The sequence below is a fragment of the Euleptes europaea genome, chromosome 6 (genome assembly GCF_029931775.1).
Source record: "Euleptes europaea isolate rEulEur1 chromosome 6, rEulEur1.hap1, whole genome shotgun sequence".
NCBI lineage: Eukaryota > Metazoa > Chordata > Lepidosauria > Squamata > Sphaerodactylidae > Euleptes > Euleptes europaea.
The window spans coordinates 65,675,657-65,747,745 of record NC_079317.1 but is presented as its reverse complement, the minus strand read 5'-3'; positions in this window follow the sequence as shown (position 1 = coordinate 65,747,745).

Here is a 72,089-nt window from a genome sequence, read left to right as displayed (position 1 = left end):
GGCCCCACCCCCATATCTCAGTTGAGCTGAAAGGCGGCCCCACCCCCAGCCCGGTGCCAGAATGCCCCTGGAACGCCTCCCAGGATACCGGCACGGCCTTTGATGGCACTCGGACACTGGCAGAAGGCTCCGTCGGCATCCTGGGCCGGCGCTGTCACGACAGCACCCTGCAACTGGTGTCCGGGCCTTCCTGCTGGCGTCCGGGCCGCTAACACCAGAGTTAGCGGCCCGGATGCCTGCACGGCACCTTCCTGGCCTCCTAAGGGCTTTCGCCCTGGAGGGTCAGGAATGCACTATAAAACATGTAAATACAGATCTATTTTTAAAGATTCAAATCACTGAAATAAAAAAAAGTTACTTATGAAAACAAAGCTAAAATGAAATATTTTCAAGACATGTAATTTAAGCATGTACACACATGAAGCTGTGTGTGTGTTAAGTGCCGTCAAGTCGCTTCCGACTCATGGCGACCCTATGAATGAAAGTCCTCCAAAATGTCCTATCTGTGACTCATCATAGGGTTTTCAAGGTAAAGGTTGGTCAGAAGTGGTTTACCAGTGCCTTCTTCTGCGCAGTACTAACCAGAGTTAGCCGTAGTGGCACTGCCGTTGTCTACGAAAGATCTTCCGCCAGTGTCACCTTCCACTACTGCTGCTGCCCAGTAGCTAACCTTCAGGGATTCCTCTACCCCCATCCCCATTGGAACTGCCTGTTTTCTTCTGCGGATGTGGCCATTGATCCCTTAAGGGTTGGATGCATCTTCGTCTGGTGTCTCAGCTGTGACCATTCCGTCTTGAGTGACTCTGCTAGGAATTTAGTCTCTTGATAGAGTCTAGACCCTTACAGTATTGCTCTCAGCTTTCCTGACACTCACAAACCCCCTCACCACGTTAAGGTGTGCATCCAGAAGGGGGACACATGAAGCTGCCTTATACTAAATCAGACTATTGATCCATCAAGGTCAGTATGTCTGCTTAGACTGGCAGCAGCTCTCCAGGGTTTCAGGCTGAGATCTTTCACATCACCTACTTCCTGGTCCTTTTTTAACTGGAAATGCCAGGGATTGACCCTGGGACCTTCTGCATGCAAAGCAGATGTTCTACCACTGAGTCACAGAAGTTTTAAAGTAATTACCTTTGGCTGCATCACACCTGTGGTAATGTCAATCCTTTAAAAATATTGCGGGGGGAGGGCATTTTCTTCTTCTATAAATTCCTTAAAACTAGCAGACTTGGATGGAGTGCTGTGCTCAAACATTAAATGCCAGTACAATTCTGGATGATTTTGTATATCTTTAAGCCATTCATTTTGATAACTTTGGCTTCATTTGCACAATCTATTTCTTTTGCTACAGTTAATAGTCTCATTAAGGCAATGGGATTCATATGCATAACGGCTGAGCATGTGGCTGAAAAATCAGGTCGCTTCGCTAAACAACAATGTACTGAAACTAAATTCTGATGTGCTGTATTCTGTATCCATGACTAATATACACTGAAAGTCGATTTAATTCACCACTTACAAAGCCTTGTTCAGTCAAGGCTCCCAAAGATCTCTTTCAGAAGGAATTAACTAAAGCTAAGAGCACACTGAAATAGTAAGGGGGAGGGGGAGGTTGGCCTCATTTTGCGTTGTAGAAATCAAAGTGTGGGGAGCTAAATCAAGTAACTTTAAAGCAAGCAGAAAATCTGAAAGCTCAGACTATTCTCTCATCAATTTATTGTCCAACTTCACAATAACCCCAAATTACCAGAGAATTGTGTTTCATCAGCACTTATCACCTTTTCATGAATCTAGAAATACTCTAATCATCTCATCATTGACCATTGTGTTATTCCTTCTAAATTAATGGCTGTAGTGTCTAGGGAGTCCTGTCCTGGATAGCTCAGGCTAGCTTGATCTCATAAGACCTCAGAAGCAAAGCAGAGTTGACCCTAGTGGCTATTTAGATGGGAAACCTCCAAGGAATACCAGGGTCATGACATGGAGGCAGGCAATGGCAAACCACCTCCAAACACCTCTTGCCTTGAAAACACTACAGGGTTGCCATAAGTCAGCTTTGACATGATGGCAAAACAAAAAAGTATCCAGGGAACAAACAGTGAGATTGCTAATTAGTTTCAATGACTAAGTTTTAGATTTAACCAAAGCCAAACTTCATCTTTGACTAGGGTTGTGCTTTTTTTTTTTAAGGATTAATTTCAGATTCCAATTTTGGGGAGGGCACTGTTCCATTAGCCACAATTTTCAGGAGTCTTTACCAGTTTGGGAGTCCACTTCATGGTGCTTTGGATTTGGGGGGTGGGTGGGAAGTCTGTAATGTTAGACCCTTTTTCATTCCCCCAGCAGAAACAGCAGGAGCAGAGGAGGGAGAAATAGGAAGCTGACTCCTGAAGTATCCTGAATGCCAGCAGACCTGAGGGCCAGTAGCAAGTAGCGTAATCAGATAGCAGTCCAAGGGTAAATATCAAAAGTGAAGTCCAAATGCCAAGTCAGTGTATGACAAGGCTACAAGAGTCTCAGAAATTATCAGCGGCCCAAGACCCCACAAGGTCGTAATAACACGTTGTTCCCATGTCAGTCTGGATGCCAGTGTCTGCTTAAATAAGTCTAAGAGGAACCAGCTGTTGCTGGTTCCTCTGACTGAGCAGTGAGCACTCTCTGCTGGAGGGAGCTCATTATTCTCATTGCTGTCAGCCAGCAGTGTTCTTAGTAGTTCTTGTAATCTAGCACTCCTTCTACACTTGAGTAGGAGTGTTCTGCACCTTTGGCACCGCTATTCCAGTGGCTGTGGGGGGCTGCTTCTGGACACAAGTGGTTGGTTGTAGGCACGGGGAACATTCATCTGTCTGTGCCTGCTCAGCTTGCTGCTGTTCCTTTCTTCCATTGCCTGCTGCCTCAAAGTCCTCTTCATCTGAGAAAGCCTCAGCAGGCTGCCCCATGACATGAAGCTCCATTAGTCTGTGCTCTAGTCTCTTTAAATTTTAAAGGGCCATTATATTCCATGGGAAGAGCCATTGTGTTCTACTCCCAAAGAGAAAAAGTCCTTTAAAATTAAAGAGACCAGAGACCAGATGAGTTGATAGTTGATAGTAGGGTACACTGGGCTCCACACGATAGGTCTACTAGCCTTTATTTCCTATGGGGGAAGACCTCTGGAGGCCAGGTCTACCCCTGTGTCATTTTAAAGCATAAAGGAAAGAAAGGACTGGACTGGACCAAGACTTACCCGGTGGGCATCAGCCCTGCTGACCACATTGTAAGTCTTCCTCCTGATTACATTCACCACTGCCGGCATTGGAGGCAGGAGAGCCCACTCAGCCCTGTACAGGGAGAGCAGAGGGGTTTAAAGACCCCCCGCTCCTCTTCCCGGGAGTCCCAGGAAGGCGGGCGGTGGGTTGTCAAGCCCCTCTGCGCTGTCTGCGCAGGCAGAGCAGAGAGGTTTAAAGACCCCCCCTCTTCCCGGGACTCCCGGGAAGGCGGGCGGGGGGTTGTCAAGCCCCTCTGCGCTCTCTGCACGGGGGGCCCTTTAAACAGATCTGCGCCTCCCTATTTAAAGGGGGGGTGGAACAGACACCCTGTTTAAAGGGCCCCCCGCGCGCCTTCAGGTGGCTCCCAGCTGGGAGGCGCAGATCTGTTTAAAGGGGGGGTGGAACAGATCTGTGCCTCGTGGCCGGGAGGCACAGACCTGTTTAAAGGGCCCCCCGCACGCCTTCAGGTGGCTCCCTGAAGGCACACGGGGGGGGCCTTTAAACAGATCTGCGCCTCCCAGCTGGGAGGTGCAGATCTGTTTAAAGGGGGGGTGGAACAGATTTGTGCCTCCCGGCCGGGAGGCAAACATCTGATTAAAGGGGAGGTGGAACAGATATGTGCCTCCCGGCCGGGAGGCGCAGATCTGTTTAAAGGGGGTGGAACAAATCTCTGCCTCACGGCCGGGAGGCACAGACCTGTTTAAAAGGCCCCCCCGTGCGCCTTCAGGTGGCTCCCTGAAGGCACTCTGGGGGGCCTTTAAACAGATCTGCGCCTCCCAGCTGGGAGGCACAGATCTGTTTAAAGGGGGGGTGGAACAGATCTGTGCCTCCCGGCCGGGAGGCACACATCTGTTTAAAGGGGGGTGGAAAAAATCTTTGCCTCCCGGCCGGGAGCCACAAATCTGTTTAAAGGGGGGGTGGAACAGATTTAAAGGGCCACCTGAAGGCATGCGGGGGGCCCTTTAAACAGGTCTGCGCCTCCCAGCTGGGAGGCACAGATCTGTTTAAAGGGATGGGTGGAACAGGAAGGGTGTTTAAAGTGGGTGGGTGGAACATATTGGTGCCTCCCGGCTGGGAGGCACAGATCTGTTTAAAGAGCCCCCCGCGCGCCTTCCCGGGAGTCCCGAGAAGGCGCGCGGGGGGCCCTTTAAACAAGCCCCTCTGCTCTCTCTGCACAGGCAGCACAGAGGGGTTTAAGCACAGAGGGACTCCCGGGAAGGGGGCGGGGGGTTGTCAAGCCCCTCTGCGCTCTCTGAGCGGGGGGCCCTTTAAACAGATCTGTGCCTCCCAGCTGGGAGGCGCAGATCTGTTTAAGGGGGGGGGGGGTGGAACAGATCTATGCCTCCCCGCCGGGTGGCGCAGACCTGTTTAAAGCCCCCCCCTCGTGCCTTCATGGAAACCCCATGAAGGCATGGGGGGGGGGGCAAATCTGCTGAATTTATTCGCTGAACCCCCAAAGTCGGCAAATTCGGCTCCCCTGTTTGCTGCCTTTTTTGAGTTCGGTTCGTCCCGAACCGAAAAACAGCCGAATCGGAGGAAATTTGGCTGTTTTTTGTTTTGGGACGAACCGAATCAACAGCCCTAGTCAGGTCCTCACTTCATTAGACGCCAGTCACAGTATTATCAGTGTTTTCAAAGGTACCCTACTTCCCACCAACCTTTTAAGTCTTTCAAACCTCAACAGTAACAATAGGGCAAAAGGTAGTACTCACAATCAAAAGGAAAACAAACCAATTGCCAAGTGTATGCCTTATCCTACATAGGATTGCCAATCTTCAGATGGTTCCTGGAGATCTCCCACTATCACAACTGATCTCCAGGCGACAGGGATCAGTTCCCTTGGAGAAAATGACTGCTTTGGCAATTAGACTCTATGGAATTGAAGTCCCTCCACTCTCCAAATCCCACCCTCCTCAGGCTCCACCCCCAAAATCTATTTTCCAACCTGGAGCTGACAACCCTACATATACCCATTGTGATCAATTGCCATGATAGAACCATGCCAACATTAGTCTGTAATTAATAAATTGTTTTGAGATTGAAAATACTGGTGTACTGTATATAATGGGTAGGGCTAACCAGATACTTAAAACAAATTTTTTGGTTGGGTGCAGGGTAGGATTTTCCTATATAAATGGCTTTTCTTGTACTTTGCAGCAGGTTCCACACTCTTTTCACCCCACCCTTTCCCTCTTGAGATACTGACCAATCAAGGATCATGTCACTATAAGGCCAACATTACTGAAAATAGATGAAGGTGAGCTGAGTTAGGATAATGGCAGTGCTCTTAGAGTGCTCCTATAAGTGATCTTAAAAGTCAAAAGTGTGTTGCCTCTCTTCTAAGCAGGCAAGGAAGAAAGGAACTTGTAGCAATCCACTTGATTCTAGCATGGTGGGCAAGCAGCAGTGGGAACTACACAGTAAACACGTTCTGCCTTTATAATCTTATTTCTCCCCCTCGAAAAATCAGCAAAAGGGGCTGCTGTTGCAGCTATGAACATTTTCTTCCTTTCATCTCAACCCCATCAGCCAATGTAAGCTGTATCTAAACTGACCTTAATTATTACATTAAATGCAGGTTACCAAGCAATCATTTCAGTAACCAACAGTACTACTTCATATACAATATGTAGCTCTTTGTGTCTGCAATTCTGCCCAAAGTGAAGTCTAAATCTGGCCTTTTTATCTCAGCTTTGGGTAAAGTTTCCTCAAGCAGGGAAGCTTTTCTTGGGAGTTGTCATTGTTTCCAGAGACAACTAACCTTCATTATCAGATAAAAAGCAACAGATGGGCTCTTTGTAGGCTTAATGTGCTTTAAGTAGGGCCCAGGTGGCATATGGAAATCTGTCAGAGTGCACAATTTCAGGACAGGCACACAAATGCTGACAGGAAGCTTCTTGTCTTCTCTTTATTTGTGTGTAACCCCATATGGACTGTACAAAACCATGCTCAAAGGATGAGTTTATCAGTCACAGAGATCAAGGGGAATGTTACTGTAATAAACAGTGAATTAATACAGCGATGACACATTGCAAACATATTAAATGCTTTGCTAACACAGGGTCAATGGGGGTTAGAAAAAGAGCAGTTTATCAAACTTGATGATCATTGCATATTTTTCCACTGTGGAAAAATTTCTTTCAGGGTATTTTCACCTAACACATGATATTGTATCTCTCATCATCGTCTGTAGTTTTATCTGATTATATCATGAGCATTCACTGCACACCTGGTAAACACAGTTTGACTCTCCTTGGACTTTCAGCAAATTTCAGACTCTTGTGATCAATGTTTTTGGAATGCTACCAGCAGAAGCCCAGTCAAGGATATAATGACACATACAAACACACCAACCACATAAGACTGAGTCTGATTATTGGAGCTATCAGACTGAAAGTCTGAAAGAATGGCCTGCTCTTTCTTACATTCCAGTCAAAACATCAGATCTCCTGATAGTAAGAACTATGGCTCATGTATCACTCAAAATTTCAAGATTGCTTTTTTTTTTTGCCACAGATTGTGAGATTGATGGGCTCGCTAATCTGCAAAATGTAATATCCTGTGTTTTATCTCCTTCTTCTTTCATGGTCTCCAGAATTTTCTACAAGACTCTGGCAAAGTCACATTGAAGTTGTGGCATGCCTTTAACTGAAAAATGACATCCAATTAAGGAAGGTTAATTCATGCCATCGTATTTCCTATTACTATATATGGGTGTGAAAGCTGGACAGTGAAGAAAGCTAATAGGAAGAAAATAGATTCCTTTGAAATGTGGTGTTGGAGGAGAGTGTTACAGATACCATGGACTGCCAAAAAAACAAATCATTGGGTTATAGATCAAATCAAGCCTGAACTGACCCTAGAAGCTAAAATGACTAAACTGAGGCTATTGTATTTTGGTCACATAATGAGACAACAAGAGTCACTGGAAAAGACAGTCATGCTAGGAAAAGTTGAGGGCAGCAGGAAAAGAGGAAGACCCGACAAGAGATGGACTGACTCAATAAAGGAAGCCACAGCCCTCAATTTGCAAGATCTGAGCAAGGCTGTCGGAGATAGGACATTTTGGAGGACTTTCATTCATGGGATCGCCATGAGTCGGAGGCAACTTGATGGCACTTAACACACACACAACACACAAGGTTCAGTATTAATTCAGGTCATAGCAAAAGGATCTGCACTGGATATAGACACACTTCATCAAATTAAAAAGGATATTAATAAAATTTATCTGATATTACATAATGACCGTGACATCTCTTTAAGAACCTTGACATACATATATCCTTTATAGCACCTTGTGGAAGTATGAAAGAAGGTGCAGTAGAGTTAACCTAGTCCTATCGGATTGGTTTCTCAGGATGTAGTAGATGTAGTTTTTCTATTACTGCTGATCTGTGGTAGGAATTGCATGAAACAGTTGCCTCTCACAGAAATCATAAAAGGTCAGATGTAATGTTCATTTTGAAATATGGTAGGGAAGTACCATTTATTTAGTAACTAATGAAATAAATGAAAGGAATAGTCCAATTTACCACTGTTGTTATGATAATGAAAACAAATAGGAAAATGCCTAACATGCATTAATATTTGTGTGTATGTGTGTGTGTCTATTTGTCTGTTCAGAGGAGTTCAAGATGACTTTAGGCTAAGTGGAATGGGGAGAGTGAAGAGGTAGTGAAACTGATGAGAAAGACATTACAGTCAATCAGATCTTGTAAAAAAAGAGATTTTTCCTGATACATCTTTTTCCACAGTGTCTCCAACCATTATCAATGGCTTCAGAACATTTTTTTCAATACAATAAAATAAATTGTGCATACCCATAAAATTTGGAAATGCCAGAAAGTGAGTACATTGTATTATTTTCAAATGCAGTTGCATGCATAGAACCAAGATACCTATATAACAATAATAATAAAAACCCTGAGATTGTGAAGTGCCTTCTATTGGCATTCATCTAATTTCCTTCATATTTAGCCCACACCAGAATGTAAAGTCGTGTTATAAACAGTTATTTATATTAAAGTTTACAGCTTGCCTTTCCTTAACAAACAAAACACAGTCCACAGTAAACTTTGAAAGCAATATAATACAGTGCAAACATATTTTAAATATTTTTGAATTGTGGTAACTGCTGCAAGAGATCAGAACATAACTTCAAATTCATGCCCCTAATTTATGCCAAATGCCAAATCAATTTAAAAAAAACAAAAAACCTTTGGCTCTAAAACTCAAAAAGAGATTTATACTGATGGAATTCTTGAGCAAGAATGCTTTAGATAGAGTTACCAACTTAAGAGCGTGACCCACAGTACTCCCAAAATACCAAGATACTACAGAAATCAGTTTCCCTGGAGGAAATGACATTTTGAAGAAACAGAAGTCACTGGGTGACATCACATCTCCATTGAGCTCCTTGCACTTCCCAAACTCTGTCTTCCTCAGAAATCACTCTGAAATTTGGGACACCCAGTACCTTCCAGCAATTAGCATTACTAAAGGAAGCATTGAAGCTTCACAAATGTGTGTGCGTGGGGGGGATGTAATCCACATCTGGTGTGAAAGTAGGATTGTCAGGTCTCCCTTAGCCACCAGCAGGGGATAGAGGGTAGGGTTTCCAGATCCTGGCTGGGAAACTACTGAAGATTTGGGGATGGAGCTTGGGGAGGGCAGGGACCTCAGTGGGGTACCATGCACCCTCCAAAGCATTCATTTTCTCCAGGGGAACTGATCTCTGTAGTAAGGAGATGAGCTGTAATTACGGGGGATCCCCAGGTCCCACCTGGAGGCTGGCAGTCCTATGTGAAAGGGAAACTATGACTGACAAGGATGGAAAACTGCATTATTCTGTGCCATGTGGAATTTTTGTAGTAAGTGTGAATTGAGCCCAAGATGTGTAGACTTCACCACATTGTATAGGGAAAGTAGTTATGCAATGGCAGTTATCACTGTAAAAGAGCTTGCAGAAGCCCTTGGTGCTAATGCCACTTTCAAGGAGCCTCCATGTAAGAGATGTAAGAAGAGACAGTTTGAATATGAGTCAGTAGTCCCAAAGAAATCTTCAAGCAGGAGTTCTTCTACACTGTTGTGGACAGTATTTATTTTTCAGTTGAAGAGTGAATTAACCTGATTACCCCATCAAACAAAGAATGTCATTTGGTGGGTACATGAGAAAGGGCCTTTTCAGTGGCAGTCCTCAATTATGGAACAATGTCCCCAAGGATGCCTGCCCACTTACATTCAATCTTTAGGAGGCAGTTGAAGACAGTTTTTATTTAGGACCTCATTTGATTAAGTTACTAGCAGTTCTAAACTGTGATTTTAAATGTTGGTTTTTATGTATTTTATGTATTGTGTTTTATCTATTTAACCTATATTGTAACCTGACTTGAGCTCCATCAGGAAAAAGGGAGGCCAATAAATGTTTTAAGTAAATAAATTCAGCAGCTTGAGTGTCCCAGGAAAATAGGGGGATTCTTGTTGATCCTTGAAAAGCTACCACAGGAGACACCACCCACTGTATAGGATCTACACAGAGCCCTTGGTGATGGCAACAGCTCCAACATCAATGGCATTTAGGGTTGTCAACCTCCAGGTACTAGCTGGAGATCTCCTGCTATTACAACTGATCTCCAGCCGATAGAGATCAGTTCACCTGGAAAAAATGGCCACTTTGGCAATTGGACTCTATGGCATTGAAGTCCCTCCCCTCCCCAAACCCCACCCTCCTCAGGCTCTGCCCCCAAATCCTCCCTCCGGTGGAGAAGAGGGACTTGGCAACCCTAATGGCATTCCAGATGGCCACCCAGCTCACCTACCCCTAAGGCCAGCCCTGAGCATTATGACATAAAAAGCTTCACCTAGTAACTCAACGAGATAGCAATAAGTGGGTATTCCCCTCCAAAAAAAAACCATTACTGAAATATTCTGTACTACAGAGTCATCATTTGAGTATAGAATCAAATTGTTCAAAACTGTATGATCAGAACAATGCTTGGTTTTAGATCTATTTTTATTACATTGAAGCTATAACTTCTTTCTTTATAAAAGGCTTGATTCAATATGGGCATTACTTATTGCGTTCCCTGAAAGAAAATTGGTGATATCTTTAGAGAGGATACATACAGAAAAATAGCCCAGACTAAAACCAGACTAAATGCTTGTTCCCTACCACACTCTCAAAGGCTGTAACCTTACTTTTATTTCTAAGAAGTTTAAAACAAAACAAAACCTTGTATGTTGTATTTCATTGTTAATTAGTACAAGTCAATCTACAATTTGATCTTGAAAACAGAAAGTTGGACTGAAACGAAAAGCTCTTGGCTGTCTTAAACCTGAACCAGAACCATACTGCTAAATTCAAAAACCTGTAACCAATTCAAAATTAGTGGCTCAATACTCACAAAACTTTTTGGAGGGTTTCTCTTTCTCTCTTCCACAAAGAGAGGCAGCAAAGAGATTGCAGTAATTTCACATGGCATTCCATCGATACTAAATACAAATGGGGGAGGGGGAAGTAGTATCTTGGTGGAATGGTCCCTGATGTATTCATGCTCACTTGAAGGTGTGTCACAGGAGTTGTTTTTAAAAAATATCTAGATGCTACGTATACATGATATGTGACCTGCTCTTGATGATCCTGTGGCATACATAATCCCAGAAAATCAATACATTGTGAATAAACAGCCAGAGAAGCTATCTGAATATCTAGCACATTGACAGCACAATCCTAAAGGGGGGCAGTGTAGAGTGAATGGACTGACCCTTACACCAGTGTATCTTGCAGGCCCCAGCATACGCCGGCACAGGCCCCCAGCACCAGTGTGCCGATCTCAGGCACCAGCACAGCTCTGAGGTAACTGTGTGCTGATGCTTCTCAGGCGTACAACACTATGTCAGCATAATTGTGGGAGGTTCACACGGTGTTAGTAAGCTCCCTGGGCCCTTTCTGCCCAGGAACGTCTCCTTTGAGAGGCACAACATTATGCCTGGAGAAATTTATAACAGGTGGACTTTGTGCTTATAGTACCAAAATTTTACTGAAACATGTTTTGAATTGTAAAAGCACACCTCCAAGGTATGTAGTTTAAATATATCTTTCTGGAACTGGGTGGCATTACATACTAAGTGTGCATATCAATATCAACCTAAAAAGAAAGATATTACATACACTTCCAGAAATATATATTCAAACTACATTCCTTGGAGGTGTGCTTTTACAATTCTAAACATGTTTCAGTAAAATTATGGTACCATAAGCACAAAGTCCACCTGTTATAAATCTTATAATACGTACCCAGGGTGATATAAAATCATTTTATTTGTTATTGAAGGTTTATGTGTGCATAATATGTTTTATTCAACTACTGGTGAAGGCCTGGCGGCCGTAACGCATTTGGCATGGGTTTTAGATTATCAACCCTGTATTTGTTGCAATAAGGGCTGGTTTTTAATATATGCATGAGTGCTTTATAATAAATATACTTCATTATTTAATTGTATTTTATTTCACCCAACCTTTTGGGTACCCAGCTTTGTTTTAGGTTGGGTCGTTTGCCCCTCTGCTTTGTCCAGTCTTTTTGGGACTGGGGCCACAGCACAGAGGTATGGGGTAGCTCAGATTGAGCGTCAGCTAACATTTCCAGTCAATTGGGGGAGCACTGGGAACAGACTCTATTGGTTCACAGAGCTTGCTTGGACCTTGGAGTCCCTGTTCCATTCATGTTGGGGTGCAGTAGGTGGAATTGATCACTACAAACTGGTCACAGATGCCTTTTGCATTGGAAGCCTGTCTCTTGGCAATTGCAAACAATGTTGGTCAATTTCGGGGGGTCTTACACTATGGAGGCTTGGAAGGGCTGAGTGGATCCCAGCAAGCTCACCCCCATTTGGGTATACTAATGAAGTGAAAGAGCAAGAGAAGTCTGCAGAGTGTGGCCTTCATAGGGGGCCAGTTCCAAAATGGATCAGTGCCATGGCTATTACGTGCATCAGGCTTCCGTGTTAGGGAAAATGCCAACCGTAATGATAAACATCATTGCTGGGAGTAGTATGCCCTTAGAGGTAGCAGCACCCACCCTTTGTGAGGTGGGTGTATCGGAGTGCACTGTGGAGGGATCAGCCATCAGTACGGATGTGCAGGTCCTTCGATGTCTCGAGTTGGTTGGACGCTCAGAAAAAAATTCTGCTTCTGCAGATGACCTTAGCCAGCAGAAACACATACATGTTCTCATGAAGCAGAATATTTGCTGCTCACACGATATGGGAATTCCTATCTCTGAAGTCACTGCTGCAACTTCTTCTTTTCAGGTGATCAAAACAATTATAAAAGGCAGAACACAAAACCTAGGGTTGGCCAACCTCCAGGTACTAGCTGGAGAGCTCCTGCTATTACAACTGATCTCCAGCTGATAGAGATCAGTTCACCTGGAGAATATGGCCGCTTTGGCAATTGGACTCTACGGCATTGAAGCCCCTCTCCTTCCCAAACCCCACCCTTCTCAGGCTTCACCCCCAAAATCTCCTGCCAGTGGTGAAGAGGGACCTCACAACCCTAACAAAACCTCAGAGAGGGCTTTAGAAGGCTGCTCTCTCTGCCTCCAAGGGTTTCAGTGGCCATCTCCTCTGTTCATCTGGCTTGCCTAGCTCAGGGTACCATATGCCTGAGCAGGGGCTTGCAGCTGCTGGGAACCTCCTGATTGCCTCCAGCTGACCTGTCCATCTGAGCCCTGCCATCTTCCCACAACATCGCCACTGACTGACACAGAATGGTGGCTGCGGAGGCTGCTGCAGCTACTGCCACTAGTGCCTGAAATTCCCCTCTATTTCCCTGCTGACCGCTGCATACATTTACCCCATTGGGGGTGGACTAGTGGTGTCATAGTTGTTCAGCAGCCAACCTCCGCAGCATTGGCAGCACTCAGGATCGTTCTGAGAATGCTACAGATTGTGAAGATGCAAAACTCCCTAAAATATTGTTCATTTAAAATCACAAACAGAAGAAACTGGCACAGCGTGGTAAATATATCCAGGTTTTGAACACTTGTTAAATTGAACCATCTCTAGTCAGAACCCTGCATGCACAAAAAAGCAATGAGAGAATCAGCCTCAAAAGTTGCTTTCTGCTTACTATTGGAAACACAAAATTAGCAACTCTAACAGGGGAAAACGCCAGCTGTAAACCTTAAGACTTAGGGCAGAGGAGTGTGCTCTGATGGGCTGTTCCTTACATTATCTAAAAGACAGAAGCCGACTCAAAAACAGCAGCTTACTTGTTAAATACAATTGTCACAGCAAGAACACATCACCAGTGCTTTGTGATCTATGAACTTTACTAGCTGAATCTTGGTTACTGGGCTGAATAAAAGGTGCTAGCATTTATGTGTCAGTGAAGACTTGAGCTGATGCTCTCTGACCTTTGCTGACTGTGAGCAAGAAAAACAAGCATGGTAGACTCGAAGGGATACCTTATATGTTGTAATTTATATCTAAATGGAAGACTTATTTTCCTCTGGAAAATAACATTGCAGAGGTTTAGTATTTATATAAATAAATATGTGAGCTACATTCATCTCCGTTTTCTGAATACGTTTAAAAAAACTGGGGGAAATAATGAGATTGATTTTAATAAGGTCCTGTTCCAAATCAATCCCAGGGCCCAGGGCATCAAGCCATGTAAGTAAGGTGTGCAGGTTAAGGACAAGGGGAAATCACTCTTGCTAATTCTTTTCAGCTATCCATGAATATACTGAACTAGGTGTCACTGCCTGGTTCCCAGGACTCCTGATCTGAACTTCAAAGAACTTAACCGTTCACTTCTTCATAAGAGCACATGGTTCAAGAAGTTGCATTACATTTAGTCATCATTCATGCTCTCTGTATTTCTTTTAAACCTTATAGATGGCTGTACAAAGGGTTTGGCAAATTCACAGAGGTTAGGTCTAACAATTAGAGGTGTGCATGGATTTTTTGAAAATTTTGGGGTTTAATAAACCCAAACCCAAAAAATGCCAGGGAAAAATCCAGCGTTGGGGGGAGGAGGCGTTTACAAGCCTTTCTGCTTGCTGGCTCCAACACCACAGAGCTGGCAGACAGCAGGGCAAGGAATGTTCCCTCCTTCCTCTCCAAGCTGCATGCTGGATCAGGCCTCCACGTTTAAGACTACACAGATTAAGACTACAAGTTTAAGACTCCATGTTTAAGCCTACACAGAATTTGGGCTGTGCTTTCTACACAAGAGGGGGTTTTAAGTATTGTCTAGTCAGAGAAGTGCCTGCACACTTCTGCTTGTCTGCAGAGAGAGTCCTCATCCATACATTCACCAAAAGCCAGTGCCCACAAAGCTCAGTAGAGTAGTAACACATACACCCGCACTAGGGTTGCCAGGTCCCCCCTGACCACTGTCGGAGGTGGGGGGGGGTGTTGGGTTGACATATCCAGGTTGGGAAATTCCTGGGATGGAGCCTGGGAAAGACAGGAGTACAATGCCAGAGTCCACCATCCAAAAAATCCATTTATTCCAGGGGAACTGATCTCTGTAGTCTGAAGATGAGTTGTAATTCCGGTGGATCCCTATATCCTACCTGGAGGCTGGCATCCCTACCTGCCCACACACACATAGCTTCCTGTGTAAGCTGAGGCTTTCATGTTAATGTCTGATTGTACAGAGCATTCATTTGATTTATCATCTTTAAAATGGGTATAAGAAACTATCGTATTTTGGTCACGTCATGAGACGACAGGAGTCACTGGAAAAGACAGCCATTCTAGGAAAAGTTGAGGGCAGCAGGAAAAGAGGAAGACCCAACAAGAGATGGATTGACTCAATAAAGGAAGCCACAGCCTTCAATTTGCAGGATCTGAGCAAGGCTGTCAAAGATAGGACATTTGGGAGGACTTTCATTCATAGTGTCGCCATGAGTCGGAAGCAACTTGACGGCACTTAACACACACACACATAAGAAACTACATGCAATCATTTGCATCGAGGCTCACATTCACAGATTTGTTCTACTGTGTGTGAATTAAGCTGCTCTCCCAGCACACTATTCTGGAACGCACAGCAACTTCCATAGAATGTCTCTGTGTATAAGGTGCCATCAAGTCACAGCTGACATGTGGCAACCCCAACAAGGGGCTTTCAAGGCAAGAGAGAAGCAGAGGTGGTTCCTTCCTCTACAGAGTCCTCCTTTCCAAGTACCGACCCTGCTTTGCTTTCAAGATCTGACGAGACCAGGCTATACCAGGCTACACTAGGGCTGTCGATTCGGTTCATCCCGAACCGAAAAACAACCGAATTTCCCCTGATTCAGCATTTTTTTAGTTCGGATGGAACCAAACTCAAAAAAGGCGGGAAAACGGGGAGTCGAATTCAGTGCGTTCGGGGTGTTCGGTGAATAAATTCAGCAAATTCAGGGTTCGGCGCAGCAGCATAACCGTCAGTTAGTAAGCAGCATTCTCCTGTGGCCAATCGGTGCCCAAGCTGGGTCTCCTTCCCCACCCTTAATGTGCATCTCTGACAATGGGGGTTTGCAATTAGCAGAGCCTACGCCCAAAGCTCCCAGCCCCGACAAACAGCTGAGCTGCGGGGAGCAAGGGCGGGGCAGGTGCAAAGAAGATGGAACAGAAGACATCCACAGTATGACCCATTTTGGGGCTTTTCTCTATTATTTTTCTCCTGTGTGTGTGGGGGGGGAGCAGAGTCTGTGTGTGTGGGGGGGAGGGAGCAGTTTCTGTGGGTGGGTGGGGAAGCCAAAGGGGGCTTTCACCTGTTCTGCGGGGGGGGGGGTCCCCCCTGATGGAACAGAAGACATCCACAGTAAGACCCATTTTGGGGCTTTTCTCTATAATTTTTATCCTGTGTATGTGTGTGTGTGTGGGGGGGGAAAGCAGAGTCTGTGTGTGTGTGGGGAGGGAGCAGTTTCTGTGGGTGGGGGGGAAGCCAAAGGGGGCTTTCGCCTGTTCTGCGGGGGTGCCCCCTGAGTCTCTCTCTCCCTGGTTTGAGTGGGGGCTTCAATTGTGTGTCCTCAGGTTTTCCCTCATTCATAAGATCGGTTAGGTCTATTTTGATGCTTGCTCAAAACTGGTTTTCAAATTGTGACTTAAAGAATGCATTTTCCTGGTCCTGAGTCCGATGCAAAAGGGGAAATTCCACCCCTCCTTCTCCTTATGCATAGCTAGCTGCCTCTGTCTCTTTCCATGGTTTGCAGACTCCCAGGTGTCAGGTGTTGCTTTGCATGGTTGCAAACGTGTTGCTTTGCATGGTTTGCATGGTTGCAATGTTGCTTTGCATGGTTTGCATGGCTGCAAATGTGTTGCTTTGCATGGTTTGCAAACTTCTTCGCACCTGCCCCACCCTTGCTCCCCGCAGCTCAGCTGTTTGTCGAAGCTGGGAGCTTAGGGAGTGAGCGGCAAGCTCTGCTAATTGCAAACCCCCATTGTCAGAGATGCACATTAAGGAGGGGGGACCCCTTTCGGGGCCCATATCTCAGCCCCTCCGACCCAATCTTTACAAAACTTGGGGGTTCTTGCAAGAAGGGTCCCCTCAAGCTACGCTGAACGTTTGGGACCTCTACCCCCAAAAATGCCCCCCCAGAGCCGCGGAAAGGCACCATTGTGTTTTTAATGTCTTTATTCGGCCGAATTTTTCCCCGAACTCCGGATCTCATGCCGAATTGCATGGACCCGAAGCAGGGGAATTCGGACTTCGGCATTTCCCGAATAAAAATGGGCCTAATTTTGCTGAATCCAAATTTTACCGAATTTTTTTTTCCAACAGCCCTAGGCTATACTATGCCAGGTCATCCCTATCCACCGGCAGGAGTTTTGGGGGGCTGGGCTAGGATGGTGATCCTGTGCACGTGGCTGCATATGATGCAATTATATCACTTCTGGGTTTACCATGGAAGCGCCACAACACAATGCTTTAGCACTCAAACCTCCAAAACACTATGCATGCTAAAGCGTTCCATCACAATGCATCACTTCCAGGGTAAACCCGGAAGTGATGCAATTGTGTCACACACAGCTGCACGTGCAGGATCACTGCTTGTTGGAGTCAGGTGGATTGGCGGGCAATTGCCCACCTGAACCAGCCACCTGGCGACCCTACATTAATATGAGGCTAGATGGCTATCTGTCAGCAATGCTGATTCTATGACCTTAGGCAGATCATGAGAGGGAGGGCACCTTGGCCATCTTCTGGGCATGAAGTATGGGTCACTGAGGGTGTGTGGGGGAGGTAGTTCGGAATGTCCTGCATTGTGCAGAGGGTTGGACTAGATGACCCTGGTGGTCCCTTCCAGCTCTATGAATCTATGATTCTACAATACTTCTCAGAGGGGAGTTGTAGAATATATAGAGTTACTACACTCCCTAACATGAGCAGGATTTCTTCAGGAGAAAAAAATGCTGGCTTCTGATCAGGCCTGCAACACAGCAGGACCAGGGGATCTTGTTATCCCTCCACATGCCTTTTCAAGTGCTCAAACAATCCCCCATGGCTGTTTTGGCACTTGAACAGGTACATGGGTTGCAAGATCCCATGGTCAGTGGCCTCGGCCCCAACAGGATTTACAGAATGTGCACTTGGCTTCAAAGGTAAGTCTGCAGCCTTATTCTTTGGCCACCTGCCAGTCTCTCAGGAGATACCATTCTCAGCCCTTTGTCAGCAAATGTTGGGAGATTTTGGTGGTAGTGCTACCCCAAACATCTTTCTGGTTGCCAGGCACAGCCTACTAGCAGCCTATTGGCAACCCTACTGAGCTCTTCCCTTCTCAGGCACCCCCCCCCAATCTCCATGAATTTCCTAAGATGGAACTGACTTCACATAAATGCATTATAAATAGGGTTTCCAACCTCCAGGTACTAGCTGGAGATCTCCTGCTATTATAACTGATCTCCAGCCGATAGAGATAGAATCATGGAATCATAGTTGGAAGGTACCACAAGGGTCATCTAGTCCAATCCCCTGCACAATGCAGGAAATTCAAAACTACCTCCCCCCACACCCCCAGTGACCCCTACTCCATGCCCAGAAGATGGCCAAGATGCCCTCCCTCTCGTCATCTGCTTAAGGTCATAGAATCAGCATTGCTGACAGATGGCCATCTAACCTCTTCTTAAAAACCTCCAGGGAAGGAGAGCTTACCACCTCCCGAGGAGGAACTGCTCTCAGAAAATTCTTCCTGATGAAGATCAGTTCATCTGGAGAAAATGGCCACTTTGGCAATTGGGCTCTATGGCATTGAAGTCCCTTCCCTCCCCAAACCCCACCCTCCTCAGGCTCTGCCCCAAAAACAACCTGCTGCTGGCAAAGAGGGACCTGGCAACCGTCATCACAAATAAACCAGAGGGCTGCCATTTATGGGAGTTACAAGCTTGGCCTAGAGTTGCCAGTTAGGAAGTTTCATACTCTGAAATAGGGGTGTGCATAACGAAATTGCCGAGCCAATAATAGCCAACCGATGTGAAAGGACAGAGAGGGAGTTCTGTGATGGAAGCCCCTTCCACTTTGACAAAAGAAACGAACAGACTAGAACAAGGAAGGATGGCAAATGCAGAGTTTTTAGTGGAAAGGTAACATTTTGTTATTGTCATTCAGTCACTGTAAGAGTAGGAAAATGAATTGAATGCATACTGGGGGTCCCCCCCCATGCCAGGGCCAGTTGGAGCTCTCCTGCTCGGCTGCCACTTGATGGCCATTTTAGGAATCAGTAGAGAGAAATACAGCTGTGCAAAGAGACACCTACTTCCGGGTCCTGTAAAATCAAACCCATGTGCTCAATCTGCTTGAAATTTATGAGGTTTTTAGACTAGAGGGAGGAGTGTGTTCTGTGCAGATTTGGTGTCGTTATCTTTATAAACAGCTGCCCCAGACCCTTATATACATCCCCCATGGAAAATAATGGTCCCAAACTCCAGCACCTGAAAAATCACACAGACTTGAATCCTGTACCAGTAATTTCTTACCCCAAAACAAGTAATTTCCTACCCCAAAACAATCCTGGATCCAAAATTATAGTGATTTCTTTTCTTGGCACATATGCCTCTTCTCAAAGAGTAAATGCTATAAAGTGGAAAGTGACAAACAGAATTTAACTTCAGAAGTGATCTCCAGAGCTTGCTGCCTCCTCTACTTTTGTATTCCAAAAGCTATATAATTTATATAGTGTTATTGGTTTTTCAAGTAACATTCTGTTTTGAAAGGGAAGTGATTTGACAGTCCAAGAATGTGTGTTTTGGGGAAGAGATGTTTCACAACATAAACCTCTCATGATAGTCTTACAACTGCAATGGCTACCATAGGTCTCTGCCTGTAACATCTGTCATAAATCCATTTACCGAGATGCTCTTAAAGGCAAAATAACCCTGTAAGCAAATAGGTAGCAACTTCATGGCTGTACTGGTGGAAGTGTACCGATGACCAAGAGGAAACAGCTTCATGCACTCCAACTTTTAGTGATAAAAAACAAAAGCAGAGCAGTTTCTGTTCAATTGGCTTGAAATTCCATCGATCCACCAAACACACTGCTTCCTCCCTTCTTTTTTCATATCAACACACAATAGTAGCATCCAGTGAATTTTGGATCACATCTAGATTCTGCTTCCTTTGGGACAGAAAGACTTTTCTTTTTTTTTACTTCCGGTAATTGAGCTGGTCCCAGCACACAACCCTTGGGAGAGCTCCCAAGGGAATCCAAGAAACGCTTTGAATTGGAGTGCTTTTAGCACACCAACCCGGTTCTAAATAGTGGACTGGGATACAGGAATTCCTCTGCAGCCCAAAGAAAGCGGTGTGACTCCCATACTCTCTGAGGGAGCTTTTTTAAGTCCCCCAGAGGTGTGGATGGTGTCCTGCAGGCATTGAGGGGAGATTGCATCACCGCGTCTCTTTGGCATTAGGCTTGGACCTCCATTACCTATAACCATCTTATGAACTGTTTTAATGAAGAAAAATCTCACCCACCGAAATCTAAGTGAGTAACAAGAAATCTTTTGATCTTACTGGGAATAGAAGGCTGCACTGATTGGCAGAATTAATTGGGAACTCCGCATTTTCCCTCCCCATCGTATAATAACTTTTTTACTAAGAAAAGGTATCAGATAAAATGGCAAGGATTCTATCAAGTAGATCTGTGGGTAGACTAAACAACTGAACTTTTTGAAAGACGGGGCACGATACCTTTTCCGGGCCGGGAAGGTCCGCCAGCCACGTTTTCAAGATTCATTTTGAAGTACCGGAAGACCTCTAGGAAATAATATCACTGTACTGGAAGACGGCTGTTGATAACAGGGAGATGGGAAGGACAGAGGTATTGCAGGACCGGAAGTGAATCCCCTCAGTGCACCAATTAAAAGGTTTGTCACTAAAAACTACAGAAAGGGAACTAAGGAAGGTCCGTGACGCCACAATTTCAGGCTAACTTCCTACTTCTGTATGCTTGTAGACCTAGAGCGTCCATAAAACTCGATGGTACTTCAATTTGTATAATTTTATTTTTAAGCTGATACTGAGGATTTATGCTTAAATACCTAAGCGATTTTGCTCAGCATAAGGTTTTAAACTACCCACACTCTGGAAATAACATTTTCTAAGACCTGCCAAATTGTTTAAATTCAAAGACCCTCGCAAGCAGTAAATATGGAAAAGAAAATTCAGGATATGCTTGCTAAACAAAATGAGACAACTGCAAAACAACATGAACAGTTGTCAAAACAATAAGAGCAGATGTCAAAACAGATGGAACAAATGACTACCATGCTGAATACTTTTACCCATCAATTACTCAAAAAACGAATGAGGTAACAGAAGACCTTAAAGATGTGCCTTTAGCTGACAAGAGAGATGAAGAACAGAAGAATTTTGCAGAGGAGATGGAGAACTACAATAAACAAATTGCAATAACCCAGCTGACAACAATGGATTTGAATGTGAGTGACTTTGACCTCTGTCTCTTCAAACTGCCTGATGAATTTTTCAATACCTGCTTGGAGGATTTAATGATCAGAAATACTGGAGTTGTCAAGATCTTTTTCTTTAAATTTGGGATGGAAGATATTGCAATGTGAATTCACTATGAAGACCATCTATCTGCAGAAGAGACTATACCAACAACCTCCAAGGATGTTCTTCGACGCTTACTATAATGGGGAAAAGAAGGAAATGCTGGAAATTCTGGACAACGTGACTAATTTAAAAGAGTTTAGTCTCTCTTATGGACAAGATTAAAAGGAACTGGTTAAAAGGATTGGCTTTAATGGAAACAGAACCATATATGATATTAATTTACTAGAATTATAAAATGTTTTAAATGAGTGTTAGGGAGATATGGAGGACTTACAAAATAATTAATCTTTAATGGAAATGGAGGGAGGTGTAGGGGAAGTCAATATTTCTTTGATTATATACAAATATCTCTAATAATGGTTCCTATTTTTATCTTTTACTGTTTATCTCAATTGTTAAACTATGTGTTTAATATTTTTGGGAAAATTCAACTTTCAATGAGACCATTTAAAGGACACTCTTTGATCTAATTCCTTATTTACAGTTTTTATCAATTTTATATTAGGTATTGATCTAATAATGTTAGATAGGATAAGAATATGTTAATTAAAATAGTATTGGGATTAGTTCCATTAGCAAAAGTTTACACCATTTATTTTCAGACAGAAGAGGGAGAGGGGGAAGTCAATTTATAGCAATATTTTTTTAGTATCATTATTATCTTTTAACATTGAATATTGTTTTATATGTTGATATATTAAATCAAGAAAATAAAAAAAATATTTCAAAAAAAGAGACTTTTCTTTTTTATGCATGTGTAAATGAAATGGAGAAACACGTATGTGTGAGTTGAGAATGAAGAACTATAGCTGCAAGACATATGAAAGTGCATATATCATGTGTGTGTGAGTGAGTGTGTGTGTTCGAGAGAGTCACTGCTTATGCATGGGCTCAGATGCATGAAATCCTGAAGTTATAATATCCACAACTGATAGACAATATCTTCTTCACTCAAATAAATCAGAACAAAAAATTAAACTGCATTTCGTTTTTCAGATCTAAACTCAGACTAAATGTATGCAAGAGACCATGCCATTCTATTTTCTAAATTTAGGAAGATTTGCTAAGAAACAAAAAGCCAACAAAACCTTCTCTGCAAAAACAAACAAACAAACAAAAAACCTTGGATTTCCTTTACTATTGTAAGCCAGGCAAGGCACCATTCACACATGCACACACAGACTTTGGAGAAGAATTGTGTGCTTTTATAGGCCACTAATTCTTTTTACAATCCATTAGTGGTTTGTCAAAAGGCTGGCAACTGCCAGAAGGAGCAGCTCCTTCCCTGTAAAGCTGCCACTAGGGGTTAGCAATCACTTGCAAATTGCACAGTTGAAGCACCTGAAAATGTCCTTTATTGTTTTGCAGTGGCCAGCCAAAATTATATTGCATTTCAAGGGGAGAATTTGGGAACTAGAGCTAGCCAAAAGGAAGAAAAGAAATGTCACGAATCCTTTCATCTGCAACACAAAGCATGCCTGCCACCACCTTTTGGTGGTTATTGTGGATTGCTGAGAAAGGTGTGAAAGCTTTCAGCTGCTTACTACAATCCTTTTGATTAACCCATGTGCAGGGTTGCCAAACTCCTGGTGGTGGCAGGAGATCTCCCACTATTACAACTGATCTCCACGTAACAGAGATCAGTTCTCCTGGAGAAAATGGCTGCTTTGAAAAGTGAACTCTATGGCATGATACACCATTGAAGTACCATTGCCAACCTCCAGGTACTCAGGGAAGAAGAAACCTATGCTGTAAATAGTAAAGACTGTAGGAGAAGGCAGCATGAAGCTCACAAATATAACCCAAAGGCATGTAATAAGGCAAGGCTTATAAATTGCTAAGATACAATTTTACCATTAATAATTAATATTATTAATAGTAAAATTGTATTTTAGCAATTTATAAGCCTCGCCTTATTACATGCCTTTGGGTTATATTTGTGAGCCTCGTGCTGCCTTCTCCTACAACCTCCAGGTACTAGCTGGAGATCTCCCACTATCACAACTGATAGAGATCAGTTCACCTGGAGAAAATGGCTGCTTTGAAAAGCGGACTCTATGGCATGAAACCCCATTGAAGTAGGGTTGCCAACTTCCAGGCACTAGCTGGAGATCTCCCACTATCACAACTGATAGAGATCAGTTCACCTGGAGAAAATGGCCACTTTTGCAGTCGGACTCTAGCATAGCACTTGCCACTGAACGAATGTCATATGCCTGTTATCTTACTCTCCCCAACCTATCACTTTGGAGCATGAGTAATTCATGAAAGGCAGACAAAGTTCCCATGATTTTCTCCTTTATTTATGGGAGCCAAGCATTACTTGGCACGGGGGTGAGAAGATACAGCTGTCATTCATTTTTAACAGGATTTATACACTGGTGATTCCCTGGCATATGATAGACAGGCAGGCAGGCAGGCAGGAAGATATAGCTCCACTGCCCAAATTCTGTATTCTCAGATACTGCTGCTCAGATTTGTCAAACAGCAGCATAATCCAACTTTTCTTACAATAACCTTGAAACCACAGGACATCACTTTGTGCATGGTTTTCTATTATGTTATGAGGGGAGAAAAGAAAATGCTGCCTGCTAAATTCCATAACAATATGCCACAGCACCTTTTTCTTTTTACTGTTGGATTCTCCATTTTAGTGTTTCACACATGTCGTTCAGATTTCTCCCCCCCCTTCTTTCTGTCTGAACTGTAAGAATCCTATTCTTGCTGTATCCCCCACTTTTCTTTCACATATATGAACCTTCATCAGGAAACAATTTGTGTCCTCCCACCCCAATCTGGAAGACATACTTATTAAACTTTTCAGAAATCTTTACAGTTAATTTTCATTTCTGGATTCACAACTTTGGATTTTGGACACAATTCAGTTGCAATTTTGTTGGAGTGATAAGAATGTGATAGAAATAGATTTTGCAAGTCTGTTGAATTATAGGTTGAAAACACATGGTCACTTTATCCTCCTTTAATCCCTGTTTTAACCAGGATCGAACACACATTAGGCGAAACGCAGGCATTTGATCCTGGCTGAATCCTGGCTGAAACAGGGATTAAAGGAGGATAAAACGACCGTGCGTTTTCTACCATTATTTCCCTCAAGTGTATAGAGGAACAAGGCAGGAAAAAGTTCTTTGCATTTGCAGGAAGACCTAGTTCCCAACTCCTTACAAATAGTTCTAGTTTTTTTTTTTTTTACATTTAATTTTTCTTTTTAAAAAATTGAGGAAAAACTATAGTATGGTAGAATGCAGTGCACATATCACTCACATTACAAAGAGTGGATAGAAGGAGCTCCACTTAGAAGAACAAACTTGACACACACCTTAAGTAGATTAGTCTGTAATGCACATCTTGTACACACATGAGGATAAGGCATATAAAGATTATCTGAAGGCAGCTTTGTACTTAGGAATACAGGAGCTAAAACCTGGGGCCTGGAAAAAATCATAGGGTTGTCTATTCTCTTTAATAGGTTTATCTGAGGGTTTCACTGAAGTGCTCTACTATGAATCTAAGCTGGAATTTTCAGTACCCAATTAGCTTTGAATGTTATGGGGGGGGGGAGCAAAAAGAAAGCTGCAAAGTCTTGAGAAGAAAGGGCCCAATGTATGCCTTGCCAAGTGAGCACCTACAGTCTCCTCTCTAACATCCAGCTGTGTAGGAACTCTGTTGTTGCAAGCATGATACCATTTTTGCTTGCATACACAGGCAGCAGTGTCTGCAAATCAAACATCTCCCTATACTTTGTTTGGGGATGTACTACTGAATCCATATGTTGATTATATTGCATAAATATGTTGCATAAAGATACCTTCATTTGTGTATGGACAAAAGGTCATAAAGGAATTTAACTTAGCTCTTGGCTCTCAGGGAGGAAGTTTGTTCTGAGGAAAAGAGAGAGGTTTAGGGATAAGACCTTCAGGGACCTACCAGAACTGTCCAACTCCTGTGCTTCAAACTCTTCTGCAATTGTAAAGAGTGAGAATCTCGAGGTCAGAGGGTGTCAGCCTGAGAAGGAGGGATGTGATCTCTTTGAAGGAACCCCTTCTTTGGGTGATGGAGCAATATACTCTTGTACCAACGATACCACTCTGGAGTGAGGGGGGGAGGTAGTCTTTTGGTAGTGAGTGAATGATAGAGAGAGGGATCTGTGACCTGGTGAGAGATGTAGAGGTTGTTATACCAGTTGGGAACTGTGATCACAGTGTTATTATGTTCAGCATTCATGTTCACTGAAAGTTACTACTAAAGTCCAAAATTGGAACATTTGGTTTCAAAAGAGAGAACTTTATGAAAATGAGGGAAATCGTTAAAGGGAAGCTAAAAAGGAAACATAAGAGAGTCAAATCCCTAGAGGATACTTGGAAAGAGGGTTGTGCATATCGATAATCCCGAACCAAAAATAAACCTGAAATTAGCCATTTTGGCAAAATTTGGGCTTTGGGTTTACCGAATGTAAAAACGGGGATAAAGCTGAAGATGAATAGGCAATTCCTGAAAAAAGTGAATAGATATTTGCCTTTGCTCAGAGGCATGGCTCTGTGCTTTCTCCCCATTTACTTTCTTTTTGACTGGTTTTGGGATAGGGTTATTTAAATGATGGGGCTCACCAAGTCCCGTCCAGAGGGATGTACCCTTTAACAGCCACCCACCAGGCTTCTGAAGGAGATTTCTTCATCCAGGTGGATAAGCAATCTCCTTTAGACAGCCCCTGTGGTCATGACTTCAGTCAGCTCCGATATCACCCACCCACCCCACCCCACCCCACCCCATGAAAACATGCTTTCCAAAAGAAGGTTACCCTGAGTAGAGGCTTCGTTTCCCCACACCATGACAATCAGTTGGAATCAGATTTTTCATGACCATGATAAAGGACTGCTCACAGGATGTTATTTGCCACCAAAAGAAATATTTTCTGTGCCTTATTTATCTTGCATTTAAGCCCTTTCCCTCCGTTTGGAAGTTCATTTGCATGGACATTATGCAAAGCAACCCAGAAATAAAGGCAGACCCCAGACTTTGAGGCTCTAGCCTGGTGTTGGCTCTTTCCACCAGTCCCTTGGCAATGCTGAACTTTTGAACCTGAAAACCAAAGGACGATGCCTGGAGGATTGGGGCGACCCATTTGTGGGCCCATAAAATTGGACCCCCTGTCCCAAAGTTCACCAAATTTGGTGACCACCATGCTGCAAATTTGGGGACTCTACTTCCAAAAATACCCCCCAGGAGTTTTGTTAAAAATCCCCATTGACTATAATAAGCCCGAATTTTTCAGGAAACCCAAAAATAATCCGAATACTGACATTCACCAGTATGGGTATTCAGTTTATTTCAGGTTTACTAAAAAAAATCGGGCCCAATAAACCTGAACCCGAAATTTGCCGATTTTTTTTTTTGCACAACCCTACTTGGAAACTATTTAAAACCACATTAACTGAAGCCCAAATAAAATGCATTCCCCACATTAGGAAAGGCACTGCCAGGTCTAAAAGAATGCCTACATGCTTAACAACACAAGTCAAGGAAGCCATAACAACTCATGCCACAGCCTCTATTTTCAGGAATGGAGTCTGAAGAACTGAGTCAAATTGAGGTGATGAGAGATGAAATTCTAGACCTACTAGAGACATTAAACACTGGTAAGTCTCCAGGTCTTGATGGCATACACCCAAGAGTTCTTAGGAAACGCCAATATGAAATTGTTGATCTTCTAACCAATATATTTAATTTATCACTAAATTCCGATACAGTACCAGAAGACTGGAGAGTAGCAAGTATTACACCATTTTTTTTAAAAAAAAGGGTCCAATGGGGGAACTAGGAAGTTACAAGCCAGTTAGTCTTTCTGCCCCAATAAAATTAGTAGAAACTGTCATCAAATACAGAATTATTAGGCACACAGAGAAACAAAGCTTGCTGAAGGAAAGTCAGTGTGGTTTCTGCAAAGGGAAGTCTTGGAAGAAATGCAGAGAAACCCATTTCCCAAGAGATCAGGCATCACTAATGAGTTCTTGCCTCAACACTCTCCAATGCAGCAGTTGAAAAGTAAGGCACAATCGTGGATCAGTTCTTCCTTGCCATTCCTGAGGGGGGGAAATCAACTTGTTTTTGCTCTCTGCCACTGTGAAAGATAGCTGACTACCTAGTATCTCTCAGCTTGGTACCATTAATGCTTATGAGTGAGGTAAAGTGTTTGTATGCACTATGATTATATGCCATTATTAGCAACACTTTACTAATGTGCTTAATAAACACTTTAATGTGGAAATCTATCCAGTAGTAAGAGTGGTTTATCTTGAGATACACAATACAAAATACCTACCAAACCAACAGAGAAAATTGTGAAGTAAAATAATTGATATAATATAAACTAATATAAAAAGAAATTAAATAGGAAACATTAATTTATCTATAACTTTTAGAAAGTTGTACAAATGTACAGCAACACCAGCTAAGTTTTTTTTTAAGTATAGTGTTTGTGTTGGCATCTAGGCCAAAGAGCCTTTTAAAGAAATAATCACACAGCTATCTGATGTAGTAATAAAAGATGCTTTGTTCAATGTGTCACAAGGATCATAGTGGCTTCCAGGATGAAACGGAATTCATAAGAGAATCCAAAATAGTTTACTTTCTTGAAACAGTATTTGTGTGATTTGATTCATCTATTTTATCATTTAATCAATGATTTTCAGCAGACAAAATATTGCCACATGCTGAGCCTTGAAAAGAACTTTAGAATCATTGCTAATAAGACATGCCTGTGCCAATGGGTGACAGGAAATTAAAAGGAGTCTGCCATTTATTTGGATGAAGATCTTTGCCAAATAAAGCTTCATTTACGAATAGACACTGAGCATGATTTTATAAACAACTAAAGTGCTATCACCTGGACTCTTTGCTAAAATCGATCACTAGGTGGTATAAGAAATGAAATCTTCTTTAAATTCTGTCAGTTTTTCTGGGCAAATAGCTTCTCCCAAGGGCTTTTCTGAACAATACGTACAGATTCTGAAAATCAATTCTTTGATACTAGTTGACATTCATTGTGCTTCCCAAATGGGCCTTTCATCATAGCAGCATGCAATCCAGCTAATGACAAGAAGCTAAAAATTATAATAATATAGCTTTCTGGAATTAAAGAAATAGTGAATTTTAAAAGGCTCTTCATTCAACTTGCAAGCTAATGGACCTATAAGGAATGAAAAGCGTAACATTAAAAAAATGCAAGCAATCTTTTTTAAGGAGCTGTCAGCTTGTGGTTCGGAACAGTGGAACCCTTTGGAGTGAAAATACAGGAAAACAAGCAGAAACAGTCAAACGTGCCCTTCATTAAGCAGAAGAATGTATCTCTTCCAGTTTGTTTAGTTGCATCCGTTGCTAAGTGGTGTGTCAACCCAGAATGGCTAAGAGAAATAACCCTCATTTTGTAAAAGCTGAGAAGGCACAATTCAGCACTATATAAAGAGTTGGGGACTAAATAAAGAGCTTTCCTGGGGACAGGGAAGGTTGTGTTGTAAATGGTTGATCCATTGGATGTCTTCTGCAACACAATTATAGGAGAAAATTATTTGCAATATTCCATTGATTTTCTCTGCAATCAGAGTCAATTTATATTTGTTTTACAAGTGCGAGCCAATACAGAAATGCTGCTTACCAGATGTTTTAAAAAACTAATAGGGAAACATGAGGCCCCAATTTGGATGGGGACATAGTGCTAGAATTCAGAGATAGAATTCAACTAGATCTGAACATACTGGAAAAGTAGGTGGATGTGAACAAGATGCAATTCAACAAGGATAAGTGCTGAGTTCTACATCTGGGTAACAAAAATGCAGGTCATACATACTGGATGAAGGATACACTTCTGGGAAGCAATGTGTGTGAACAAGATCTTGGGGTACGACTGGACCGTAAGTTAAATATCAGCAGTCAGTGTGACGCAGTGACAAAAAAAGGTAATGTGATCTTGGGGTGCATCAACAGAGGCATAACATCCAAATCGCAAGATGTCATAGTTCCACTGTACACAGCATTGATCCGTCCACACCTGGAGTATTGTGTGCAATTCTGGAGGTCTCAGTTCAAAAAGGATGTGGACAGAATGGAGCGGGTGCAGAGGAGAGCAACGAGGATGATCAGGGCCTGGAGACCAAGCCCTAGGAGGAAAGGCTGAGGGGGCTGGAATGTTTAGTCTAATGGAATGTTTAATGGGGAATAGTTTGGTATTCTACCTGTTGACTAATATAATGGGGAAAGTGTAGGAAAAAGAATATGAAGTAATTACTAGTTACAGAATGAGAGTTAAATCCCTTTCAAAAACCTTGAACATTTTTCTGGATTTACAGGCTTGTATCATATCTGTTCAGTAGAAGTTAATGGAACATCTTAGTTCCACTTACTTGTATGGGAAAAAGGAAAAAAGCTAGAATCTGGGGGTGGGGTGGGGCTCCTATCCTTGTTCCTATTATTCCTGTTGTTTTCTTTTAGCCCTTTCTCCTTAACTTTTATGGAACAAGAGAAAAGGGGCTGTGATCCCATTTCACAGACGCTACCAACCACCACAACCTCCGTCACACAGGTTCAGGGATGCAGCTAATTCAGGCAGGCACAGGTTTGCCAACCTGTCTTGTTCTCTTTTAATATTCAGACACCCCTGGCCCTTTCACACACAGTGTCCTTTCTCTCATTACCAGAGACACTACCTGACGGGGCAGCCCAGCCCTCTTATCAACCACTGTTTACTCATACACTTCACAGAGCTATTAGGGTTGGGACCCAAACACTGCTTCAATCTCATGCTGCCACAATTTATTCACATATACATGCATAGAGAGGCTGAGGCCTGACAAGTGTGTGTGTGTGCGTGCGCGCATGTATGCATTTCTTTCCCTGAGACAGTACACATTTAATCAGCAGAGTTAACCAGAAAAGAGTTAACTTTTATTCATGTTTCCATTTCTTACCAGTTATCTTCCTTTCAGGCAGCTTCAGGTTACAGACCCAAGGCATCCTTACCTATGAGGTGGGCCACACAGTAAATGCAGCTGAGGGACAAGTCTTGTCCCACTGCCCTAACGTTTGCACCACCATTGGTCACTAGTGCTGTGCATATCAGGTTTACCAAACCGAAAATCAACCCGAAAAAGTGGAGACTAAAAAGTTGTTTTTACAGTTAATCTATGCTATTTAAAGATAAAGGTAGTCCTCTGTGCAAGCACTGGGTCATTACTGACCCATGGGGTGACATCACATCCTGACATTTTGTAGACAGACTGTGTTTATGGGGTGTTTGCTTTCCCCAGTTGTCTACACTTTACCCCTAGCAAGCTGGGTATTCATTTTACCAATCTCGGAAGGATGGAAGGCTGAGTCAACTTTGCCAGCTCCCTGACATCAACTTCCATCGGGATCAAACTCAGGTTGTGAGCAGAGCTTTAACTGCAGTACTGCAGTTTACTACTCTGCACCATGGGACTTTTATGCTAATTACTGGCTGCCAAACAACCTAGCCTCTACTTAATTGCCTACCACTAGCTGAATTAGCGAGGAATATAAGCCCTATGTTGAAATTTAATTTGAGCTTTTTTATCCTATTCCTAATAATCCTTATTAAAAGTAGCCTCTATTTAAAACCTTACCAGAATCTTCTCAACAAGCAATTCCAGGCAAACAGTGGCATGGATCCAACCATTCTGTTCAAGGGACACAGGGTTTTCCTGTGTTTCTCTTTGTCCCTGCAACCTGTTTGGACTCCCAGAAACATCATACTCTAAATTGCAGGATCTGTGCAGAGGGATAGCTGCACAGATTGGGGGAGGAAGTGCGGAAGGGCATGAAATCATTCCTCCTCCTCCTTCTGCAAGCACAGATCCAATGAGGAAAGGGGTCGATATCATCCCACTGGCCCACATGGATATTCATTCACATGGATCCCAAGACCTGAAGAATGATGTTCAGGGTTTGGTAGGGACTGAAGGAGTGAAGAGGAACACGGGAGAGAATGTATGCCTTCTATGCATGGAACATGTGTGCCTTCTATGCATGGAATAAGTGTGCCTTCTATGCATATGTGTGCCTTCTATGCGTGGAATGGTAGGATCCATGGCAATGAACTATTGCCTAGCAGTAGGGCTTGTCTACAAAGCCTACATGTTTAAAAGCAGATTATAGGCATCTTGAGAACCACTGTTCTATAGGCCTTATTTCTAAGTATATTTGATATTATGGCTTCCATTTAGCACATTGCTGTCATAGTCAGGTTCTGGGCTTGTGAGTGTTGCAAGTGTGCATTGCATTTTGAAATTCAGAATATTTTGAACAGACATGGAACAGGTATTCAGATCAGGTCCTGCTTGCTGTAATCATAATCAGCATGCAATTTACTAGCTCTGGTACAAAGCAGAACCGGTTATTACAACCAGAGGTGCTAAATTTGTTCTGCAGAAGTGAATTTGCTTTTGACAATTAGGTGGTGGTGCTAATTCAAGAAAGACTATAAATAGAGAGGAGGTTTGAGCGCATGTCATCTTCTGAGGCCTTGAGAGCTTGCTATGAACTGATAGCATTGCATTTGCTGCAAGACTTTTAGTATGTTAATGCACAACATGAACTGTAGTAGGCAATATTGAACAGAGCTTATTTTAGTTGACCACTCTGACAAAAGAGATAAGCAATCATATACTTCCCTGTCTACATTTTTGATGGGTCAGTAACCCATGGCTTACTATTGATTTCAAGATAAAACTGAGAAATAATGGTATGTTTTCAACCATATACACATTTATGGAGTGGTCATTTCTTCCCCTCCTATTGTGGAGAGTCAGTGGAGATCACCATCCCCTATTCTGCAACTGGAAATGCTGTTCCATTGAACAAAATACATGCCACTGACTGGCCCAAAGTCACTCATTGAGCTTCATGCTAAAACTGGGATTTGACCTAGGAACTCTACAATTGAAATGCAGTGTTTTAGTCTCTACTTGTTTAAGTTCATTTGTTTCACTCTCCTTTTTTAGCTTATCAGACTTCCTAGCAATAACAGTCTTCCTACATCTTGCATGGTTACCCTTGTTCATGAGCAACTACTGCATAAACCAGTGGTCCCCAATGTGGTGCCTGTGGGCACCATGGCACCTGCCAACACCTTTCCTGGCACCTGCCAAGTGTTTTTGAAAGTGAATGGGACTCTGTGAGGAATATTGTCGAAGGCTTTCTCGGTCAGAGTTCATTGGTTCTTGTAGGTTATCTGGGCTGTGTAACCGTGGTCTTGGAATTTTCTTTCCTGACGTTTCGCCAGCAGCTGTGGCAGGCATCTTCAGAGTAGTAACACTGAAGGACAATGTCTCCCAGTGTCAAGTGTGTAGGAAGAGTCAGAGAGGGGTTGGGTTTGAGCTGAGTACTGTCCTGCAGACGTAATGTGCTAATCATTGTCCTGTAAGTATCAAGATAATGTACTAATGAGAGTGTGGTTTGTTAATATGGAAGCATTGTATCCTGAAATGATCTGGTAATGTGCGAAATCCAAAGCTAATCTGCATGACTGTAGCCTTTGTTAGTCTGGAGGTTTTTCAGGGCAGGAAGCCAAGCCTTATTCATTCTTAAACTCTCTTCTTTTCTGTTAAAGTTGTGCTGATGTTTATGAATTTCAATGGCTTCTCTGTGCAATCTGACAAAATAGTTGGTAGAATTGTCCAGTCTTTCAGTGTCTTGGAATAAGACCCTGTGTCCTGTTTGTGTCAGTCCATGTTCAGCCACTGCTGATTTCTCAGGTTGGCCAAGTCTGCAGTATCTTTCATGTTCTTTTATCCTTGTTCTTTTAGCCATGCAGATTAGCTTTGGATTTCACACATTACCAGATCATTTCAGGATACAATGCTTCCATATTAACATACCACACTCTCATTAGTATATTATCTTGATACTTACAGGACAATGATTAGCACATTACTTCTGCAGGACAGTACTCAGCTCAAACCCAACCCCTCTCTGACTCTTCCTACACACTTGACACTGAGAGACATTGTCCTTCAGTGTTACTACTCTGAAGATGCCTGCCACAGCTGCTGGCGAAACGTCAGGAAAGAAAATTCCAAGACCACGGTTACACAGCCCGGATAACCTACAAGAACCAATGAACTCTGTGAGGCTTTTGCCTCTTAAAATGACTTAACTGCATTTAACACCCTTAAAAGTGCCTAAAAAAATGTGTGCCTTGATTGAGAGTCTTTGACATGAAACTGAAAGATTGGTTCCTCTGCATCTCTGACTTCAGTAGGCCAAAGAATCCTGAGGTGCAAAAAAAACCACAGGTATTGGGGGGCATTCGGGCTTTAGTTGTTGCTGTAGGCATGCATGATACATACATGGTGGGTGCCGGGAACCATGTAAAATCTAATTCTCATGGCAATATGAGATACCGAGGACTTTCTTCAACTTGGTTCTATTTAAATGGACACAAGCTGAATTGAATAGAATAGGTATGTATGAATATGTTTGTATAGAAAAGAAGATATATGAGTCATTCATTCCTACTTTCTTGCAACGTTGTTTCTTTAACCTGTGAAATGGCTCCATGGTAAAAGAATGATATTGGCGGACATCTCCCTGACATAATTACTGGATGAGATATGACTGCACGTTTCAAATTACATCACACAATATCCTGTTGCTAAAAACACAGTAGCAGCCAAATACCATGCAAAAGATCTGCAGCTCAACAGACTCTCAAACACATTTAATTCCACTGCTGCATCACTATTTTTAACAGTGTTATTACTGGTAATGTTCAAGCTGTCAGTAAAATACTTGCTAAACCAAAATAACTGTTGTGTGTAGTTTTTTATCTTTGAATCAAGTAGCTATGTTCTAATTAACAAATGAAAATATGCAGAGCTGACACATGTTAATTACCATCTTGTGCTTGCTATAGATAGTTTAACAGGCATTTTACTATTTTAGTAACAAGCCTGAATCTCCAGTAATACATGAGGGATGGAAAGGAGGAGGAGAATGGATAAACAGCAGAGTATACCAATGAGTGCAATTATAATTTGGGAGCTTTACAGATTATAGCTATATAGTATAAGCCTTCTCATAAGATTACTAGTTGAGATTAATATGTATATTTTCCCATTTTATAGCACAAAGTACTACATGTAATTCAGATGTGCTTTTGTTATAAATATATTGCATTTTAACCAAACAAACTCCTATAGATTGAAGCAGAAAATATGGAGTGTATTTAGTGATAACTGTAATAGTCCTTGTCCTGATTTCCTCACAAGGACATTACATGGAGACTGGAGAAATAAGCAGCTGCATAAATTGTTATTATTCCAGCATTATATTGCTAGTCCTGCACTTGGGGAAGAATGGCTTTCATGCCTATCCTAAAGAGGATGCATATAAGGGGAGAGCAGCAAATCAGCTGAGCTCTGTTCCATTTGACTGAGGTCTGAAACTGACATGTGTCTGTGTAAAGTGCCGTCAAATCGCAGCTGACTTATGGTGAACCCTTTTGGGGTTTTCATGCCAAGAGACTAACAGAGGTGGTTTGCCAGTGCCTTCCTCTGCACAGCAACCCTGGTATTCCTTGGTGGTGTCCCATCCAAATACTAACCAGGGCTGACCCTGCTTAGCTTCTGAGATCTGACGATCAGCCTAGCCTGGGCCATCCAGGTCAGGGAGAAACTGACATACTCAATGTGAAACTGACCAAGTAAGTGGCTGCATAGGTCTTTTGTGATTATTTCAGCTTTATACCGCTAGTCCTGCCCTCGCAAACAAAAAAATACCTGTTTGATTCCACCAAGGTCTGAAACTGACCAACACTCACTGTGAAACTGACCACATAAGCAGCCTCATATTATTCCAAGGGGTTGCAAGGGGGGCGGGGTTGAATGAGGGGGAAAGACAAGTGGGAGGGAGAAGCGAGAATGGGTGTGAGGAGAAAATCCCAAATTGACAAGTATGGACAAGACCAGGTTTCAATTTGGGATCGAGGCAGACTTTAAACGCGGGCTAAAACAGCATCCAGAAAACACAGGAAAAACATGAGAGGAGAGTGAGGCGAATTCTAAAGGTCAAAGAAAACATGCATAATAAAAACAAAGCCTCGATGTACTCAGCGGGGTGACAGTGACAGAAACAGTCAGTGCATTAAAGGCCAAAGTCAGCCCAGGTTTATCACCTGCTAGAATGCTAGCAGGCTTTCCCCAATTTGCTCCTCTTGTATAGATTGTGTAAATGTCTCTGGTACTTTGAGGACATTATTTGACATGTTGATTATGGTAGACAGACACAAGTCCTATCATTCCTGGCTTACCTTTCATTGCAAAATCATATCTTTTCTCACATATTCAATGTTATTTTGAGAAATTATATAGTGCAAAATCTGAGGGCCAAGCTGCATGTTTCATTGGATCTTATCTTCCAGAATTTTCTCCTTTTTCTAGTCAGTTTTATTGCTGTTGTTTACAATTATTTTATGTCATTACATGACATTTAAACATATAATTTATATGCAATTTTGATTTTTGGTTGATGCACAAATAGCATTGGAAATGCATACTTTTAAATGAAATGTTCAGAAACAATAACCCACAGATCTGTTTCTCACAAGATACTATTCAAATCAAACTGGGGAGATTTAAATAGAACTGAACTGATAAGCTTGCAAAATTTGATCCAAAGGAGGGTAGGCGGTTTCTTAATGGGTGAGTTGGTAAGCAGCATGTGGAAAATGTCTGCATGGGGAATTCAAGAAGCCTCTTTTAAGGTTCTCTCGTGTCCATTCCCCCCATAGGCTGTGCAATTAGGTTCTTTGCATTATTTGCATTGTTGAAGAGTCTGGGATAATGGTGTCCATGGCCAAAATGGCCTCAAATCACCACTTTGGGGTCAGGAAGTAATTTTCCTCCAGGCTAGATTGGCCAGGGATCCTGGAGGGTTATTTTGCCTTCCTCTGGGCATACAGCAAGGGTCACAGGGGGAGTAAGGGGGGGAGGTAGGGTTGAATTTCCTGCATTGTGCAGAGGATTGATAACCCTTGAGGTCCCTCCAGCCCTATGTTTCTATGAATGAATTTGATTGAAGTTAATGCATCCTGGGGCGAAGGCTCTTTCTCTGGGAATCTAATATATGGTAGGCAATCTCTGCCTCATATGAGTCTCCACCTGAGTTCTTCTTTAGGTGTCCTGGTGATGGAATACATAACAGGAAAGACATAAAATGGCACCCCATAAGCAAGATATAAAAGATGAAGCAATTATTATTGTGCCTGACACAATTTTTAAAGCTGTAATAAGTATGTGATTAATGTTCTTTAAACAATTGCATGGTATAACCATGGGGAGAATTGTTGTTTGTTTTATAATTGACAAGAAAAAACAAAACTGAACAAGATAATATTGGACCATACCTATGAAGCACCTTACTCCACACATTCTACATACTAGTTAGAATACAGTCTTCATTAAAGAAACTAGTTAAACATTTATGCACTCACTGTGCAAAAACTTGATGAGAAGCAAGTTATAAGCAGGCAATCTGCTTCACTGTCTCATTTTTCATTTTTTGTTCCTTTCTACAATGATATCTATCTTAATATTGTGATTTTTTTTAATACAGACAGAATATTTTTCCCTGATAACACAGCAGGCTAATGGATTTTGCAAGAAAAATGTGTATAAAATGTCAACAATAGATAAATACTGGAAATATTCAAAGAGACAGTCTCACCAGAGTCCTGATATACATCTGTTAATATCTTGTACTGCTACTTTTAGGAAATCAGGTTATATGTGTGTTCAGTTGACAATACCACCATGGCAACTTGGATCTTGCTTTGAATAGATTCTGAATCTCTATCTCACTGGATAAGATTTTTTTTGGCTTGGCTGAAGGATTAATCTCAGATTGAACACTGTATTTCTTTTGTGTAGCATGCGTTCTTCATGGCTGCCTTGGGGTTAGGGCAGAGGAAGGTGTTAAAATTGTTAGGTTAGTTCTCAAGTATGTATGTACACAAACAGAGAGACACAAATATACACTACACATCTTTCTGATGGCCATCTATTCGACTTTGGGCAGATTCCTAGGTTTTGGTAGTCAGTCAAACCAAAACCAGAATATTGTCGAAGGCTTTCACGGTCAGAGTTCATTGGTTCTTGTAGGTTATCCGGGCTGTGTAACCGTGGTCTTGGAATTTTCTTTCCTGACGTTTTGCCAGGAATTGTGGCAGGCATCTTCAGAGTAGTAACACTGAAGGGCAGTGTCTCTCAAGTGTGTAGGAAGAGTAGTTACTACTCTGAAGTGTTACTACAGTGTTACTACTCTGTAAGATGCCTGCCACAGTTGCTGGCGAAACATCAGGAAAGAAAATTCCAAGACCACGTTTACACAGCCCGGATAACCTACAAGAACCAAAACCAGAATATTGCCAAAATTGCTAATTTGGGGTTTATTTTTGGTTTGGGTATATCGAAATGCACAACCCCAATGGGGACCACTATTTACCCACCTCCAATCTTCTGGTACTTTACCTGTTCTCCAAGAACTCCCCAAAATTCTGATTTATAATAATATGCAAGGGGTGTTTGCAGACTGACAAAGCAAAGGTTTAAACAACCTCAAATCTCACTATGGACCCACTCAAAATCCTGAATTTGAGAGACACCAGTTCTAGCAATTACAGCAATATAATGAAGCTGCTGGAATATATGATTTGGTCACCAAGCTAAGAAAAAAAGTTCAACACTGTTAATTTGGCCCATTTTAGGACCTTATGCTAACAAGATTGTGTTCAGCATTCCTGATTGCAAGCTTAAAAAATACCTTTAAAAAGCCTGCACTCATATTTGAAGATGTTATAGATATTGCGGAATGAAAGCTCTTACAAGTGCCCAGGCTAGAGCTATGTTTGCAGAAGCAACATTACATGCCGTTCAGCAAAAGTGAAACTATCTCAGATCACTGCACATGGAAGGCAAACTGGCAGCAAAATTTTCACTGAAAGCAACTGGCCTGGTATGCGAAACAAGATTTGCAATAAATGTGGAACTGCTCACAACCCTGGTATAAAGCCTTTGCAGCAGTTTGTTATAAATGCTCTAAGAAGAAGCATGAGTTTACACCTGCGGACCCCTGTTTACCAGTCGATGCTGGGGGGGGGGGTTGTCTGGAGCAGTGCTGGGTGAGGCAGGGTTTGCCTGGCTGGCCCTGGGCCTTGCAGAGTCAGTGAGGGCTCAGCTGGGTTGGTGGGCCCACAGCCACAAAATGTCAGAGAGTAAGGTCTTGCATAAGTCTAATAGTAAATCCTCAATATTTCTGGCAGAAACTCTGTTTAACAGGGTGACTTTTAAAATGAATTTATGGTAAAAAAAAAAAAAGTTCCTTACATATACACAGCTTACTTTCGGTCATACAGCTCAGATACTTTTACAGTGGTAATAGCTGCTGTCAAAGTGACTTCTTGAAAATCTGTGCAACCAATCACATCTCCAGTGGTCAATCAGAAGACCTGCTAGTCAAAAGCCCCACCTGCCCCCACCGATTAAAAAAACACTTGGGGGGACCAGAAAAGGTGTTGGTAGGAGACATGGCACCCACAGGTGCCATATTTGGGACCCCTGCTCTGTAGTATTCCATAGATTCTAGATGAAATTCTCCCCTCCATAGGCACTGTCCCAGGCCAAAACTGTAACCCCATCCAGAGTAATTATTTTTTTCATTTTTCATTTTGACAGGGTAACAGGTAATTGTATACCAATCAATGTCAAGAACTACCCCAGGAAACCATCCCTAAAATTTAAACTTTTAACAAGAAATTAAAAAAAATAATTTAAAAAAGAAATCATTTTGTATTTTCTTTTTTTTTAAAGCTTGATTCATTCTGATAAATTTGTAGTGTTGTTCTGGAGAAAGGAATTTCTTTTTCTGAAGTTCACTCTTTTTTCTATAGTCATTTATGCCTCTTGTGCTATTTTTCTCTTTTAAAAGAGGGATTTCTCTTTCCTTTCTCTTTGACCTCTCTTTGCAGATGAATCAATTCACACTTTTGTAACTTCAGCCCTTGTAGTTACTTTATGTTACACAGCATAGGATAGTCCTCTAGCAAGAGGATAGGCAGCAGAGTTGTGCAAAAAAATTTTTTTTCCAGGTAAATTTCAGGTTTGTGTTTATTGAGCCCAATTTTTTTCAGTAAACCCAAAATAAGTTTACTGTAAATAAGTTTCAGTAAACCCAAAATAATCCATACTTGTAAATGTCAGTATTCAGTTTATTTTTGGGTTTCCCAAAAAATCTGGGTCCATTTTCAAAGCTCCTGGGGGACATTTTTGGAGGTAGTGTCCCCAAATTTGGAGCGTGGCTGCAAGGGACTCTTGTTAGATGGTCACCAAAGTTTGGTGAACTTTGAAACAAGGGGTCCAATTTTATGGGCCTGCATAGGGGTCACCCACATCCTCCAAGAATTTGCGAGCCGAACTGTCCATCAGTTTTTCAGGTTCAAAAGTTATAAGCACTGCCAAGGACTGATGGAAAGAGCCGATTGCCTGGCTGGCACCTCAAAGTCTGGGGGCTGCCTTCATTTCTGGGTTGCTTTGCATGATGTCCATGCAAATTAGCTTCCAAACGGAGGGAAAAACTTAAATGCAAGAGAAATAAGGCATGGAAAACTTTCTTTTTGATGGCAAATGACATCCTGTGAACAGTCCTGTATTGTAGTAATGAAAAATCTAATTCCGAGAGATGGTCACGATGCGGGGAAACGAAGCCTCTACTCAGGGCAACCTTCTTTTGGAAAGCAGGTTTTCATGGGGTGGTGGTGGTGATATCGGAGCTGGCTGAAGTCATGACCACGAAGGATGTCTGAAGGAGATCTGAGCAAAGGTGAATAGTCAAACCTGAAAAGCTGAATATCTATTTGGCTTTTTCGGGAATCGCCTATTCGGCTTTGGCTTTATCCCCAGGTTTTGGTATCCAGTAAACCTAAATCCTGAAATTTACCGAAACGGCTAATTTCGGGTTTGGGCAGGTTTGGGAAGACATTACTGGCTGTGGTCATCTATAGAATGAAAGTATTAAATGTCACAGAACTTCTCTTCCTGCCCCTCTGAACTTCTATTTGATCAACTGGAATTGATTAAGAGACTTTCTCTTAACAACACTGTAAATTTGTTATTTAAAACTGTCTGGTTTTGGTTCTTTGTTTTGGTGTTTAAGGTAAAAAAAGTGTCTTTGTTGATTTGGCTCGAAATTTATATATGTATATTGAGGAATCAAATGCTGAGATAAGTAAAATTGGCTTAATATGTGAGATGTGGAAAGTTCAGATGATCAAGATTCACTGTACTGGTGATTTTTGAAAAAAAAATTCTTTGACAGAAATGTGTGTGTGAGAGAGAAGGCCCTCAGAATTTTGAGCATATCATATAATTACCCAAGGTCCACCGAAGAAGTTCAGTATACATATACACACCTCCCATTCTTATATGAAGATGTGTAAAATATGTAATGTACTAGTTGGGATGTTAAATTTTTCAAAGAGTTGTAATGGAGAGCAAATATAACATGGACTTGAGCACAGATGAATTATATTCATTTTAAAAGCTGAGCAAATATTTGCAGGAACCTGAGTTTCTTATGAACTCACCTTTGTTTGGTTATACATTTGAGATAATCATGAAGGACAAGTTACTGATGTTATTTAGATCTCATTATAGATATTGAAGCCATCCACAAAGTTAAATTCTATTTATTCACTATTTAGCCTGATACGGATGTTTTTTCAAGAGCCGCTTCTCATGTTAGGCAATTTCCTTGTTAAAAATTACAATGTTAGAAACATCTGTGTATATAGCTGCTTTCCTTGCGAAGATGACACTAGTAAGCACTAGTAAGCAGAATCACAAATGTCTGTTATTCATGAAATGTTCTACAAATAGGGAAGGGGCTGTGGACTAGAGTCAGGCCATAGGTTTTCAGTACAGAGGTTCTCAGGTTTGGTTCTAGTTATCCCAAGTTAAAGGAAATCAAGTAGCAAGTGTTGGGAGAGACCTTTCCGGACTTAAGATCCTGGAGGTCCTAGTCAGAATAAATGATACTTAGCTAAAAAATCCAATTGTTAGAATAAGGCAACTTCATATAGTTAATCATGCATGTGTCTGCAAAAATGAGATAATGGCTTTGTAAGAATAAAACTGTAAATTCTGTAATGTATACCACATGATCCAAATTGGTTCCACTGTACCAACATCTGTGATGTCGGCTGGTGATAGGGTTGCCAGACCTGCTTTGGAGGGGACCTCTTGGCAGCAGCCCTCGTTTCTTGCTGCGGCTCCCAGTGGAAGAGGGGGGGCCAGCACGATGTCACTTCTGGGGAAAGACTGGAAGTGACATCACATTGACAATGGGACCTTTGACTCACAAAAGCTCACACCTCCCAAATCTTGTCAGTCTTTAAGGTGCTACTTGACTCGCATGTAGTTCTGGAGCATGCAACAGTGTGCACCTCCCAAATCCTTACCCCAAACTCCTGCATGGCCTGGCCACCCTAGGTGGTGAAGATATTCAATGGATCAGCATCACTGGAGTTAGCATTACATAAGTATTGGATATGCACCTATTTTAAAAGGCCCAATGCATACAAAACCACAGGCATGGGAATAATACTTTAAGTGATTAAAAAATGGATTGATGCCCATTTGTTTGCAGAGAAATGTTCCACCCACACAGGGAATAGACTCTTAAGTGAGGACCTATGCCCCACTGCCAAAGTAATGTTCTTCAGCTGTTTTACAGAAAACCAGACTTGTATTAGGTGACTAGGGATACATTTCTTTGTGACTTAAAAGTGACTGGAGCTCAAAAGTACAGAGAAAGGGGAGTAACTTATTCAGGTATTGCTGGGCTGCTATACAGATGTGCAATAAATGAAACATTAAGTCAAAGCACTAGAAAGTTAAACTATGTTGATGCAAGAAATTCCCTTGGTCGCCAGATTGATTTATATGTGTACTTATATCAATTGCTGGAACAGTGGAGGTTTCCCTAGATGAAAGGATTTTTGTCTGCAGAGTACAACTTTTTCATCTTCTCCTCCCCACTGCAGGCGGGGGCGGGGGAGCCGCTGCCATCCCAAATACTGCAGGAACAGCATGGGGAGGGGAGTTCTCTGCTGCAGCAGGAGGTGAGAAAGTCATGTTCCTCCAACTGAAATTACTGGGTTTATGCTAGGGTTGCCAGGTCCCTCTTCACCACTAGCAGGAGATTTTCGGGGCAGAGCCTAAGGAGGGTGGGGTTTGGGGAGGGAAGGGACTTCAGTGCCATAGAGTCCAATTGTCAAAGCTGCCATTTTCTCCAAGTGAAGTGATCTCTATCGGTTGGAGGTCAGTTGTAATAGCAGAAGATCTCCAGCTAGTACCTGGAGGTTCAACCCTAAAAACAGCACAAGAACATTCTTGTAACACTTGGTAACATTCGGATTCCTTTTGGAAATGCTACGACAACATATCTTTTTGAGAATGGAACCAATTTGACAAAACCACTTGGAGTATTCACCCTGCAAGAGGGATCCCTATTGAAGACTCCCGTTGGAGTCCAACTTGTCGCTAAAGTATACTTTATTGAATACGGACTAGTAAAGTTCAATATATCGTTATTTCAGAACAGTGGACTTTATTTGGTGCCCATTCAGGACTTATTGTTAAATTGACTATTGGACAGTTGATATATCGTTATGGATACAGTATGTGAAGTGAACATTCCTAACTGTATTTGTTTTTCTATATAATTTGTACAGGCTTAATGGTTTGTGTTATGCATTATAACTGAGGCGTCCAATATGGTGTACTTTGATTTCTTTATAGTAGTCATATTATTCCTAAGAGCAAGTGTGCTGTTTTTAGGGTTGAATATCTTTTCCAGGACCATTCGTGTATTTTTTGTAGATAATCCAATAGTACCTGGAGGTTGGCAACCCTAGTTTATGAGGTGGGGTCCAACTATATGAAGCTCTGTTGTTGTTGTTTTTATTTTTGGTGCATGTTGCATACATAAATTGAATGATGGATCATGCATATCTGCACATTGCTTAATGATATCGACATAGCTTTTAAAAGAACAGAGAATATCCATTCTGAAACATTTAAAAAAAAAAAAACTCCAGTATTTCATATGCAAAGATTTTTGGAATATGGTTAAACTAAAGGCAAAAGAAGTCAGCACTCATCATAATTTCACTCTGCTTGGATCAGCTGGGTAAACTAAGGAGTCAGCCCAGAGCAGAATTTGGTACTCATAGGTGCAAGGTTAACTGAGACAAACAGAGGGCAGTGCTAAAGGATATTTTACAAATGAAGTGAGTTTCATTTTGACACAAAATATTTCTGACACCAGCTGTCCTAAAAGGGGTTTACAGGAGGGCATACACGGATAAAACAAAGTTGTCAAAGTTTGTTTGTTTTAAACATTGAGTCCAGCAGATTATCTTTAGGGAATCTAAGGAAAATAGATTATCTATAGAGAATATGGAGTCATGCATATCTGGACCGTTAATGATTTAGTGAATTTGGCTTTTTAGCTTAAACCAATTATGAAATAACATTGCCTTCTAAATGCCCACCAGGAATTTGCTGCTAAAATTACCCAAGAAGGAGTAGATCAGTATTTTAAAAGGGGGAAAAAAGTAACTAGCAAAGCAATGTGATTTGTTTTTAAGCTTTAAGTATAAACAAAATGTATCATAGCATGGCCTCAGTTGCTGGTGCCTGGTGTGGACGTTTCGAAATAACCCTTGAGAAAATTACCTTTTCATCAGCCTGTGCACCCATGCATACACATGTCTCCTCATTATGCTTTTTTCCCAATCTATTGCAAGTAAACTGAAGTAGCTGTCTTCAAATCTCTCACATAACAATATATATGCCAGGCAAGTTGTGTCATCAAAATAATTCCATCAGAACAAAAAATTATTTGCCTTGCTGGAGCAGACCAACATTCACTGTGAATTTGTGGCATGAAAAAGTTGAATGATCTACTTGCTTTCCCAACCTTTGCTAATCCTTTTTTAAAAAATTGTCCTCTCCTTACTATGAGAGGATACATGCATGGACAGAGCCTACATATTGCTAGGGTTCGGGGGAGGCTACAGCTTTGTGTGCTGTCTGTAGAAACACTAAGGAGTAGGCAAACTTTATCCCAGCATAGCATTTTGTACTTTTCACAGTTTGTTTGTTAAAAATATATATTTAGCCCTCCTTTTGAACTCAGAAATCAACCAATCAATTATTAAGCCAATTAATAATTTAAACACACAATATAACCATCAACAAAAATTATAATACCATCAAATAAAAATATAATTTCAAATCAGCAGCGGTACCGAAGTTACATAACAACTTCATCCTGCTTCCACCCAAGATGCTTACGTGAATCAAACCATATTGGTGTGATGCAGAAAACACAAGAGGAAGGTTTCTGAAGAAATCTCTGATAGAAAGAACCTCCAAACCATTGTCCACAACATTTAGTGTTTCTTGCGACAATGCATGTCAGCCATTTATTTATATGATTGTTAAATTATTTATTACTATTATTGTAATGAATTGGTTGAGATTTTATTATATTTTTCTTATTTTATTGCATTTTTATATTATGTGAGCCACCCTGAGCCCGTTTTTTTGGCTAGGGAGTGAAGGCGGGATACAAAACTAATAAAATAAATAAATAAATAAATAAATAAATAAATGATAAAAAGTGTGCTCTGAGGGACACCAACAGCACGGAAAATAGATCTTCCATGACAACACTGTAATCTGACTTGAGTGTCAAGTGATATCTCCTCTCAACCCCCTCTCAATGAAGCCTGTCCATTTTTAAAAAAAAAATAGCATTCAGTCAGAGGCACTGGAAGTCCACAGCTGCATAGGCTACCCCTAAGGCTGTATTTCCTGCTCATTCTAGATCATAATAACCCCCCACCCCACCCCACACACAAATCTTCCAGGACATTTCACCATTGACTTAAGAGGGGCAGCCCTCAAGCAGTGATGTTTCAAGGGGAGGGTGGCAGAACAGCTCTCCTCTGACCTTGCTGTCCAAGGTCTCAGGGCACCAGTGACTGTCCAAGGTCTCTTCCTAGCACGTGCTATCCAATTGACTTTCCCATCACCTGGAGGGGTTTCTCTCTCTCTCTCTCTTTAACTACTACCACCATGTGGCCTTTGTAGGAATTGCCCGCTGATAGGACCAGGGTTTCCAGCTTCATTTCCCTGTACTGCCATTCTAAGGCCTCACCTCATGCCTGTGTCTCCCACTAGCCAGCATCTGATTACCATGTGGACAGCTTACTGCCTTGTGTGCCACTGAAGGAGTGGCCACTTGCCAACCCACTGCCCCTCCCCTTCTCCATGGTGCTCATTTTAAAATAGTGTGCCTAGAACAATGGAGGTCTATGTGGTACAAAGAACCACTACCAGCATTCACATTTCCAAAGCATTTATTAAAAAGAAAATGTCCATACACATACTCTCAGCACCGCACCAGATTGAGCAAGGGATCCAGAAGAAAAGTGGAAACTGAAGTTCCTCTCTCCCTCCCTCTGTACATGTCCTAGCAGATGTTAACCTAAGGCAGGCTCCTTAGTAGGGTTGCCAGGTTTCACCTGCGAAAGGTTTTTGGGGCAAAGCCTGAGGAGGCCGGGTTTGGGGAGGGGAGGGACTTCAATGCCATAGAGTCCAATTGCAAAAGTGGCCATTTTCTCCAGGCGAACTGATCTCTATTGGCTGAAGATCAGTTGCAATAGCAGATCTCCAAATAGTACCTGGAGTTAGGGCTGTTGAAAAAAAAATTAGGTCTGGTTCGGATTTGGCCGAACTCGGCCCAACTTGGGTCCAGTTCGGCCAAATTCCGAACCCCCCTGTTCGGGAATGCCAAATTCGGCAGGAAATTTGGCATTTCCGAACAAATTCGGTTCAAAGGCCCCCCCGCTCCCCTTCCCGGGACTCCCAGGAAAGCGGGTGGGGGGTTAAACTGCTCCGCGCTGTCTGGGCAGGCAGCGTGGAGCAGTTTAAAGACCCCCCGCCGGGTTTCAAGGGACTCCCAGGAAACCAGACTGGGGGGTCTTTAAACTGCTCCACGACCCCCCCCCGCCCAGTTTCCTGGGAGTCCCTTGAAACCCGGCGGGGGGGTCTTTAAACTGTTCCATGCTGCCTGGGCAGGCAGCGTCGAGCAGTTTAAAGACCCCCCCGCCCGGTTTCAAGGGACTCCCAGGAAACTGGGCGGGGGGTCTTTAAAGGCGGGAAAAGGCAGGTTCGGGGAATGCTGAACCTGTCGAATTTATCAGGCAATTGCCCGAACTCGCCGAATTCAGCGCATCGTTTTCCCACCTTTTTTTTAGTTCGGTTCCATCCGAACTGAAAACCCCCGAATTGGGGGAAATTCGGCTGTTTGTTCAGTTCGGAAGAACCGAATCAACAGCCCTACCTGGAGGCTGGCAACCCTACTCTTTAGTTTCAGCTGTAATGTTAAAAAAATCATTGTTGTTTTCCAGATCTCTTGATGGCAATGATAGATTTGGAAAAAGGAGTTGTGATTTTCAGGAAAGCATGAAGAAGCCACAGTTTATAGAGGCTCAGTGTTGCTTGGCATGGCAATTAATTCAAACTTCAAACAAATTCATCAAAGTGATCAAATGAGGAGTTTGACTTGCATGGGTTTGATCATAGTTAAATATGAATATCAATCATGTTAATTTTGAAGTTCTCAGCATCTATTACAACTATTTGAGGGCTATTCCAAGGTGTGGGTCATTCTGGCAACCTGCCTCCCATTCCAGCCCTGTGAGAGTGGCTTCTCCTTGGTGCTGTCCCATTCAGCCATGGTAGTTGTATGAATACAACCACCACATGAGCAAGGACAGGTTGATCATATGAAACTTCCTTCCTGATGGAGTGCCAGTCAAGTATGGAAGACCCACAAGATCAGCTTGTCCATGTGGCTGCATAACTCAGCTACTTGGAGTAACGCAGGAAGTTCCTCCAACATAGCTCAGTGGGTATGTGAAAGTGGCTGCTTTTTGTACAATACTAGCACAAACCTTGACTATAGTTTGAAATAGTTTGTGGGACTCCCTGCCCCAGAATGTGGTGATGGCTACCAACTTGGAATGCATTAAGAAGGGAGTGTACATGTTCATGGAGGATAGGGCTATCCATGTCTACAAGTCAAAATGGATACTAGTCATGATGCATACCCATTTTCTCCAGTATCTGAGGAGCATGCCTAATATATTGGGTGCTGTGGAACACAGGCAGGATGCTGCTGCAGTCATCTTGTTCGTGAATTTCCTAGAGGCACCTGGTTGGTCACTGTGTGAACAGACTGCTGGACTTGATGGGCCTTGGTCTGATCCAGCATGCCTTTTCTTATGTTCTTATATTCTTCTATTGAGCTGGAAAACTAGGAGTTACAAGAAGAGCCCTGCTCAGAAACAGAATCTGAACCAGCTACTGTGGTAGACTTTTTAAAAATATATATATTAAAATATTATTTTATTCATATTTAGCCAGTAGAGTCACATACTATAGAGAGTTCTGGAATATACAGTGCATGTGTCATATGGTTTGAGCTAGTAATCTACATTAGATTAAGTGTGTTGAGAATTGTTTGTAGACATGGAAGTGACTTGCAGGATGTAACTTGCTCTGGCAAATGCAGAGTTAACTCTGGAAATCCATTTTTTCATGATTTTCAATTAGACTACCACAACCCAAATGCAAGTGTTGATTTACTGAGTTATTCATAATGAGAAAACAGTGTGCATAAAGCAGATGCTAAACATAACGAGCCATAACTTGACGATAAAGCTAAAGGAAAATTATTGTGTTAATTTAATATGTTTTTAAAGGTGCTATACTATTAAAAGTGAATCTTTCATTAATAAAGTCCGCTGTGCATGAAGACAACAAAACCCCTTTCTTTCTTTAAAAAATTCTGTCAAGAGTGGGAAGAGATAGAGATAAAGTTTTATTGTGTAGAAATGTGAGTGATGATGAGACTTGTTCAGGGATTCAAAGAACAGTGGCTAAGCCTTCTAAATAATATATACAGTGTGGGGTACTAGAAATGCACTGGAGCTGGCTTAGCCTTATTGATTTTTTTTTTACATTCTGGAAATGAAGCTAGTGATATTCCGGAGCATGGGAAATGGATTTCTTCAGCAGTTTCCATGGCCTATTTTGAACCATTAGGATAAAATGCATGACTTTGTCAGGCAGCACTTTCATGAGAAATAAAATGCCCCTCCAGTTGCGAGGTTTATACTTTGTCTTCCATCTCAGCATGAGAGTCTAAATGAAATAACCAGCTCATATTCATGAACACAAGTTAGAGGTATGTAAATTAGGGATGCCAGCCTCCAGGTGGGGCCTGGGGATCCCCTGGAATTACAGCTCATCTCCCTACTAAAGCAATCAGTTCTCTTGAAGAAAATGGCTGCTTTGGAGGATGGACTCTGCACCAATACAGAGTCACAGCAGAGAAGAAAAACTTGAACCTGAAATGTTCCGAATTTTTGCACCACCCTACAGCAAACGGTAACCCAATCCCTTTCTCAATCTCCAGTTTGCCTCTAGTCTTTAGTGTATTGATAGGTGACAGTCAATCAGCTTCTCCTAATCTCTGTGGCATAGCATAGGGAATTGGAAGTCCCAGAGATCCATCCTTTGCAGGCACTCTAGGACTTCCATCCTGGCTCTGCCTGATTGCCACTTTAAGCCCAACCATGACATCTGGACGGATTCATTTTCCTGGGATGCTATAGTCTAAATATCTTGTTGAGAAATATAAAGGAACCCTGAGGGGGGGGAAGCTTAATGGGGATCATAGGGTTTCTCAGAAGCTTTAAATGGATTCCTCCAGGGGGTGGTCAAACTGCCATTTTTCTTGCAGTGACCACCCAGAGAAGAGTGAAGCACATTTCTGGGTACTTTCTCTGTTTGTGTGAGGTGACAGCTAGAACAAGCTTAGGCAGCTCTCTCAGAATGCCGCCCTGAATTGTTGCTAGTGTGCAAGGACTGTGGGTACATGATTCTATGAGATGGTGAAGATGGAAAACCATCTCACTAAAACAAAGTGTCTAATATTACAGTCTGTGAGTGCCAGCACATTATTGACCAAAACTGTGCCAACAATACCAATGGTGCTGGTGATGAGCAGGGGCTTTTGCATGTTTTGTTATCTTCTGTATTCATTACAGCAAGCAAGAGTACAGAAAGGATATGCCTGGCTGCCCCATGATAGGTAGACAACACCAGCCAATCTGCATTCCTTGGAGAAGTCAAAGGGAAACACATAGCATGTATCCACTGGCAGATAAGCAGGAGAGGGGCAGGAATATAAATGCTCAGAGGCTACAGCTTAAACTCTAAAATAAACAGGTAGTATCAGCCAGTCCAAATGACAGAATTTTTTCTTGCACATCCCAATATACAGAATCAGGTGGTGAAAAGCTCTGAAGTTCTGGATGGATGGAGCATGTATCGTTTGGTATTAGCAAAGGAACGACTTCTTTGACCAGACCAATCCTTAAATGATTTCCAGCTTGCTTTATGGTTTATTCATGCTGTTAAATGAACCATATGCTCACTTCTGTAAAGAAAAAGAAATGGAAAGATGATTATCACCACTATTTATTATTCATTTATAGGCAACATTGAACCTGTATCTGTATAAAACACAGAGTTCCTGTCTCTTATAACATATTTGTCATAGCCACAAATATAATATTACATAAGATTATTTATATTAAATCATGCAATTTATAGGATCAAATTGAATACAGGGTTAAATATACTTTATCCTATTGGCCAATGAGTTGCACATGCTTAAATCATGCTGGACTGTGGCAGTGTGTGCCTCAGCAAAGGACAAATACCTTTAAGTAAACTATAACATGTAATGATTTTAGAGAGGATTGAATCTAGAGTAAGTATGGGCTTGACTGAAGCCCTCATGTTGCTTCAGAAAAGATTTATATGGATTGAGAGTTTTCTGAATGATAATAATGTGACCTTCACTGCTTACGCCAGAATGCATTGTTAGGAATGGGATAAACTAGTTTTAATAAAATACATTTTGTTTTAAATAATTGGCTGACACTATTTCAGATTACAGTAGTTTCCTTCTGTTTTACTGAGCGACACCTTTGTAAACTGGTCAAAAGAGCTCTGATTTCCTGACCGAGGAGCTGAGCCTTTAACAGTTGCATAACAACATCTGAAAACTGAGAAACAGTTTGACAATCTACTGTCAGGAAACTGTGAAAAGGACAAAGTATCGGTTGGAAAAGAGAACGATGGTATATGACGGCTGTAAATGTAGTGTGTAAGGTTGTACAAGCCATAAATTCTCCTGATAATAACATTCTCCCTTGGCTGCTGCATTACATAAGTTCTGCTCTCCACAGTGGCTGGTAAATGAAAGTACTGAAGGTGGTGAGGGAAGAAACAGTTGCTGCCTCATCTTCCAATTAAATGGTGAATATAAATGTACAAGCAGGGACCTTCTAAGAACTCACAGAGGAAAAGAAATTCCACATTCCATTGGTCTTCACTTTTCCTCCTGCTCCTTTTACCTACTGTCCTGCTGCTGCCTTTCTTCTCCCTGCCCTCCCACTACCTCTTTCTCCTGCCACCTTTCCTCCCTCACTACTTCTTCCCTCTACCCTCCTTGCCATCACCTTCTCCTTAGTTCTACACTTCTTTCTACGCTTCCTTCTATACCCACCTTCAGAGTTTTAAGTTCAGAGTTTTAAGTGTTTCAGCACTGGTGCTTGGTGTAGTTCCTGTAGTTGAGTACAGTTGCCTCGGAATTTTGTTACCTATAGTGAATTTTTGAGTGAACTTGGATTCTGCTTTGGCACCTGAAGAATTTAAAGGAAGCAAAACCAGTGAAAGTGAAAGCAGACCACATCTGTAAGAGCACTCACTACTGCCGAATTGTGTTATAATTTTCATGTTAAATAATATTTAGAAGTGAATCTTGAGCTTTCAGTTGGACCTAAACTTTGAAGCAATATTACAGGTAGCGCAAGGAAATTGATGGCTAATGTAATTTTCCAAGGATATCTAGTATCTCTAGCAGGAAGTCTGATCAGCACTATTTCTGCTCTTCTGCACCTAGCTCAGATAATTGATCAGACCATAGGAGTGGGGGTGGAGCTGAAAAAATGGGCAGGGAGGAAGCATAAATGCTTGTTCCACAACCAGGCCAGGGAGGAGTAGACAGGAGGAGTGTTCCATATTTTGAAGAAGGAGAGTGAGGATTTGGGTGATACAACATTGTGCCCCTCTTTCCTATTCTGAGGCCTGGGGAGACACCAGGGAAGTAAAATGGCACAACAGCTGAAGGCCAGGAGGAGGCTCTGGTAAAGAAGGAGCCCCACATTGGAAAATATTTAGAAAATGTGATTGGGTTATATATAACTGTACAATTTAACCTATTTTGTTTATGCAACATTGTTACAATGCTATTATGACTACTAAGGCAAAATGGATTTAAAAATATGGGCATCCTGCAATTATATGGTAAAGTCTGAAACTTGACTGCATCTGGAATATGTATCCTCAGTGAGCATATTCTATTTTGGTTCAGTTTTGGGAGCTGTTTCCTTGATATCACATATAATTATTCAATATTATTGTTATTAATTGGCTTTTGTGTTCAGCAGTAATGACAAGTAATGTCTTATGTCAAGGGCCACAACTTTGCACATATTTAATCACATTTACTTCTCCACTGATTTAAATTCAAATTAAGTATACTGAAAAATCAATTGGATTCAGTCTATATTTATTTGCCTTTTTCCAGATTTTTCTTAGAGCTTTGTTTAGGTTATAAATCACTTAATACATGTAAAATAGCCAAAGTAATATTAATACTATGGGTATACCCATATAATTCCCATTTATTTCAAGGTGGCTTCTACAGAAGAAGTTGCTGTGTTATATAGCTATGTACCCAGGACAGGATGTAATCTTAGGACCAGGCAAGGATGTGAGGATTCAATTAATCCAGATAGATTTTGAGATTAGGTGGGGGATCCCTCCTTCCTGCCTAATGTTTAAATTGTTTTTTAATGTTTTTTTTTTATTCATTCATTGTTGTTAAAAGGAAAGCATCCACATTTACTTAAGCAAGTTCTGGGCTTTCTGTAGAATATTATTCATCTGATTTAGGAGTATTACCACCTGATCACTGTAATTTTTAGACATTTTATAAGTAAAAGGATTCCTTACTATCTCTGTGTGAAGCACCTAAAGATGTTGCTGCATAATTTTGATTTGATTAATTTGGTCAGACAAAGATGTCACTGGAAGATCAGCAACCAGGAGCTATTGTGTGGGAAGAAGTATAATTAGAAGCAGAGATGCACATTGTATTTGCATGGAGTAATAAGATAATCAAGCTGATTTTTGTGTGTTCTTGGATGTTTGCAAACCTTCTCCAAACCTTGCCTCCCAAGGCTCCACTCCCAAATCTCCAGGAATTTCTCAACCTGGAGCTGGCAACCTTAAGGAGAGAAGGAAGCGGGAAAAGGGGCTTGCAGGAAAGGGAGGGGGGTAAAATGAGATTACCTCCCCCTACAATCCTTCTTTATCATGTCATAGTTTTCCTAGGTAGAGGCTACTGAGGAGGGAGAGGGAAAACTGAACAAAAAGGGGCATATAAATGTAGAAATGGGAAGGAGAGAAGGAGGCAGGGAAAGGGAGAGACTAGTATGAGGTCTTTCAGGAAAGTGAAAGAGGAAATAGTCAGGGAGGAGTGAGTGAGCTGCCTCTCACAAGTCTTTGCGGTTTCCCACTTTGTGTGTGTGTGTGTGTGTGTATTTCTCATAGTAATAGAATCACAGCTAAGTCACAGCATTATTTTTGTTTTGTTCGGTGCAGGAAATCAAAATTTTGAGTTGACAATTTCTAATCCGCTGTACCTACAGCCACTGCATTAATGTGAACAGTAATCCTAGCTGGATGGAGAGAATAGTAAATTCTCTCTTATTTACTTCATTTCCTTTAACCATAGCTTTGAGAGTTTGGCTGGAATGAAGCATTCTAAGCATGAAAGTCTCCTTGCAAATGTTACTTGTGAAACATAACTAATATATGCACAAAGATCATTCATGTTATAAATGTATTCACTCTTTCCAAGTCATAACAATGACCTACATAGAAAAAATATTGAAACCATTAAGAAACTAATCAATAGAAAATATCCTGTTTCAAACAATAGAACACACACTCATTGAAGACCAATAACCTCCTCCCACCCAGTCTAATAACAATGACAAACAAGCACAAAAAGGTCTTTCTCCCTGTCAATGCAAAACAAACAAACAAAAAACCCAAACAAACACAAAACAAAAAAAGCAATCTTCTTAGTCCCAAAGTATCCAGCTATTACCACATTCCTCCTGTGAAAGAAGGAAGAGTCCAGTAGCATATTCTGGCAATAGCCTGAATGAAAGGATGTCCATCTTAAAAAGACTTCCTGACCCTTCTGAGAGGACAGGTTGCATGAGGCACTGGCGTCTTTTCTTTTGACCCCAACAGTCCCACATCCCATTTTGAAATAGGAGATGGCCGAGAGAATAATAAAACAGACTGCCAAATTACACAGTAGCATACAAATGTTAGCCATTTCTAGATGTCAGTATCTTGATAACCAACCAGCATTGTACACAATAGTCATGTAAAGAATAGCTTGAGTGAGATAGTAGTGGGAAATACTATGAACTCGGTATTGCTCGCTGTTTTCATTCCTTGCTTTTCAGTTGTGACTTCAGCTGCAACCCTTACTGTCAGGCTAATAGATTCAGCAACATGTCACAATACATGACAGTTAATTTATGAGAGGGGATGCAACGTTCTATTTGTCGATTTACTCTCCTGAAGCCCACACATCCCTTGGTTGATTTACAGTTGTGAAGGCTACATGTTAGACAAATGGGGCCTATGAATATGATTCAGAGGTAGGAAAGAAATACATAATGAATAAAACAAATGGCAGGCATCTTATCAATTACATTTCAGAAATAATCACCAGAGTAAAACAGGGAGGAGGCTAACTTTTTATCTCTAAGACACTACACACTTTTCCAGTTTCTACAAGCTCCCTTTCTCCAGTCATCATTAATCTTATCAAAACATTACATACTTCAAACCAAACCTGAGTATGAAAAAAAATGTATTCAGCGAGTAGCAGAAAGAGTAACATACTCCATGTTTTGTCTTTACCAAAACGAAATACACATATTCAATCTTTTACTGTAGGCTTGGGGTTTTCAGAAAAAAATACCAAAAGCTTTTAAAATGGAGGGAGGTTTAAATCTCCCCTGCCCAAATGGAGGAGTGTTGTCTATGCAAGTGCAGATAAAGTCAAGGAAAGAGAAGGGATGGTTAGGGATAAGGATGTCGGTGGTGTTGAAATAGATGTGTTTGGGGAGGAGCAGAAGGTGCCAGGCAGGAAGGGAGGGATCCTGCTGCTGGGAAGCAGAAGGGAAAAGAGAGGAGGTGGGGAGGAAGGGAGAAGCTGCCACCCAGTGAGTCAGGAAGACAGAGGGGATGTAGGCAGGCAGGCAGGTTGGCTGGCTGGTGAACAATGCATCTTTTGGCATGGTAACTTGGTCCTGTGCATACTTGTCAATTTCGGGTTTTTCTTCACCACACCCATTCTCGCTTCTCCCTCTCACTTGTCTTTCCCCCTCATCCAACCCTTCCCCTCAAAGCTGGAATACCAAGTGGCTGCATATTTGGTCAGTTTCACAATTAGTGTTGGTCAGTTTCAGACCTCAGCTTGATCAAGTAGGGGTTTTTGTGTGTGTGGCTAGCGAAAATGCTGAAATAATCACAAACTACCTATGATGCTGCTTATTTGGTCATTTTCACATTGAGTGTTGGTTACTTTCATACTCCTGTGCAGTGATTTGAGAATTTGTTGCAAATACTGTGCATTGAGAGAGCAACATATCCAATGGAAACAACCCATGCATAAATGGCCTTGGTGCAAAAGGGAAGAAATGAAAGAAAAATCATGTGTTTCTTTCATTATAGGCAGTTTAGATGGGGAATTAGTTTCATTTTCATATTAATTACTATAATGATGAAACACCCCATTTTTAGTAATTATTGTAATTAATAAGAAAAGATATGCACAAGTCTAGGGGTGGGGAATGCTAGCTTCCCCGTTCAGCATCTAAAGGATTTCCCCTTTCCTGTTACTCCCAGCAGATCTATCATTTCCTGAATTAGAGGGCAGCAGTAGCTGGGACTGTCCCAGCCAGTGCTCTTTAATTCCAAGGGTGGCTATGAATGTGACAACAGACCCATCTTTGCAGCTATCTCAGGAAAAGCTGAAATGTTCTGCAACATTTTGTTGAGGGTTCCCAGTTTTCTTTCCTAAATACAGACTCTGCTATTTCCTGACAGTTAAACACAGTCCTATGTAGGCTTCGGAAGTAGTCCCTCAATCCCCTGATAATACACTTCAGCTTGGCACCTCTATGTTCTAGTGCAGTGTATTGTAATGCAAAATTGATGGTTTTCTTCAGAAACCACACTTTAAAAGCCCAGGTCCCTTGAGATGTGAGTAAAAATTTCATAGAATGAAATCAAGTTGTTATTGTTTTAATGTTCTGGAGCTTAAATAGGCTGGGCACCACCAAGGGTCTTTTCATGCTTAAAAATATTACAGGGACAAATAACTTTTACCAGCAGTTTACCTTTCTTTTTCTACATTGTAAAAATGTTGCAGTTGATGTGTTGGTAGAGATGTGTCTATACAGTTTTATTCAGGATTGAATTGAGTTCCCTTAGTTCATTTTTTAAAAAAATCTTTTAATATTATGTAACATGTTTGGGTTTATTCATCAATTTATTAGTCACGTCCATTTATTTCTGTGAAAAACGTATTCCCACATTTAATCCCCCCAACTATGGCTGACATTCTTAGGATCTGTACAGTATTCAATCTAAGAGAGCCTCCATCCCATATTTTAATCAAATAGAAAAAAAATAGCTCTATTATACAGGCAATAAAAGGCACAACACATTTCTGTCTCTAGCTTCCTCTCCCAGGTCCCAGTTGTGAAGCTATTTTCTGAAGAGGGCTTCTAGCATACAGTATATAGCACAGGTGCATTGGGTTCTTTAGCCATCTTTTCCTAAAAGCGATTTAGCAAACAGAAAGAAAATAGGGATCTGCCATGGAAATACAGTTTAAAATAATGGCAGCATTAGCTGTAGAGATTGTATGCAAAGATTCATGGTACCAACAGGATGAATAAACAATCTTGACAGAATAAGTTAATGCTACATAGAAAATCAATATTGTACAAAGGACATTAAAATGGCTGTTTAGTTGTGCATTAGATTCAACATTTCAAATGAAAGAGAACCAAAAAGCAAAGCAATCTGAAACATTAGCAGAAAGGGTTGTTGTTTTTTTCAACCATGAAGACAATCACAAGATCATGACCCTTTTTTTCCTATTTGTTATATAGCATAAAAGAATGGTGCTTTGTCCCTGAAAACTGGAACAAGTACAGAAGATACTAGACAAGTGGGTTCCATCAGGCTTTATTTATTTGTTTATTGCATTTATGATGCTTTTCTCCCAAAGGGACCCAACATAGCTCACAAAATATCCTCCAAAGGGCCATAATACAAGAAAACCAGAAAAGGAAAAGAAACAGATCCCCTCTTGGTTCATCTTGATGAGTGTATGTAACACAAGCCCCCAGACTGCTTGCGAAAAGTTTTTCCTCACTAGGGTTGCCAAGAACCTAGAGAAAAAATGTCCTATCCCTTTGTGTGTGTGTGTAAAGTGCCTTCAAGTCGCAGCCGACTTATGGCGACCCCTTTTGGGGGTTTTCATGGCAAGAGACTAACAGAGGTGGTTTGCCAGTGCCTTCCTCGGCACAGCAACCCTGGGCGGTCCTTGGCGGTCTCCCATCCAAATACTAACCAGGGCTGACCCTGCTTAGCTTCTGAGATCTGACGAGATCAGGCTAGCCTGGGCCATCCAGGTCAGGGCCCTATTTCTTTAACACAGGCTTAATAGAATGGTATTTACCAGGTGATATTATTTACCCATGTGTCATGATAAGCTTAAGCTTTTCATTTTGACAAACTAAAAGGAGACACAGACAGACAGACAGATGTAGCCGTAGACTATGCCTTTAATGCATGACTGTTTCCCTCACCATCAACCCTCCAATGACTTCCGGCCTTTGTTTTTATTATACATGCTGTTTCCAACTGTCAGAGGTTGCCTTGCTCTCTCCCTGCATTTCCCTGTGTCTGGCCCACATTTTCATACACCTGTTGTATCTTTAATTTGAAAATGCTGGCAAAATGTGGGAAAATGCAGGGGGAGAGCAAGGCAGCCTCCGACAGTCAGAAATGGCATGCATAATAAGAATTTTTTTAAAGACCTGAAGTTGTTGGAGGGGTGATGGTGAGGGAAACAGCTATGAATGAAAGTTCATATGGAATTTTACCTTTTCCCTCCAGGCTGTTGTCAACCCTACTGCCCATCTGATTAGTGTTAAACCCTTTCTGTTACTGTGGATCACTACCAGGGGATGACTGGGAATTGAAATCGGCCCTGGGGCAAGCCAAGCTGAGTGATCCCTGTGGTGTTCCAAGCCACCATTATGGTACCAGAATTTGGCATTGGCTCGCACATTGACTCATCCAACAAACTGATTACACTGCAGGAGCTAAATGGTGATCTGACACCAATCCTTGTTGCTGCTGGAAGGTCTGAGCCAAGTAGCCCTTGAAGTGCTGGCAGAGCTGCTGAGGCTTGGCTTGAGACCTAGCTGCCAGTGAGCAGTGACCTACAGGGGAAAATGTCCTGTAAGTTAAATGGCCAATTCACCCCGGTTACTAACAGGTAGCCTCTACTGGAGGCAAGTATTTTGGCCAAGTCTCTTAATTCAGCCATTTCCACTTCTTGCTGTTTATCTTAGCATGTACAGAATGTTAGCCGAAATGCCCGGTTATGAATTGTTATATGGGGGAATTAGCGAATCAATAACCGGCAATGGGCATAACTTGAGCTGGGATGCAATCTTTATCTACCAGAGTCCATACCATGACCAGTAAAGAGGCAGAAGCAATGGAATTAGGTTAAAAGTAATTTACTCAGATTATATGTTCACACGCACATACAAAACTACACATACACGTCACACAACACATCTGCTTCATAACTGCTAGCTGCACGGCGCTCGCAGGAGCGGCCGAGTCCGTGACGACGGAGCGTGCAGCGGCCGTCCCGTAGCGTTTGGGGCGGGCGCGCGGCCAGCGGAGTAGTCCAGTGTCAGCACAGCGGGTTGCCAGATCCCGTCCGGGAGGGGGGGGCAGGCCCGTATGCTAACAAGAAAATTTGTGCCAAGAGGTACCAAGTCTCATTGTTCTTCTGCCTCAAGTTGTACAGCTACAAAAAATTGTATGGATGCTGCTGATTAGAACTCCTTTCTCAGCCCCTCTGATTATACAACCAATGAGTTGCTGGCTTGTGTAAGCCCCCTTCATCTTAAGATATCACAATTATCACTACCTATTAGGGTTGCCAGATGCCTGTTAAGTAACAGGCCTGCTCGCCAGGGGAAGCAGGTTAGCTAAGGGTGGGGGGGGGATGCATGGAAAATAATGTCCCTTCCAGGGTAAACCAGGAAGTGACAGGGATGCTCTAGCATGTCCCTCAAAAAAACTCTATGGAAACCATAGAGTTTTTGGAGTGATCTGCTAGAGCATCCTCATCACTTCTGGGTTTGATGGGGATACTCTAGTGCATTCCTCCAAATACTCTATGGTTTCCATAGAGTTTTTTTGAGGGACATGCTAGAGCATCCCTGTTGCTTCTGGTTTTACCCCAGTAGGGAACTTATTGCTTGCAAATTGCCCCCCACCCCCTCTCACTGAAGCTCCCGCCAGTGGCAAGGGGGGAACCTGGAAACCCTACTACCCATGCACAAGCAACCCACACTATTCCTACAATCCCTAGTTAAGGCCTATCTGATCTTTAAGGACTAGGCCTAATTAAAGCAACTCCCAACCCCCAGAAAATCATGTGAAGAAAGCAAAATAAAGTCTCCTTCCAAGCCAATATGAAGGAAGCCCCAAAGATTCCTGCTGGTCCCCAAATAGCAACCAATTAGCCCCACATTTCTCGTTCCCAGAATGACTGAGGAACGGTTGCCAACCTCCAGGTACTAGCTGGGGATCTCCTGCTATTACAACTGATCTCCAGCCAATAGAGATCAGTTCACCTGGAGAAAATGGCTACTTTGGTAATTGGACTCTATGGCATTGAAGTCCCTCCCCTCACCAAACCCCACCCTCCTCAGGCTCTGCTCCAAAAATATTCAGGCGTTTCCCAACCTGGAGCTTGCAACCCTACTTTGAGGGAGTAGCTGCATCAAAAAGTCTGCAGCCAAGAGATGGAGCTGGCTTAGACAACTGCTTCTTGCCTTCTGCCTGTCAGATTGACTGCATAAGGTGTTCCACCCAGCCCTTTTCCAAACTAATCTTTGGATTCCATTAGGGGGCTTGGGGAAAATGCTACCATTCCTATTAGGATGCATAACAGTGTTATCTTCTTGTAGCTAGATGTAGAAAACCTGTCTATTTATAGACTTTATGGTGAAACATAGGCTCAAGAAAATAGACAAACAATATATTGTTGTTGTTTATACCCCATCTTTCTCACTGGGATTCAAGGTGGATTATAAGAATGATGTTTAAAAAAATGTTTCAGTCAATCAATAAGCTGATTACCAAACATAATAGCATCAGTCACTCCGTAAGCAGTTTACAACATATAACAACATTTGAATCTAGCAGCTAAGCAGCTAAGACAAAATAATGCTGTTGAGCTGGGATTGTAGAGCAGGGGAAAACAAGACATGCAAACATATGTATTTAAGGTAACAAGACAATCAGTGTAGAGATTTCATTTCTAATAAAAGTCACCGCTTGAGCTGATCCATTAAACCACTGCTGTGCTCCCTCTACAAGAATGCCCTCCTGACAAATTCCATTCTATACATTTTATGAAACAATAGAAGTGTGGGGTCCTTCCTCATAGCCCCAGGCAGATAGTTCCACAGTGTAGGAGCTACCACAGAAAGTGCACATTGCTGGTTTTACTGTTTGCAAGGTGGCACCTTCAAAAGGCTTTTCAGAGATGAACAGAGCTATCACAGTGGAACACAGCAGGAGAGGCAGTACTGCAGGTATATGGAAAAGGTTGTCAAGTCACATATGCATTCCCAGCTTCAAATGTTATAAGCAACACCAAATGTCAATCAGTATCTCTTCTGATGACATTCAAATTTTGTAAATAAATAAATAAATAAATAAAATTGATTTATGAAATAGAGAGAATTTAGACTAATTATTCCTTAGTACATTTTCAACTTTCAGTTGGTGTCAAAGAGCTCCCCAACCTGTCTCCACCAGTTGGAGGCTGCTTTGGTTTGGTCAAAAGTTTTCCAAAAGACAAAACCTTGAACTCCAGGCTTTCGCCCCAAGCCCAAGGAGTAGCTGCCACCAGCCCTTTCAAAAGATTGAGCTCCAGGGGGAAGATAAGGGCAATCCTCTCCCAACTCACTCCAAAATTGAGTGCAACGCTTACCCTGCAAGGTAGAGGCCTGCCAGGGAAAGATTACACTCCCAAAATGTCTTAGGTTTTTGGTAGGTGGTTTTACACTCACACAACGCACTTAGAATTTAGGCTTGGAATCCCAAAATCACAGACACAAGCCATTTAAAGGCTAACAGGCCTGAACCAAAAAAATCATGAAATCCAAGAAATTGAGAGACCTCAACTTCTTGACAGTTGGGTCCTATAATTTTTTTTGTTAAAAGTGGAGGTTTCCTCAAATACAGCAGGCCTTCCACTCTTCCAAAATAAATAAATAAATAAATAAATAAATAAATAAATCCAACTGGCAGTGGAACACACCTCTCTTTCAGTGCAAGTCTTCTCAGTTCAACAGAAGGCTCCTTGCACTAGAGGAAGGCTCCACCAGAGTTGTACAGAAACATAGATTCAACTATGTAGCTTGTCATGGAAAGCAAGGGGCTGTAGGTAAATCCAAGTAATAAAGTATTATAAACTTGTTAGAATAAAAACAGCATCAAACACCAATTTAGAATTCAGTTGCTTCTGAATGCCACTGTATGCCACTGTCTGTATGGCATGAAAAGAAAGCGGTAATAGGTAGGTGCTCTACAGTATCATCTTAAGAAGAGTTACAACCTTTGACTTGGACGTGGGTAACTCTGCTTTGGATAGCACTATCAGACTTGTATAACAGTGTTTTTGATGATCTAATTGTGGTCCCATGGGTGAAGTGGGTCCACCACGAAAGGAAAGTTGAATAAATTCACAGACATTGATTCCTTGGAAAAACAAAGGCCACAGCTTTATTGATTACAACAGATGGAGCATTGGCGCGGCTTAGGGAATGAATCCAGGCATCGAATGACCACCCTGCCATTGAACATATTGATAAATCGGTAGAACGACCTCAACCCACCTGTTGGGTATCAACCGGAGTGGCGTATAGGTGGCTCCACTAGGACATAAATCTCTGAGTGGAACCTACACCACCTGGGAGTGGAGCTATGAGCGGCCCCTGATCTGGGCATCCATGATGTACTCCATCCCAAGACCCCTTATGGGGGTCCCCAAATGGGGTAAGGCAGGCAAGCAGGTGCATCTTCCTCCAAATTGGATCCACCCCATTGCCAAATAACTGCCTAAGCTGTGACGAAAAGAAACAATAACAAACAATAAAACAGAGGGAGGATGGGTGAGATTCGTCATCTCCAGGCACAAGAACAGGCTGGTGGCCGGGAGACACCACCTTAAATAGGTGAAGTGTATGGAGCAATGCAGGAAGCGCCTGCGTCATCAACCCCCAATGCTAGCCAGTTCTGCGCCTGCCCCCCGACAGCGATAGGCTGCACAGTTGAAGGGGCAGGGAGGAATGCCTGTCCATGCGGCAGAGGCAAGTGCGACAAAGTTTGCCCCCACAGAGCTCCATTTCCCACATGGAGCTGCGTCCCAGCTGGCTCAATGGACAGCTCCAATGAGTCGGAGCTGCTGGCATTGTGGTGGACAATTATGACATTCCCCCATACATTGTTCATTTGAATTGGAAACTTCTAAGAGCTTCGCACATGGTAGCTTTAATGCAAGAAAATGTGAAGGACTACGAAGAAAAGACTATCAAAAACATGGGTCAGAAACAGAAGAAAGTGTAAGAATAACTACTTTCACTAGTGAAATGGGAACTCATCTGCCACAAATCCAGGCAGAGATGATGAGAAGGAGTCGATCAACTGGGAAGCTTCAAGGCCTACTAAGAAGAACTGGCACAACTACTAATTTGCAAGGGTGACAAACGCTTATGTGTGGTGTGAGATATAAGAAAGAAGCCTCAAAAGGTCTAATTTCAGGACTTTTCACAGCCAGGAAAATTGGATATTTACAAATAGGCAGCACTCCTGAAAGATAGAATTCTGAAGTTTTACTGTTCAGTAAATATTTGCAATCATTCCACTTGTTTTGTGGCTTCAGACGCATCCCTGCTGTCACCTTCCTGAAAACAATAGCAACAAAAAGCTTTAGGTCAGCGTGAAAAGATAAGCCATCAACATATCACTAGTTCCTTTTTGATAGTCATCCCATTTGTATATGGTTTTCAATCAATTTTAAATCCAAGAGAATAAAGCAAACATCCCCCCAGCATTCGATTTGTAGCACGGGTGATGGAGTGCCGGGTTGGATATTTACAGTTCACTGTCTTGTAATAATAGATGGTTTTAGCACCTGTCTAGTTTCTTTAAAAAGGGGGGTACTCTTTCAAGAATTTCATTAGCATTATTTTTGGCAGAGAAAAGGAAAATGAATGTAATCCAAGAGACTTTTTAAATTCTAGTCTTTATGTTTGATATCTACATTTGTGTTCTACAAATACCATAATTGTTTTCTTCTTCTTTTCTCTCTCTTTCCTTTTCACTCTCACTTTGTTCTACTGCAAGATTTTCTAGTGCTTTTTTCAAAGGGTACTTCATTTAGTGCACTGAAATTTAATTAAGCATTCCTTCCACCTTGATCCCCAAAATATTACATGAAACTAATAGTGCAATTGAAATCAATCGGATTTGCTTCACATTAGCTGCTTTGCAGCAGAGGGGTGACCCACATATAAGATACAGAATTTCCACTCTCCACATTCTCCCTGCTAGTTTTCCTAGTTTTCCATTATCCACATTCTCCCTCCTAGTTTTCTAGCCCACATTCTTTGACTCTGAAAGAACCCTACTCTAGACATTATCTTCTATACATTATCTTCCTCCCAACAGTACACAGTCCCTTTCCTACTGAATCATGCTTGATGGTGTCAGATACTCCTTGGCCCTTGCTTTCATCAACCTGCTGTTGTGTCAGAATTCTGCTACATTCACCATTAGCAGATATGAACATATTATGGTATCACATAAGTGAATCCTTGGCCTTTTATGCTTGGGGCTTCGTTTTCATTATGCACATCTTTCCCGACCTTTAGAAGCCACTTCGCTCTCTCCCTGCGTTTCCCCCACATTTTCTGGATGCTGACTTCTAAAGGTTGAAAAAAAATGGGCATAATGAAAATGAAGCCCTGAAGTAGTCAGGGCGGGGGGTGATCACCACGGAAACAACCTGTGCATAAAAGCCCCTTCGAAAATCCAAATGTACATATAAACAATTTGCTCAGGCATCCCCAAACAAGGACATGAGACAACAGGATGGGTTTAACTAGTTTATTTAAATGGCTGATCTACAACATAATTCATTAAAATATGTTCACATGTTTTAAGGGTGGGCTGTGCTAGGCAGCCTAACCATGGCTGCCTTTGTTGGGCAGATCCACCTCAACTCCAAATTCAGCCAGCATCTTCTGCTGGGCTTGTTTATCATCACCTGCACATAATGTGCTAAGAACTGCCCTTCCCTAGCCCCTTCTCCTGATAAGTTGCAAGGCCATTACCAGGTTCCAGACGATATTGCTCAGCACTAATGGAGCTCCTTTGCAAGCCTCAAGGACAGTGATGTGCTGTTCCAGACACATGTTCCATCATGCCTGATGTTTAAGGGTACTTGCCAATCATCCCTACCTAGTGTGAGCAACCTGCTGTATCCCTGCACACTAGTTATGAACTAATCAGTCAAAGACTTAATTATTTGTTTAACCCCCCCCCCTTTAGTGATATCACAAAGCAGGTAAAAAAAGGTTGTGTCCCCCGTCAGCCAAACTGGGGAAGCCTAAAAAAAGCAACCAGTTAATTCTGTTATACCCCACAGGATGGTGGGTATCTGGGTCAGCATCACACAGCAAATACTTGATTGTCTAAGTAGCTAACTGCTTCCCCCTTGCCTGGGAACATTTCCAGACCAGACCATTGTTGCCCTATGCCTCATTTGGCAAAAGGAGCCAGGAAAAATGAATCCATAGTTGCTAATGTTGCAAATGCCACTTTTCAAATGAAATAATAAAAACTGAATCTTACTAGTTCCATCTTGGGTTAAGTTACCCGTTAAATGCACTTGCTCTGCAGATGTACATAACCTGAGATGTGGATTATGTTTCTTCTGAGCATAACATTTGATAGCCCTATTTATAAAGCTGCTAAAATCATAATTGAGTAGGGATGCCAATGTAAATCCCATTTAAATCAATGAAACATTTAACATGATACTTAGCATAGTTGTTTTGAAAGCAAGTCTAAAATAAATATCTTGGGAGCATTTGCCCCAGAACCCCAAATGAAGATCAGAGACCAAAGCATGGTTTTAACTCGTTTATTGAAATTTGTGGATCTACGTCACCTTTGTTAAATATTTGTGATGGACTAAGGGTTAATTTCTGTCAGTGGCTATATGTGAGAGGGTCATACAGGGAGTGGGTGGAGCTTAAGAGAGAAGACTCTGAGTTGCTGGAAAAAAGTTTTTGTTTTTTACTCTGGGTTCCAGTGCGATGGGTTGTGCCAGGGGGGGGGGGAACAGAAGGATGATGAAAGAGAGAGTTTGGGAGGAATGAAGGTCCCTACTCTAGTCACGGGGAAACAGTCTCTGAGGAAAGAGGTATTCCTTGCCCAAGTAATGTGAAATGCCGATCACCACTTTGGGGTCAGGAAGCAATTTCCCTCCAGGCCAGATTAGCCAGTGATCCTGGAGGATTTTTTTTGGGGAGGGGAGGGGTGACATCTTCTGGTCATGGAGTAGGGGTCACTGGGGGTGTGGGGGTGGTAGTTGTGAATTTCCTGCAGAGGGTCAGACTAGATGACCCTGGTGGTCCCTTCCAATTCTATGATTCAAATTTCTTGAGGGTTCCCTACCATGCAAGTGATTCTTGGCCAGTGGCTGGCACCACACAGCTGTGCCATAGTTTTCCTAGGTAGAGACTGCTGAGGGGGGGGGGAGTTGAAGACAGAGGGAGAGATACATGAAGGTTGGCTGTTGGATGGGAAGGAGACAAGGAATCAAGAAAAGGGGAGAGGCTATGGGGGCTTTCAGGGAAGGGAAAGATAAAATAATGGGGGAGTGGGAAATGAGATGCCTCTCTCAAATTCTTGTGGATTCCTGCTTGTGTGTTTACAATACCAGATGAATTTTCTAAATTTCTGAAAATTCAGACAGTATGCCAGTGAATGGTGGCATTCATGTCTTTAAACAATTTTCAGCATTAACATGAGGATGTCAGCATTTGCCACACTTGGACCTTTAACAGTAACAGAGATGGTATTACATCCATTATCTTCTACATGGAAATGTTCTTGATTACATACAATCTTTTTAATGCATTAACTAAAAAAAAGGTTTCTTCCATTTAGTACTGCTTTCAACATAATTTCAGATGGTGTGTCATACTTTACCATAATGTTGGATCATAGAAACAAATGGTGACTCTGTCATTTTACATTCATATATAGATTCATAATCTGAAAATGAATGTGAATGAGTACTAGGAGGTTACTGCTTAAATTTTCCAATGTGTAGCTAAGTAAAACTACATAACAGAAAGCAAATTCCCCTACACAGAGCGATAAAAATTCTATAAATAATTTACCCTTTAAATATGTAATAGAACCTTTAAAGGCACATAACTCTCACACTCTGCATGTTAAATCTCTTCTTTCTTTGCTGCTTTAGATATTTATAACTTTCGGAAACATAAGTGATTAATATTTCATTGTAAGTTGAAGACTGAAAAGAATCTAGTTAACAAAATAAGTTTAGGGAATGAGATGACCCTTTAGATAGAAACTAATGAAATTCAATCTATTACTATTTGTACATACACTTTCATCTGTTGTTGATTTTTTATTGTCATAGTTTGGTCCACTTGGCACACTGATTTCTTCCTTTTAGCACTAAGAACATTCACTGGCCAGCTGGAGTTATCTTGGAATATTGACTAAAAAAATAAAAAGAAGGGTAATATCAGTTTTCACAGTGATTTTCACAATAATTTCAAGATTTTCAAAACGAAGTATTTAACCAAACTACTTGAGAGCCTTTCTTGTGATGGTGGCCTAAAGCATTACAGACTTTCTGGGGTTATTCAATACTAGGGCACCTATTTAAGCTCTCCTAACTTTGGTTTCCTCCATTTTGCAGGAAACAGTGGCAAAACTATACTCCATTTCCTGGAATCCTGCCACCATAAAATCTAAGCATCTTGTATTCTCATGAAACCATTATTGCAATGTGATGTACGTGAAAGTGAAACCTAGGAACCTACCTAACACTTCAGTCTGGCGTACCATTGCTCAGAATGGCACAATCCCATCAGATCTCAGAAGTTAAGTAGGCTTGGTACTTGGAAGGGAGACCCCCACAAGGAAGACTGCAGAGAAAGGCAATGGCAAACCACCTCTGCTTAATCACTTGCCTTGAGAGCCCCACCAAAGGTTGCTATGAGTCAGCTGCAACTTGACGGCACTAAAGAAGAAGAAGAAAAAGAAGAAGAGTTAGTTTTTATATGCTGACTTTCCCTACCAGTTAAGGAAGAATCAAAGTAGCTTACAATCACCTTCCCTTTCCCTCCCTAAAACAGACACCCTGTGAGGTAGGTGGGACTGAGAGGGTGACTAGCCCAAGGTCACCCAACTGGCTTTATGTCTAGGAGGGGGGGGGGAAATCCAATTCACCAGATAAGCATCCGTGACTCATGTGGAGGAGTGAGGAATCAAACCTGGTTCTCCAGATCAGAATCCACTGCTCCAAACCACCACTCTTAACCACTATACCATGCTGGCCCTCTTTACACACACCCATATCATTGCTCACAGACTCCAAAAAAAACATTCAATGAACTTGGAAGATGTAATTCTTCTTTGGACTGCACTGTCAGACGTCACGTGTGTTTTTAACTAAAGTTTGTGAATTATTACAATGCTGAACTGCAACTTTTTCACTTTCATTGAGTCTTGTCCCCTCTTGTGTGGTTCCTTAATAGGCTACCCATTAGGTTTGCCATCTGGGGCAGACCTGTGTATGTTAAGTGCTGTCAAGTCGCTTCCAACTTTTGGCATCCTACTCAGACTCAAAGACTGGAGCAATAAGACAGCTTTTCCTCCCTTCTCCTTGCTTGCATGTCAAACCATGCTAGTAGACGCTACACACCAACACCCTTCATCCATGGTGATCAGCAAGGAAGTCCAGCTGATGATTCCCAACACCAAGGGGAGTTCCCTTCAAGACCCTTGGGCTTGACAGCCCACAATGTCGGGTTAGTTCATCCCTCTCCATCCTTAGATGCCTTTAAGGCATTTAAAATTAAGTTGTAGTGCATAACCCAAACTAATCAGGCCAGTTCCTGCCAAAGTCACTGGGACATTGCCTGTTTAATAGTCTTCTTGCCACAACATACACAAGGTGTGTGAAGCAGGTGAAAAAAAGTTTCAACCCTCAGACTACTTGAGGAAAGGTTAAAAAAAAATCCTGCTTGTTCCCAAAAGGTGGCCAGCTAGTCCTACACTACATTATAAAGGGAGGGAGGGATAGAGCAGCTTTCTTCACCAACTTCTATGCAGTCTTTAAACAGCCTGAACTTTTTGCTACCCCCTTCCCCGGCTAGGCTGCACACAGCTCAATCACTTTCTTCCTTTTCTTTGAAAAACGGGCTACAAGGAAATGGCAGTTGCTATTTTAAAGGTGGGAACCACAATTACGCTCAGTAAAAAAATAACTGAAACATTGGATTGTAACTGCGAAACAGGAAAGTCCCCATTATAAAGACCTGTTCATCACAGAATGAAATAAGTTATAGTAAGAAAGATGTGGTCAGGTAAAATTAGCCCAAGCCTCTCAAAATGTCTCTTTCATGTGAATAGTGTGAAAGGGGGACAAAACAACATTTACAAAACTTATTTTAAGAGAATCTGTTAGCAAGAAGTAACATGGCAGATAAGGAGGGGGAAGAGAGTGAAAATTCGACCTGGATTTGACCACATACTGAACATTTTGTGGCAGAGACAAGATGTGCCTGTTATCACAAGTGCTTTTGATTCAGACAGCTGTTGTAACTTATTCTTGACTTTTTCAATGAAGATGGTTTTGGACATGTTCCTTCATGTTAGACCCTTGAACTCATAAGACTTTGACTGCATTCAGGAGAGAGAAGAGACTTACAGAAAGAAACTACCAAGACGCTCGGTTACTATGTAAGAAGATTTGACTGTTTCGTTCCCACCAACAGGTCTTCAACAGATGATTTGTGTGAGTTGCTATAACATTTTTGTATGCATTGCTTCTGATCTTTTGTACTTTTCAACCTCACAAGTGGCAGAGTTGAGCTGATCTTGGTACCAAGGAAGAGGGGAAAGAGAAAGGTTAACTGTAGGCTTGATGGTGATGCATTGCAGTGCTTAATAAATTGATTGATTTGTGAATTTTAATAACAGCATGCTTGGTTAATCCCTGGTTCCCAAACAAAATCTCATGGAACCTGGTAAATGCTGACTAACTCTAAGGAGGCCATTAAAGGATAATAAGGTGACCCTGCTAGAAATTTGGGGAATTTAGCAGCTGCAAATGCCACAACACACATTTCTGAAAGTTGATGCATGAGAATATATTCAGCTGATGTTGTGGCAGTTTTTATGGTAGCTAATTTCTTTCAGTTCACAAGTTAATGTGCTGACTTTGACCCATAAAATCCTATAAGAAGAAGAGGAGTTGGTTTTTATATGCTGACTTTCTCTACCACTTAAGGGAGACTCAAACCAGCTTACAATCACCTTCCCTTCCCCTCCCTGCAACAGACACCCTGTGAGGCAGGTGGGGCTGAGAGAGCTCTAACAGAACAGTAACTTGCCCAAGGTCACCCAGCTGGCTTCGTGTGTAGGAGTGGGGAAACAAATCCAGTTAACCAGATTAGCCTCCACCGCTCATGTGGAGAATTAGGGAATCAATCCGGTTCTCCAGATCAGACTCCACAGCTCCAAACCACCGCTCTTAACCACTACACCACGCTAGCTTGTATTCTGTTTACATTTGAGAACATCTCTTTGAAATATACCCTCTTTTTGTCTTTTGCAATCTGCACAAATAATTTTGTGGAAGGCTCATCTGGGAAGAAAAAAGGATGAAAACACTAAACTGACCGAAAGCAACCGGCATCCTTTTCTCGTGGGGATTGGACTATTGTGAATTGCGGTGGCATAGACAACAGTGATTGGACTTTTTGAGAGATAATTCAATGTAGATAGAAATATTATGTGTGATTGTGAGTAATTTTGTAATGTGCAAGTTATATGTAATATTTGAATGCTAGTGGGGAAAGAATATATTTCTCATAAGTTTGTTGTTTGGCCATAAGTGCTGTTTTGTTTGTATAATCTTTAGGTGGTGGCTGGAGATTTCCCGCTATTACAACTGATCTCCAAGCGATCAAGATCAGTTCTCCTGGAGAAAATGGCTACTTTGGCAATTGGACTCATGGCATTGAAGACCCTCCCCTCTCCAAACCCCACCGTCCTCAGGCTGCACCCCCAAAATCTCCAGGTATTTCTAACCCAGAAGTGGCAACCCTACTTCAGTAACTTGTCCCAAAAGCCTGAATCAATATTTTGAAAGGCCAAGAAATGGCTAGACAAGGCCAGTTTCTTGACACAGACCAACAGGGCTACCCTCTGAAAGTATCGTGTAAGAGTAAGAAGTCTTTGTTCCTGAATGCTAGGAAAAAAACTGTTCCAATTTGGAATGTTTATGATATTAAAGAACAGGTGTAGTTTGGCTTCCATCTTAATTTGATTGCACCCTATATCTGATGGACTAATGGTCTGACTCAATATAAGGCAGCATCTTGTGCTGATCTGTTTACTTGTAGCATTGCTGGTCTATGAAAATGAAGTGTCTATGAAGCACTGAGCTGCTTTGATTTTTTTAAAATGGTTGGTATTTAAGCAATGACATTGATTTTGGAGACACTTAATCACATATAATTAGAGAAATGGAAGCATCCTAATGAAAACATGAAGGCTGAACTGACAGCTACCGTGTGTTTTTCAAAATACTGTTTGAAAAATTTTTAACTTTCTGATTATGGTTGTTATTTATAACATATTCATAATCCATCTAGCACAAAATATGTCATTTGGGTTGATAATCTTCCTGACATTTTCCATTTCATTTTCCCCCTATCAAACAGAATGATAATAGGCCTAGATTCTTCAAATTGCTATTTAGAAACATACCAGTCTTTCTGAAGAGACAATTAAAACCACACACAAGCTGAAAAATGCAAGATGTGACCATTTACTTCCATAAGTAGCAAAATTATCATATTACCAAGTATAGAAGAAAGAGTGGGGATAGAGGATGAAAGAACAGGAATAAAGAACAGGAATAATATGAAAGAACAGGAATAATACTATGTTAAAAATTTTATAATCATGAATGCATATCATAAATACAAACTAAACTTTTAGAACATTTTAAAACATTTTTTCTAATGAAAGAATTGTTACCTTTCAATGCAGTTAATGCCTTTGGTTTATCATTTAGAGGCAACAACATCAAAAACCCAAAATTAAAATGAGCAATGCTGCTAATTTTAGGAATAAAAAAAGCTCAATCTGATCCAGTGTCCTGTTTCCCACAGTGGCTTCCTAAATGCCCCTAGATGGGTCACATGAACTACAAAATGTCTATACAGAGAGCATATAGAAGGGGATCCTCACGTAAATACTCAATGGAAAACTATTCCTTCTGCCCTAGTGTAACTTGATTGGATATGTGTTTGGAGAAATGCATTTTTCTTTGGCGTTTTGAACTGAGCAAAACTTCACCTTCAGTTTTTAAAAGTTTTTCTCTTTTGCAGAGTACAGGCAAGAGGAGACAACCAACTGCCAGCCTCACCCATCACAGCTTTGTAAATGCAAATGGTAGGCCTGTCTAGACACACGCCCTCTAGCTATACAGGTGTCATCTAGCAGGGAACAAAGTTTTGGAGACTTCTTTAACCTGGCCTGACCTGGCCATTGGAAGGAAAATGAGAGATGATAAAATTCCCGAGAGAGAGGAGGGTCTCCTTTGGGCTGATTCCATTGAAGCAAACAGAGTTCTCTGCAGGAGTTGGCTAGAGGCGGCCATAGCCATATGCAGGACTACAGGCCTCAGCAGAGGCTCCA